This window comes from Pelobates fuscus, chromosome 9, assembly GCF_036172605.1.
Source record: "Pelobates fuscus isolate aPelFus1 chromosome 9, aPelFus1.pri, whole genome shotgun sequence".
NCBI classification, from domain to species: Eukaryota; Metazoa; Chordata; class Amphibia; order Anura; family Pelobatidae; genus Pelobates; species Pelobates fuscus.
The window spans coordinates 50,290,969-50,363,057 of record NC_086325.1 but is presented as its reverse complement, the minus strand read 5'-3'; the positions used below and the strand labels follow the sequence as shown (position 1 = coordinate 50,363,057).

Genomic DNA, 72,089 nt, shown 5'->3' with positions numbered 1-72,089 from the left:
AACATTGATGGAAACAAACATAAAAACCTCCCCCTGCCGTTCGGTTTTAAAATGCCAATTAAGTCTGTTGTTTTGGAGGTAGACAATCTCTTGGGATTTCATTACAGTTAAACAGGATGTATAATTGTATCTGTGCTGATAAAGAGTTCTCTAAATCAGTGTTTCTCAATCTTTTACAGAGAAGTACCCCTGCAGGTCTAAAACATTATTAATAAGTACCACTGCCTCAAGAAAGTAACTTCTATTGATTTAAATTCAAACTGAAACATGTAGACACTGATATTTAAGTTAATATCATATTGGAGAACAGGCCTGATTAAATGTAGCAAAGAATATTTTTAAAATAAATAACATGTGTATGTATAGAGTAGTGTATAAACTATTGATCTGAAGTATAAAAGTCACAAAATGAAAATATACACACACAACAGTTACACACAAGGGAAACTGACACAAATATATACTATAGTGTCCCTTTAAGCTGAGGTTGTTCAGTTGACTATAGTGTCCCTTTAAAGGGACACTATAGTCACCTGAACAACTTTAGCTTAAATAAGCAGTTTTGGTGTATAGAACATGCCCCTGCAGCCTCACTGCTCAATCCTCTGCCATTTAGGAGTTAAATTCCTTTGTTTATGAACCCTAGTCACACATCCCTGCATGTGACTTGCACAGCCTCCATAAACACTTCCTGTAAAGAGAGCCCTATTTAGGCTTTCTTTATTGCAAGTTCTGTTTAAGATTTTCTTATCCCCATCTATGTTAATAGCTTGCTAGACCCTACAAGAGCCTCCTGTATGTGAATAAAGTTCAATTTAGAGATTGAGATACAATTATTTAAGGTAAATTACATCTGTTTGAAAGTTAAACCAGTTTTTTTTCATGCAGGCTCTGTCAATCATAGCCAGGGGAGGTGTGGCTAGGGCTGCATAAATAGAAACAAAGTGATTTAACTCCTAAATGACAGTGAATTGAGCAGTGAAATTGCAGGGGAATGATCTATACACTAAAACTGCTTTATTTAGCTAAAGTAATTTAGGTGACTATAGTGTTCCTTTAATCCACGTTACTTCTTCTGTTTCTCTTTATTGAATGTTATAGTAAACATTTTTCAAAATATTAAATCATTTAAAAAGTTTATCCATAAATATTACACTTAGGCCTATAAGTACTTATTCACACAGGGCTTGACAAATTTGCTTTTAATCTAGGAGCCATTTTTTTTGTTTTGTTTTTTAAACAAAAATAGAATTCTTAACCCCTTAAGGACCAAACTTCTGGAATAAAATGGAATAATGACGTGTCACACACGTCATGTGTCCTTAAGGGGTTAAAGGGCCACTATAGTCACCAGGACCACTACAGCTTAATGTAGTAATTCTGGCGTCTATAGCCTGTCCCTGTAGACTTTTCAATATGGCTTCCTAGTGACACCTCTAGTGAAAGTCACTCGAGGTGCTTCCTGTGTCAGTGCGCAGAACCAACATTCAGTGCCTTCGTGCTGTGCACGGAGGTGCTGAACGTTCCCCCATAGAGATGCACTGACTCAGCGTTTTGCAGCCAATCCTAGGAGAAAATATTGGATTGGCTGAGATCATCAAGCTTGATAATCGCAGCCATAAAGGCAGGGCCAGTCAAAGGGATAACAGGATGGTGTTGGAAAAAAAGGTGAGTGAAAACACCATTCCCATGACAGACACATACACTCACACAGACACACACCCACCTCCCCCAAGTCAGACAGACAGACAGACACACACCCACCTCCCCCAAGTCAGACAGACAGACACCCACCTCCCCCAAGTCAGACAGACAGACACCCACCTCCCCCAAGTCAGACAGACAGACAGACAGACACACACCCACCTCCCCCAAGTCAGTCAGACAAACAGACACACACCCACCTCCCCCAAGTCAGACAAACAGACACACACCCACCTCCCCCAAGTCAGACAGACAGACACACACCCACCTCCCCCAAGTCAGACAGACAGACACCCACCCACCTCCCCCAAGTCAGACAGACAGACACCCACCCACCTCCCCCAAGTCAGACAGACAGACACCCATTTTTTTTTTATTCCAGTTACAATATACATATAAGTACCATGGATCCAACTACAGACTGCAATATTTAAATGAAGAGTTGCTTTTACAATATACGGCTAGGCTATTGTAATTGCTATTATTCAGCTTGTCGGACATGTATATGTTGCCTAGTAAATGGAGTCTATTTCCGTATATATCGGTATGAAATCTATTTACAATGGTTATTGTCGACTTCTTATGATTTTTCAATATACTTTGAAAACATATAATGGATTCCATTTTCTCCCCCTGTTAACCTGACCCTTAGCTACTGTTGCACAAATATCAACTTTCTGGATATTAAAAGTCAAACCTGGAATTGTGGAGAACTGACAAGAACTTGAAATTTTGGGTAAAAACTTTTCAAAATCAGCTTCTTTGGTCTAATATATAAATATAAGGAAATATAAATATTTGTAATTTATTCGTAATAATTCCTGATTCAGTGAATATCCCTCACACAATAATTAAAGTTTATCCCTCGGTGCCAGTAGACTAAGAGCACTAAAAGCCTGATGTTTTGTATAGAATTCTGTATTTGGAATGGCTTGTACAATTCTTTATCAGCCCAAACCTATGGAAGACCTTGGGTTTTCTCATGTGAAGTCCTGGTGCAATCAAACTGGAATCTCTTCACTTAAACCACATCTACCCCAAAACTAATTGTGTCAAAAGTCACTGTGCACCACCCGCCCTAATCTATTAAATTCATGATCATTCTAAGACAGGTTGTATGTAAAACTAGCCCTCAAGTCTGACATCACAAAATTCCTTTTTTCCCCTGGGTAAAGTGACCAAAAAAAAAGGAAGCTTTAATGTTTATTCCACTTACATCCTCAAGCTCATGAGAGATTAGTTACCGCTTACCTCACAGCAAACTAAAAACCACCTGACACTAAAGACTTTCTCCACCCCAAGTCAGACAGACAGACACACACCCACCTCCCCCAAGTCAGACAGACAGACACACACCCACCTCCCCCAAGTCAGACAGACAGACACACACCCACCCACCTCCCCCAAGTCAGACAGACAGACACACACCCACCCACCTCCCCCAAGTCAGACAGACAGACACACACCCACCCACCTCCCCCAAGTCAGACAGACAGACACACACCCACCCACCTCCCCCAAGTCAGACACAGACACACACCCACCTCCCCCAAGTCAGACAGACAGACACACACCCACCCACCTCCCCCAAGTCAGACAGACAGACACACACCCACCCACCTCCCCCAAGTCAGACAGACAGACACACACCCACCCACCTCCCCCAAGTCAGACAGACAGACACACACCCACCTCCCCCAAGTCAGGCAGACAGACAGACACCCACCCACCTCCCCCAAGTCAGACAGACAGACAGACACACACCCACCTCCCCCAAGTCAGACAGACAGACACCCACCTCCCCCAAGTCAGACAGACAGACACCCACCTCCCCCAAGTCAGACAGACAGACACACACCCACCTCCCCCAAGTCAGTCAGACAGACAGACACACACCCACCTCCCCCAAGTCAGTCAGACAAACAGACACACACCCACCTCCCCCAAGTCAGACAGACACACACCCATCCACCTCCCCCAAGTCAGACAGACACACACCCATCCACCTCCCCCAAGTCAGACAGACAGACACCCACCCACCTCCCCCAAGTCAGACAGACAGACACCCATTTTTTTTTTATTCCAGTTACAATATACATATAAGTACCATGGATCCAACTACAGACTGCAATATTTAAATGAAGAGTTGCTTTTACAATATACGGCTAGGCTATTGTAATTGCTATTATTCAGCTTGTCGGACATGTATTTGTTGCCTAGTAAATGGAGTCTATTTCCGTATATATCGGTATGAAATCTATTTACAATGGTTATTGTCGACTTCTTATGATTTTTCAATATACTTTGAAAACATATAATGGATTCCATTTTCTCCCCCTGTTAACCTGACCCTTAGCTACTGTTGCACAAATATCAACTTTCTGGATATTAAAAGTCAAACCTGGAATTGTGGAGAACTGACAAGAACTTGAAATTTTGGGTAAAAACTTTTCAAAATCAGCTTCTTTGGTCTAATATATAAATATAAGGAAATATAAATATTTGTAATTTATTCGTAATAATTCCTGATTCAGTGAATATCCCTCACACAATAATTAAAGTTTATCCCTCGGTGCCAGTAGACTAAGAGCACTAAAAGCCTGATGTTTTGTATAGAATTCTGTATTTGGAATGGCTTGTACAATTCTTTATCAGCCCAAACCTATGGAAGACCTTGGGTTTTCTCATGTGAAGTCCTGGTGCAATCAAACTGGAATCTCTTCACTTAAACCACATCTACCCCAAAACTAATTGTGTCAAAAGTCACTGTGCACCACCCGCCCTAATCTATTAAATTCATGATCATTCTAAGACAGGTTGTATGTAAAACTAGCCCTCAAGTCTGACATCACAAAATTCCTTTTTTCCCCTGGGTAAAGTGACCAAAAAAAAGGAAGCTTTAATGTTTATTCCACTTACATCCTCAAGCTCATGAGAGATTAGTTACCGCTTACCTCACAGCAAACTAAAAACCACCTGACACTAAAGACTTTCTCCACCCCCACCCCTCCCGCTTTACAGACGGCAATCAAGGAGCCCCTGATTGGTGGAGCCTCTTCCTGGTGTGCAATTATCCTACCCTAATAATACTGGTGACATATAGTGGCATAAAACAGGGACAAAACATAAATGGAAAACCTGAATGAACCTGACTGCAATTCATCTTATTCTAAAGTGTATCATCCATGATTTCAAATTATTCTACAAACATTTCAGAATGAAAGAGAAAAAACAAAACATTAAACTTACATGAAAATTGGGATTCCCAGTCACTTAAAGTCTCCCGTTGCGAAGCATTTAGATCAGAGAGGTCATCATAAGTATCAGTTAAAGCTTCCTTGTCAAGGCAAAATGTGGCTAGACCTCTTGAAGCATCACGGCCAGCAAACACCCCATATGGTCCCTCTGAAATAAATAAGAAATAATAAAGAGTAACAATTTAATAAAAATATATAACAAGGTTACATTTAAAAATGTGCATGTCGAAATTTACAAACCAAAAAAAAAAAACACAAAACACTCTCAAAAAGGGAAATACATACAACCTAAATTTTCATTTTATTCCAAAATGCGCAAAATATTTCAATCAGATCAGCATCAATATGTATCACCTGTTACAGTATAGCAACAAACACAATCCTAGATCTAGCAGAACTACACCTACCATGATGTTTGCCAGCCTTAAAGGACCACTCTAGGCACCCAGACCACTTCAGCTTAATGAAGTGGTCTGGGTGCCAGGTCCTTCTAGGGTTAACCCATTTTTTCATAAACATAGCAGTTTCATAGAAACTGCTATGTTTATAAATGGGTTAAGCCTTCCCCTATTTCCTCTAGTGGCTGTCTCACTGACAGCCGCTAGAGGCGCTTGCGTGATTCTCACTGTGAAAATCACAGTGAGAGCACGCAAGCGTCCATAGGAAAGCATTATGAATGCTTTCCTATGTGACCGGCTGAATGCGCGCGCAGCTCGTGCGCATTCAGCCGACGGGGAGGAGAAGAGGAGGATAGGAGGAGGAGAGCTCTCCGCCCACCGCTGGAAAAAGGTAAGTTTTAAAGACTTTACCCTTTCCAGAGCCGGGCGGGAGGGGGTCCCTGAGGGTGGGGGCACTAGAGTGGTCCTTTAAGGATAGAGATCTACCTTTGGCTGCTTCAACATATATACTAGTAAGAATTCAACCAATTGGGAGCCTGTAATATCAATAAAAGTGTAGAATATGGATGGAACAATTTCAGAATATGGTGCCCTTGAAATTGTGCTTCTTCACAAAAGACAGGTAAAAGAAATCTTGAGACTTCTTAGGAACGGATATTTTTGGTAGACAAAGGAGCTGACTAGATCTATTTTATTAACCAGAAGTAACTTACAACACTTTATAGTTTTAGATTAAACTCTGTTCAATTTAATAGCTAGATAGGATTTTCAAACGTAGAGAGGTCTGCTAAAGTGACCTTCACAAAGTGCTCCAAAAGATTTAAAAAAAAAAAAAAAAAGGACAGGCGAAGAAAATGGAGACACTTTCCTGTCAGATCCAGAAGAGTAGGGAAGTGTGACATTTTCAGAGTTTATATATTAAAAGGAACTGTGGGGCAAAGTTCTAAAGCTGGTGCAATAGACTGCAACATTCTAAGTAACAGCTCCATTTTTAGAATGTTGTATCAAAATGTATTTTTTTTTTTATAAAGTAACCCCATATATACCCCCCTAAAGCAAGATCAGGCAAAATACAGGTTAACATAATGTTAAAACATTTAGAATATATCTATGCAATACAAATGTAAAACACAATATATTTAAAGGAACACTACAGGCACTCAGATCACTTCATCTTAATGTTTTGCAGGAACAGTAAAGTTTTCATTGCAGGGTTAACACGCTTCTAGTGGCACTGACAGTCTACACTATTTCTATCAGATGGTCTCAGAGTGACCGTATCATCTGCGCAGCATGGCGCTTTGCTGCGCATGCGCAATAGCCTCCTATGGGAAGACAGAGCTTCCCCGAGGAGATATGCGAGTGAGAAAGGATAAGTAAACTCATCTTTTGTAACCCTGGCAGCTGGGGCCCGGTCACCTAAATGGTGACTAGGGCACTATAGTACTAGGAATACATATTTGTACTCTTAACACTATTGTGTTCCTTTAATGGACAATGTTTAGTTGCAGACTTGTACCACTTGTATCAGATTTAATGTTTAAAAATAAAACAGCAATACACAGCAAAGAAGATCCGCTTAATTCTTTGAAAACACATTTTATTTGGCACTGGCGCATTCTGTTCTTGTACAAAGTCTGCTGAGTAGCTGCTGATACACAACAGCTGCATGCATTTTACACGTAAAAGATAATGACACAAATTAGAATACGGTAAATATAGAATGGAAGACCTTCAAATTCTAAAGTTCTAGAAGTGCAGTCATTACTTATGGCTAAAAAGAATTTTCCGGTTTATGTGCCATTCTGACAATTCAAATAAAGTACCCTAGTGAAATAGGACCTCACTCCTTTTAACAATTTTTTTCTAGTTTAATGTTTCAATAATACATATTTTTAATCAACAGCTCAGCCTTGTGCAGATTAAAGGACTGTCTTTATCTATGCAGTCAAAATACAAAGTGCAAAGTCTATCAATCTACCTGTGATGCAATATTTCGCAAAGCAGTTTACCATTCAATAAAAGGTTAGGACATACCATCCTTATCAAAACAATGTTAACAGTGACTGGGCACTCAATACAATGCCCTCTGCTCCCATTCTATCTTTATATATTGCAATAAGTAAACTTTGCTTGAAATGCAGTTTCTATTCCACTTATTATACTGCTAAATAATTTATGTTACTATAACTGTGATGTTCTACTTTTCAAATATAGGTTATAAGTAGAAATACTTTTTCAGAAATATCTACTAATGTTAGAAAACCTGGTCTGCTAGGGTGGTGGGTGTGGTACCCAGGTAATGGGAGACACCTAAACCTGCCGGGGGGGGGCAAAAATGAACCATCTTCAACCAAGGTGATTCTTTTTAGTTATAATTGAGCTGCAGTTAAAAGGAACACTATAGGAACCCAGACCACTTAAGCTCAATGAAGTGGTCTGGGTGCCAAGTCCATCTAGGGTTAACCCTGCAGCTGAAACATAGCAGTTTCAGAGATACTGCTATGTTTACATTAGGGTTAATCCAGCCTCTAGTGGCTGTCTCATTGACAGCCGCTAGAGGCGCTGAGAAGATGCTGCCGTCCATAGAAAAGCATTGAGAAATGCTTTCCTCTGGACTGACTGAATGCGCATGCGGCTCTTGCCGCGCATGCGCGTTCGGCGGATGATGTCGGAAGAGGGAGGAGAGTCCCCAGCGCCGAGGGAGCCCGGTGCTGGAGAAAGTTAAGTGTTTAACCCTTAACCCCTCTTGAGCCCGGCGGGAGGGGGACCCAAAGACCCTATAGTGCCAGGATAACAAGTTTGTTTTCCTGGCACTAGAGTGGTCCTTTAAAAGATCACTATAGTGTCAGGAAAACAAACTCGTTTTACTGACACTATAGAACACTTAAGCCCCACCCCCAGGGCCCCCTTCCCTTGGCACTGAAGGGGTTAAAACCCCTTCAGTTAGTTACTTTTTTTTTTTTTTACATTTTTTTTTTTGCAGTGCAGAAAATGATAACAACAGACGTGTGGTACCCCAAAGGTAATCCTCACGTTGATTTTCAGCTAATAAAACATTGGGGTAACCGAGGTTACTTGCACATTTTTAAATTAAGTTAGGATAACGTCAGTATATAGCATTCGATTAGAAAGACATATAGGAGTTAAGGTACATTTAGATGCATCAAACTTGTTTCATGTTACATGTTAGCAGATCAGCTTAACGTAGTGTTATTTACCACTTGAACTGCACTTGTTTAGTAGGAGCTATAGTTGAGGCTGTAACTTGTAACCACCTGGCTTATGACAGATGAGGTGTAATGCTTACTCTTTTAAGCAGAGTAGGTGGTAGGGTTTGGCTAATGTCTAAGGAGGGGTACAAGTATTTGCACATGGGGCTGCTGTGGAGCCTGTCTTAGTGGGGAAGTCTCTAGTATGTTTGTATTTAGAAATTGCGTGGTGTGCTAGATATCTGGATATTAGTACATAAGTTGAAACTAGGAGAATGAGATGAAAGGTACAAACTAAAATACAAAGATAAACTGAAATACAAAGACAACTAGACTATATGTGGTAGAGAAATTAAAGGCAGACTGAGTGTCCATAACGTATAGCCGGGGCCTTCTTCGGTGCTAGGGCGAAGTATCGTGGCTATGGTCCACTGTGTAACCCGGGTTCAACCGACTCCAGCTCTGCGCTTGACTTGTAAGTAGGCCGCTCGGGCCTCACAGGTGATCCGGTAGCGGGCGTCTCGTGGGCTGCCCTCTCGCTCTATGTCCTGTTCTCGGTTTGCTGCTCTGGTTGCAGGGGTGGTCACGAAGGCGGCTGGTCGCCGGGTGCGAGGTATATCCCCCCTCCAGCCCCGGGCCGGGATGAAGGCCGGCATCTTGAAACCACGGACCCGGGCGCTTCTATGGGCCGGGTCCTTCCCGTGTTGGGAATAGCGGAGGGGTCTGATGGTCTGCTGCCTTCTGTGGCGGCCATCCCTCCGTCCATGTGGGTGATGCCTCCGGGTCCTGCCCTTGGTGGCCCTCGGCCCAGGTGGGCCAGTAGTAGGAGGTGCAAGCTTGTTACGGTAGGTTAGGCCCGAGGGGGTCCTCCACTCACTCCGTCGCCTGCCGCCTTGTCCAATAATTCAAGGCTGGATCGGTGCAGGGAGCATGTGGGTCTCCAATTTGATCCATAGCTGGTGAAAATGCTCATTCATCCGCTGTAGCATGCGGTCCACAGAGCAAAGGGCTGGTTCGCTTTGTTTATACGCCGTCTCTGCCCGCCATGTGTTAGTCGCCATTTTAGGTAGGGCCTCCTCAGGCACCTGGACCCCGTGCAGAGTTCGCCTCTCGGGTCGAGTGGGTAAGGCAGTCGAGTGGGGACCGGGATGACCCCCACCGGTCCAAAGGGGGGGGGGTAGGAGATCTTGTGTTCTCGCTTGTGACCGGGAAACGGGGAGATCGGCCGCCTCTCCCCAGCTCTGGTTTAGTAGGCCGCAGCGGTGCTCCTCTGGTCTCCCATGGCTTGGCAGTTTGGGAATGTCTTGGGGTGTATCGCTGTGTCCCCTCTGGGATCTGTATTGCCTGTCAGTGGGGTTAATCTTCGTTTTTCCTGGGGTAAAATCAGCTTTATTTGCGTTCATAGCAGGAGCTCAGGGCACACACGTCCGCTCCTCTTGCTAGTCAGGCTCCGCCCCTCCAGTTAGTTACTTTAATCCAGCGCCGGGCTCCCTCGGCGCTGCTGACCTCTACGATTCCGCTCATGTCAGCTCTCGAATGGAGTGGGATGCACATGCGCGGCAAGAGCCGCGCGCATTCAAACAGTCCATAGGAAAGCATTTCTCAATGCTTTCCTATGGACACTCTGCATTCTGAATGCGATTTTCGCATCCAGCGTCGCAGAAGTGCCTCTAGCGACTGTCAGGAAGACAGCCACTAGAGGCTGGATTAACCCGGCTGTGATAACATGTTTACATCTGAAGGGTTAAGACCTGGCACCCAGACCACTTTATTGAGCTGAAGTGGTCTGGGTGACTATAGTGCCCCTTTAAAGTGGACATGGAATTGGCCAGTTCTGAAAATCTGGAGTAAATACATAAAATATCTCTAGGTTTCAAAACAGTGTACGCTTATGAATAGTTTTATAAATGATCTTCTCCTTGTCACCGGAGCAATGAAATGAGCTCTCTATACAATATCCACAATCGAATAGTTCATGCGGACATTTTTACCTAGCTTCACTTTCAACAAATACAAGCAAGTAGGACTTCCACTTGAACTTTGCACTTAATCGACATAAAAGAGCATGAGTGGTGGATTATGGCAGCCACAACAGTGCTGGAAAAGGGTAAGAATTTACCCACTTGCTAGGTTATTTTTAGGGCCTCCCACTATTTCTTTAAAAAATAAGTCACTTACCTCTAATGCAGCAGCAAGGCATTATTTTGCCACAGCTCCGCACCATCTAGTGATACTCTACCAGTCCAAACTGCTTCTCATAGAGAACCATTAAGACACAAGTTGTATGAGCTGCAATTGCCGCCATCAGCCAGAAATGCATTTTTTTTTTTTTTTAAAGAAGAAACTCTGAAAACAATGCTTCTCTATGAGAAGCACTCACTTTCGTTTGAGTGAGGACTCAAAGCTAGTGAGGAAGTCTATTCCTTCTGGCTGTCAGCTTTAGGGGGTCTATAAAAGTGCTGATTTCTCTTGAAGGGGCACTTTCATTACTCCAAACCCCTAAACAGCTTTAGTTTGCTGAAAAGCTTTATGGGTAAAGGGTGTGTCCTCTTTATTCATTTTACAAATAGTGCTGATTTCAATAGAAAATTGACACTTTTGTAAATTAACATGGTTACACCCCCTTGGCTTTCAAGCAGACAACCGGTCCTGTTACTTACTCGTTTGGTTAGCTCAGTGAAGCTAGATTCAAGAGGCAGAAAATGCTCCGAGCACTTGCCTTGCAAAAACTAATTGAGCTGCACTGGGAAGTCTGTGATTGGACAGCCACAGAAAGGCAGGGCAGGGTTAGAAGGCAGCATACATGAGATCTGCAGTTTTTGCAAGCTGTTTTTAGATATACCGCCAATTAAAAAAAAATGCATAATTAAATGCATAAAGTTTTTATTTGGGTAATATATCTACTTAACAGTGATTTTTATTTATTTTGTATTTGGGTAGTACAGTGTCCCTTTAAATAAGGCAATGGGGACATTATCGTAAAACCTAAAGCACTTCACCAAGCCTTAGGAGCTTGGAGTGAACTTTAAATTATATGTTGTTATCCGTTTAATTAAGCCTGCCATGACAGGTTCCAGCATACAGAACCCAAACCCAAAATACATTTTAAAATACAAGCTCATTCAAACTATTCACAAACTGGATTAGCGAGTTCTGTAATATGACACTTCTTGTAGGTAAAATCTTCAACTGGCAAAGAAATGTAAGCAGGTATCACAAAAGAACTAAATGCAAAAGAATTAAAAGCATTATTGACACATGAGAACAAATATCATCTGATTATAATGACATAGATTAGGGTTAACAGGTGTACAGGAAATATTCAACGTACAAAAATTCTCCTGGATTACCACAAAATAAATGGCATATAAAAAAAAAAAAAACATACATAATGAGGCTTACTACTCGTATTGCATAATAAAGGACTATTGTACTCTTTCAGTAACGTGATATCAACCATTTCTGGCCCTATATTAATGATTAATGCATTACAGGGATTAGATGCAACAAATACTAAACAAAATTTAAAGAAAGGGCTTCTTTTTAAATAATTAGGCAGAAAACCAATATCCTCAAAGTACAGTGTCAGTTCAGTGGATCTACTGGTAGCAAGTTTGATTTTTGATGGTTCATACTGCGTTGCAATACTATCTCTTTAAGTTTACAATTACACCTGTATAATTTAAGACCAGTGGAAGTAGTGCTTTGCTGGTGACTACAACTTCCGGCTATCCAAATTAAATTACACGAAATGTGTATATGAAATGCAGGCTAAGCATCAAAATATGTTTCTGACCCTTATACCCAGCTCAAAGCACCATGCTATCAGAAATAGCACAGATTGGATTGATAAACACACCTCCTCTTCCTGGGCCAATGTGTAGAACCATATTCAAAATAAGCACACTAAACTGCAAAATAAAAATATCTTTGGCAGAAGGAAGAATAACTCGTCACGATCAAACGTATTGGAAATGTCACAAAACCAGGAGGTTCGCCTGAGCCTGGTTTTAAATGTGTTAAATATAGGCACAAGCCATTAATGACACAAACACAATGTAATAGTAGGCACACACATTGGTTCCTGCATGCTTACACTTGTTATTTCACCAAATGCATTCATGTTCCAGTATGACCCTGCAAAAATTCCAGAAACTTGCGGCAGTTCACACGCATACACATTTTGATTCTAGGTAAGCTTGCACATAAAAAAATTGCACCGCAGCATATTATGGGTTAATTTAAAAAAGTTATTTTAATGACAGCCACAACAGTCAATAATAATAAAAAAATAAACAAACATATTTCTGACCATGACATGAATCTCACCTGGCCCATAAAATTTCTTCCCCCTGGTAACATCGAACACCTTGCCATTTATTGCCATCAGAATCCGGGGATTTTGCGCGCCATCAAATTCTTTAAGTTCTGCCAAAGTGAAGTCTCTTTTTTTCATTTTGGGCAAGTGTTCTTCTTTATCTTCATCTGATGTTCTAGGTTTGTCCCCCCTGACTATTTTATACAGCAGGTACAAACAGAGACACAAAAGACATATATTTAAAGGAGAAGTGAAAATCTCCTGCAAAAGACCTTCTTCAGCCATTTTATAATCTTGCTTTTAGTTTTTTTTCTAAACAAAGCATTCAATCCTCTGACTGGTAATTTGTCATCAAGTGCCTATAGGGTGAAGAAACAAAAAAAAAAATCGTAAATAACCTTGAATTAAACAAAGTATGCGTATTGGCTGCAATCCAGTGCATTGTTGTATGTTGACTAACCAACATGTTTACTGCTTATATTTATGTAATTACATTTAATTATATGAGCTGTTGATGGAAAGACAGTGAAAACAAACTAAGAAAGCTCGAAGTCTAGGAAATAACAAGAGACATCTAAACGGAGCTTCCCGGAGATCTCACTTACCCTGGGTTTCTGAGTGTTTAGCTAGTCTAAAGTGTATTCCACTGGGTCACTCCCATTCCAGCTCTGCAGAAAACCTGGATGGAACTAGCAGGAGAGAGCAAATATTACAGCATTCCTGTGTGCAAAAGAAAGAGAGGCGTGTCATCCAGTGCACACTGGGGCAAACGTCACTGCAAGTGGATCCTCCGCACATATACAGATGCCTTTCTTGTACTTTAAATTTTTTTCTATATCACCCTTAGCAGGACACCAAGATGATTACACTCACACTAATGATGGATTAGTTGCACAGTGACTAACCATACAGAACAGATTAAAGAAGAAAAAAAGCATACAGAGAAATCTACCGATTTAATATTACAGTGTCTAAATTTCTGACAGGGGAGAGGAGGAGGAGGGCCATTCAGCAGGCATTTCTCCTCATGTCTGTCACAGGAACTACAGGGAATGGACAGTAGCTGCTGTAATACCAGTTTGCCAGAGAAATATAGGAACAAAATGACAGATGTCACTCCTTTCTGACAGCCATCATAGGGAAGGGGACGTGGGATGTAGGCTATAGAGGGGTATTACATTAGTGTAAAACTCGCAGACTCTGATAAAGAATTTATTTATTGCATAAAGCAACTCTGATATATGGCAGAGAAGAGAAGACGTTAAAGTAATATACACCTATCTGAAGCCGTCCCTCATAGGGGCTGCCAAAGGACTGTAGTGGTTTCTGAGCAGAGCAGACATGGTTGCCTGAGCTCCTGAATCTTGGGCTGCTTAACGGGTTATTAATCCCAGCTACCAATCAACTGAACCCACTGTCGGGCACTGGCAAGTCAGGGGACATCGGTGGAGCAAATCAAAGCTTTGATTGAACATTCGCAACATTCAATGCATCTCTATGTGGAGATTCTGTTTGGCCAGGGTGGCGTGTGGTTCCATGGCGGAGATCATCAGAATTGACAATCTCAGCCAATCCAATGCTGTTCTATGGGTATAAAGAGAAGTAAACTACTTGTTTAGGGGGGAGTAAGGGGGACCTAAATAGTGTTTTTAACACTATATGGCCAGGAATACCCTTTGTATGTAATCCCATAGTGTTCATTTAATTATATTAAAGGACCACTCCTCACCCATAAAGCACTTCAGCTTGCTAAATTATGGTTTAATAAATAATGAATATAACACCCAATTGGCTGCCAACAGCTGGGGGTGTTCTCCCTGCTTCTTCTGAGCGAATATAAGTGGCCGACGCACTGAACTTGAGCACACCTGCTTTCCCCCAGCATACCTCAGATCAGACCTCACAGCAGAAATACGTTCAAAGGCTTCTCAATTAGACTGAAAGTGTCTTCCGGGGAAAAAGTTCTTGAAGATATCTTCAAAGTTCTTTGAAGATATAACCTCAATGAATACATGCATCAAAATGAACGCATGCATTAACTGGGGGTGTATCTACTAACCACCGATTTATAATTTTCTGCCCATTTGGGCAGTGCAGTGTTTCTTTAAACATTCACCACTGCGTTCCATTTTATCCATGGACACAAAGGCTAGAACGTAGTGTTCCTCTATCAGAATGCAGAGGTGGGGGTTTGCTAGGCTAGTGTTAAATATACATAGAAAACGGTAGTCGAAGGATAGTGTAAAAACAAAACATTTTTAAAATGTGCTTATACTGCCTTTTACTTTTTTATATAAATAAGGTTTAAATAAAAAAAAATACAGCCCTTACTGTGTAAAAGTAGTTTGTAGTTCCACAGACACAGGAGAGTTAATTTGCTAAACACAGATTTTAAAGGTTTGACCAAAGCAGGAATATCCGTTAGCTAAGAGGTCTGTTCATTAAACACTTATTTGTAATTCATTTACACAACATTGCACAATTTAGGCTAAAATAGACATGGTGAGACTGTAGCTGAGATTTATAAAATTAGCTAAAGTTGCCCACATTTTGCAATACGAAACAACAACTACTCCTTTTTATTATAAAGTAATTTTATCCGCACTAGTGGTTATGACGCCAGGAGTACCCTGGCCCTGTTTCGCCAGTAATGAGTCAAAACATATTGTAACGGTTTGTTCTCTTACCTCAGTGCACAGTGATAGCTGACCCTGCCAGCCAACCATTGGCTGAGAACATCAGATAACCACTCTCACCCAATAAATTCTATAGCTAATGACGTCAGTAAGATGCGGCCTGAGGTGGCCTTACATATCTGACGGCATAGGGGTTAAACTCTGTAAGTGCAGCTTATCATACTGGAAAAACCGCACAGACTCCCGGCACTATGACCACTTCAAATCACTGACGTGACCTTTACTTTTTGAAGTAACCTTTCTTTGGTCCTTGGCATTGAAACCCTTTAAATTGGTAGCGGTGCCTAGTTATGGTATTCTCTGCCATTTGTACTTTAACCCCTTAAGGACCAAACTTCTGGAATAAAAGGGACTCATGACATGTCATGTGTTCTTAAGGGGTTAAATAGGACTCTCACTGACCGCGCTATTTACTAGAGCGAGAATTCAACGTGAATATTACTACATTTATGCCCAGATTAGTTTAACAGAAAACATACCAGACAGACAATTTTGGGAAATATATTAATGCTGAAATTAGTTAAATTCAGCCTCATAAAAATATAGAGCAAACAGTTATAGTTGGGGGGGGGGGGGGATAACCCCCTTACCTACTGCTATGGATTGCAAGCATTTAACTCCTAACACTGGGGACCATGCAATGTGTACAGATAATATACATATATATATTATTATTTTTTTTTAAATTATGAGTCCCAAGTAAAGCTGTCACAATTGACGCACAAAGCAGTCTTATAAGCGCAAAGATCTTAATAATTAACGTGCAAATCAGATACGAGGAGAAAACTTACACCAGACACAGCACAGCAACGGTTTACAATGCAGGGGCTATTTGCGCATGCGCAGGGGAGGCCTTAGCCCACGAGTTGATGACAAACATTGTTGCCTGGCACTGCGCATGCGCACAGACACTCGCGCTTAACTATCGGAAAAAGACGAAGGCGCTCGCCGGAAGTGAAATCTGCGCACGAGCAAAAGCTCTGTGTGTAAAAAATAAATAAATAATGTTTTTAAAAATAAATAAATAAAAAAACCCGTTAATTTACCAACACACAGATATTTAAACAAATATAAAACCCCTGTGCATATTAAGAGATGCTTAAATGTTTACTTTTAGGATGAAGTTACATAAGATAGGCGACAATAAAAAAAAAAAAGAGGTGCAGAAACAAAAGTAATTCGATAAAAAAAAAAAAACAGACAGTGGTCTTCAGTTACACATATAACGGCTCTGACAATGCATTTCAATGGGTGCATGGTGAAATGAATTGATCAGTAGCAGGATGTCCACTGCTAAACTCCCATCATGCCAAGGCAGCCAAATCCTGATATTCATTATCCTTACACAGGGAGATCCTGGCTGGAGCAGAACTCCGAATCCCTGGAAGCTTTGGGATTACTAATATATATATAAACAGACATTCTGGAGCAAAGTTCTAACAGTGGAGCACTCAGCAGGAACGTTCTATTAGTTACCATGGTGACTGCTCCACTAAGAAGTTGGCCGCAGAAACACTATTTCTGCATTTAACCCCCCCCCCCCTTTCTCTTGCAAAGCATTTAATGAGTTGTAGTAGTAGCTGGTGATCTACTTTTTGTCCACCCCTCGGTGGGTGGAACCTGCAACCTGTGTAGCCAATGGTAAACATGAATAGCTGAGCTGAAAGTGGCCAACCAGCAGCTGACAGTGGCCCCTGACCTGGCAAGGGGTGTACTAGAGAGACAATAGTGTGCCCATGTCCTCGCTGCCCCTTGCCAGCCTGTGCCCATGTCCTCCTGCCTATAACAAGACTCACTGCACCCACCCTGAAGTACATCTCTCTGCATGGCAAGTCTCAAGAGGGACCCCAGGCTCACCTACTGGCAGAGCACACTATGTGGGGGTGTTGCTGGGGTGCTGAGCCGCACTACTACTGCCCCCCTGGATGTAGTGAAGATACTCACACAAGTGGGCACTTTCCACTCCAAACAGGGATTCCTGAACACTTTCCACGTGCTGTGCAGAGCAGAAGGAGTGAGAGCCCTATGGAAGGGTAACCTAACTGCTTGTGTGCGCCTCTTTCCTTTCAGTGCTGTCCAGCTGTCTGTCTATAAAAGGTAAGTACTGCCCAGGGAGGCTAACTGTGCCAGGGCTGCTGGAGACATCTACCTATCTATCTATCTAGAATAGAGAATCGCTTTTATGTCTTACTCCTATAATGTATTTATTTTATTATGTATAGATTTTAAACACCAACTAATCTATGTTACTCTCTTTCTTAACAATTCTTCAAGAAGACTAATAATTGGGCATGTTCAGTTTTACAGATTTATCCTTTGAGGAATAGTTTATACTTCTTGTTACACTTTTATCTAAACACAGAAACATCTACAATGAATAATGCATCTCACCCTTGTGTACTTCCTTATTATATCAGTGCTACATTCGGATTAATACATATAGAAGGAATGGAGTGCTAGTACTCAGGATAACTCCCTGCCATCCAATAAACGTGTTGGCAAGTGTCAGCTGAGGTAAACATCACATGCACAACATGAAACCCTGTACTAGTTATAGCCTGGCATTTAGCATGCTGTACTGACCTATGTTTAGGGCATGTCAGCCAAAAAAAGACATTTGTTGGTTTGGTTATGAAGTATAGATGTAATTTTATATTATGTTTTCACAAGAGTTCAGTGCAGCCCAGATTTCTGTGTAAGCCCTTGATCGGTACTGAAATATGGGGTGGGTAATTTCTAAGCAGAGAATCACATAATGTTTTCTTTTTTCAGCAGAATACAACACAGGGTAATGGTTTTAAAGGTAGTACTTGCGCATTTTTGGCATTTTCCCTTTAGGGTTTATTAACTAAATATCGAAATGTAGTAAATTAAAAACTGAATTGAAAAATAGCAAAAAGGCTCATACTCTGAAGCATGAATTTTGCAATTTATTTTTCATTGCATTAGAATTTGGTGTTTCCAGGACCAAAATAAGACAACTATGAATTTTGACATATTGATTTGCAAGGACTATTTCTCTATCTGTGTAGCAGCTAACCAATTAAAAGCCCAGAATGTCCTGATACTATCCCTCTGTTTAATGTGAACATGTTTTAACAGTTTGATATAAAGTTAGGGTTTACAGCTTGGATGGCATTTATTAACACATGCATGCCAGGCTGTCATGCCCCTTGTTTGTCTGCCTAAGCCCCATTTCTGGGCAAGACAACTCATTTTGGGTACTGCAAGTCAGGCACGTCATGTCAGTTTCATGCCCCCATAGGCCTGCCTACCCTCGATCTCCATTTTTTATCTCCCAGTGTTGGGAGGTACACTGTACTATAGAGTATCTTGTGTTAATATACATCACCTGATTACAGCAATGTGCTCCATGTACAGTGTTTTTTTTTTTTTTTTAGTTACAGTGCCAAATTAGACAGCTGATCATATCAGTTTTCCAAATTTTTAAATTACCCTAACAAAAGCATTCTGATGAGCTTACCCCCATGCCTGCCCTCTCTTATTCTCATTGATCATTGGGAGTAAGATCAAGTATGCAAACCTAGGAATAAGCATGGTACTCCCACCGCTCCGTTACTGGTAAAATAAAAAATGAAAAATGAAATCCTTGCTTTCTAGAAAGTAAGAGTCAGATATACAGTGCTCGTAGACTACAATAGGGTAGATCTATGAAAGGGACATGTACTGAAAAGTGATACAAGGGGTGCAGTCCCCAATGGAGTGTGCCTGCTGGTTCCTCTAATTTCTATGGTTGTTGCCTCAATTTTACTACTTTGCTGCATTTTTCAGGACAGCACTGTGAAAAATCTTTTTTTTTCTAGAGTGGTTTGATGTGATTATACAGACTGCAGATTATACAGATTTATGACATAATTACATAAAGGATTCCTGTGAATGAGAGCCAGTTTAAGGGCTTGTTTATCATCGAAAAAATAAATGTTTATTTGAGAAATTCAAGACACTGCAAGACACTGGCAAGGATATGGGTGGTATCCATATCAATCACGCCAATATTATGTTTGCTTTAAAGCAGAATTGATGTATTGTGATGAAACATGTTAACATGTTTTCTACCATTCTTTTTATTTCCTTTCTTTTTGTAGATTAACATTATTTTGTATGGATGACTTTGGGCAAGTTACTGCATGGAAAGCCATTGTTGCAGGGAGTATCTCAGGAATGGTTGCTGCTGTTGTGATCTATCCCACTGATGTCATCAAAACACGACTAATCGTACAGAACCGCCTAGAACCTACCTACAGAGGGATTATTCATGCTTTTTGTTCCATCTATTACCAGGAAGGATTCCGGGCTTTGTATCGAGGGGTTTCTCTACCACTTATCGGTATGTAAGCACATGGTTATAAATGTTACTCTACGTCTTCCAATTTGTTTTAAAAGGATCACTATAGGGTCAGGAACACAAACATGTATTCCTGACCCTATAGTGTTAAAACCACCATCTAGCCCCCCTGGTCCCCTCATGCTTCCATAAATATAGCAACCTCTTACTGTATTCAAGCCTGAAGCTGTAACTCTGCATGCTGTTTGACTCAGTAAAAACAAGCAGTCTGAAGTGGTGGCCTGATCCAATCACAATGCTTCCCCATAGGATTGGCTGAGACTGACAAGGAGGCAGATCAGGGGCAGAGCCAGCATGATTTAAACACAGCCCTGGCCAATCAGCATCTCCTCATAGAGATGAATTGAATCAATAAAGGAAAGTTCAGTGTCTGCTTGCAAAGGGAAGAGATACTGAATGTTTGGATGCATTTTAGGCAGCCATGATCCAGGAAGGATCTCTAACAGCCGTCTAAGGAGTGGCCAGTGAAGTTATCACTAGGCTGTAATGTAAACACTGCACTTTCTCTGAAAAGACAGTGTTTACAACAAAAGGCCTGAAGGTAATGATTCTACTCACCAGAACATTTCAATAATTCAATTCAATAAGCTGTAGTTCTGGTGACTATAGTGTCCCTTTAAATTACATGTGCAATGAATTCCTTTTGGAAGGAACACACTGCAGCCTACTAAAGTGATTTAGGAGTTAAAAATATCCCCTCTTTCTCACTTTATTAATGTGCCAATTTTAAGAAAATAATAGATTTTTTTTTTTCTTCATAAAGCCACTGGGTATTCCTGGTGTCGTACTGCAGAGAGTTCTTTTCCTCACTGCTTTGTGCTATAGCATAAAGCGCATTCACAGAATTTTCGATGAGAAGCATTGTCTTCAGTGTTTCTCTATGAGAAGCAGTGCAGGGAAATAATTGCTCCAAATTCTTCATTGAGAGAAGCATTGGATGGGCTGGGAGATCAGCTCTAGTGACTATCTCGCAGAGGCAGGGCTGATTTGTAGCGAGAGACCATCTTAGTGCTGGATTAATGGTAAGTTAGAGGGTTATTCCAAACACTAGGGCCCCTTCAGTGTTTTAAAGTGGTCATGGTGCCTGGAGTTTGCATGTGCAATATTTCGCTATGAAACTATGCACATAACTTTTGCTGCCGAAGGTGTAACTCCTTCTTCAGTCTTGTTTTTGTTTCTTACTTAGGAGGTGGGGGGGGGGTTGTATTTACTAATTTATTTTGCACTATGAACCTTGATTTCTTGTTAAATAATTTTTGAGCTGGGTTCTCCTATATAAGCATCTATACTCCAGATCCCTTTTTCTACATTCAAAGTTAGGTAGCTTAGTACATATAATGTGAAAGTGCCAGTCCCTCATTTCCTTTTTATATATATATATAAAAATAGAAAATAATCTTGCACTCCATGAAATAGAAAATTACTTGCCTGGTGCTTGTCAAGCAAGAATGTAGAAAATTGTAAAGATGATAGCACTCTCAGGACTCCAATATAAGATTTAACTTTTAATGATTTACAGGATAAAAGATCGACGTTTCAGTCTGCTATACACAGACTTTCATCAGTCCTGATGAAAGTCTGTGTATAGCAGACTGAAACGTCGATCTTTTATCCTGTAAATCATTAAAAGTTAAATCTTATATTGGAGTCCTGAGAGTGCTATCATCTTTACAATTTTCTATATATATATATATATATGCTTTATTTTTGCACGGTTTACTGATATTGTATATATCATATATTTATCCAAAAATAACAAGCGTTATCAGCATTAATACAAAAATATGCAGATGTAGCGGTAAACAGTTGAGAGTGAAATTAAGTGAACCAAAGGTTTTGTGATATTTGAGTGCCTTGATTTAATGGGTTACACCAAGAACCATAACCACTTCAGTGATTTGAAGTGGTCATGGTGCCCTGATTCTGTATGTGCAGCATTTTAGTATAAAACGCTGCACATATGGAGTATAGCCACTTTGCTGCCAGTGGTGTAACGCCACCTTTGGCAGCATCATCGGGACTGGGCTGGCTGATGTCAATTATGTGCAAATGTTCGCAGTTTGCCATTCTTTGGCTGAGAACAATCAGCTCATCCTCTTAGCTATTGAATGGCAACTGGATCGACTTCTTGAAGAGTGGCACCAGAGGGGTGCAAACCGTTCCAAAATAGTTTGCCCCGTTGCCAGCGAACTGAGCAATGGCACTCCTGTAAACATAAACACTACAGCAGGATGGAGTGGCTAGGATATGATGCTTGGAGCAACCCTTTAATGTATTTTATTATTTTGTTGTTTGTCTACTAAATTCTAAATAGAATATTGCAAGTTTTAGGCCAACACATCTGATTAATACAAATTATTCAACCCAGTTATAGTCACAGATTGGATATTTCAGCATAAATATTGCAATTTGTTTTCTAGTTAATTTAGTGTTTAGAAAAAGGAATAAAAACCACGTGTTTCTTTTCCCAGGAGCAATCCCGTTTTCCGCCAGCTTGTTCTTTATGGACTTCAGCTTGGACAGACTGTGGCAAGAACCTGGTAGTCATCCAACCGCACTTCAGAATTTTATGAAAGGTTGTTTAGCAGCAGCCGTGGCACAGTCGATATCTTTCCCCTTCGACACAGTAAAAAGGAAAATGCAGGTAAATCTATTGATCTTTATTTTCTAATGTGCCAGATTGAATAACAGTGGGAATAAATTGCTGGCTCTGTCAACATGTGTTCAGCACAAACAATAGAATGTTATGGATGTGCATACATTCTTGATGAGACTGTAAACATACAGTCATGGAAAAATGAAAGTACACCCTCTTTGGATTCTATGTTTTTACATATCGGGACATAATAATGATCTGTTTCCTAGCAGGTCTTAATTAGGTAAATACAACCTCAGATGAAGAACAACACATGACACATTACACTGTGTGATGAATTATTTAACAAAAATAAAGCCAAAATGGAGAAGCCTTGTGTGAAAAACCAAGTAGACCTTATGAGTCAATAGCTTGCAGAACGACCTCTAGCAGCAATAATGTGAAGTAATTAATTTAGAATTTTCTGTACGACTTTATTAGTCTTTCATATTGTGGAAGAATTTTATCACACTCTTCTTTACAACGTTGCTACAGTTAATTGATGTTTGCTGGCATTTGTTTATGCACAGCTTTCTTAAGGTCCTGTCACATCATTTTAGTTGGTTTGAGGCCTGGACTTTGACTGGGCCATTGCAAAGCCTTGATTCTTTTTTTTTTATCAGCCATAATGTGTAGAGTTGTTGGTGTGCATGGGATCGTTGTCCTGTTGCATGACCCAATTTCAGCCAAGCTTGAGCAGTAAGACAGATGGCCTCAAATTTGATTTTAGAATACTTGGAGTTTGAGTTCATGGTTCCCAGGTCCTGTGGCTACAAAACAAGACCAAATAATCACCCCTTCACCACCGTGCTTGATAGTTGGTATGAGGTGTTTGTGCTGATATGCTCTGGTGCTGTGGTGCTATGCATTATGGCCAAATATCTCCACTTTAGTCTCATCTGTCCAGGACACTGTTCCAAAGTCTTCTAGATGCAACTTTGCCAAACTTATCCATGCAGCCTTGCACTTTTTAGAGAGAAGAGGCTTTCTCCTGGCAACACTTCCAAACAAACCATACTTGTTCAGTCTTTTTCTTATCGTACTTTCATGAACTTTACCATTTAAAATGCTACCTGAGACCTGTAAAGTCTGAGATGTAACTCTTGGATTGTTTTGTAATTTCTTTCAGCATTGCACAGTCTGACATTGGCTATCTTGAATGTTTTCAACTTTTGAATAGTCGTGTAGAATGGGCTTCAAATTGTTTGGAAATGGCCTAATAACCCTTCTCAGTTTGGAGGGTAGCAACAATTATTTTTCTAATATCATTGCTGATGTCTTTTCTCTTTTGCATAGTCTTAACTCACACCTGAATGCTCTAGACCAGCAAACTGCTAAAACTTTGGCTTTTATAGAGGTGGCCACACTTGATGATGATCAATTAATTAAGGGCATTTGATGAGCAGCACCTGTCTGCTACTTAGTCTCGTAATTCCTATGGAAGCAGTAAGGGCGTCGTTAGTTGTTCACACATGGCTTCTCCATATTGGCTTTATTTTTGTTAAATTAATCATGACACAGTGTAATATGGCATGCATTGTTCATCTGAGGTTGTATCAGTGGCGGATCCAGGGGGGGGGCAACGGGGCAATTGCCCCCCCCCGAGAATACCGACGGTCTCCCTCTCCTCTCCCCTCCCCTGCCAGCCCTGCAATGTGCGGGCAGACCGGAGGGGAGATCACAGATCTCCCTCCCCGGTCCGCAGGCACTGTGCTGGCGGCCGGCGGGGGAGGGAGTGAGAGGGAGGACCCGGAGGTCAGGCTGCAGCTCCTCCGAGTCCTCCTCTTGCGAGATTTGGAGCGTTGCCGCGGTTACCACGGCAACGCTCCAAATCTCGCGAGAGTGAACTCTAGCCCGGGAGCGTGGGCTAGAGTTCACTCTCCCCACTGGGACCACCAATGAATCGCCCACCGGACCACCAGGAAATGTCCCCCCTCCCCCCAGTAAAGGTAAGAAGGGAGGGGGGACATAGAATATTTATTTAAATAAAAAATATATATATATTAAAAAAAAAAAGCCCCCATACCCTTATATTACACCCATACTGCCCCCATACACTCACACTGCCCCCCATACACCCATACTGCCCCCCATACACTCACACTGCCCCCCATACACCCATACTGCCCCCCATACACCCATACTGCCCCCCATACACACACACTGCCCCCCATACACCCATACTGCCCCCCATACACACACACTGCCCCCCATACACCCATACTGCCCCCCATACACCCATACTGCCCCCCATACACCCATACTGCCCCCCATACACCCACACTGTCCCCAATAAACCCATACTGCCCCCCATACACCCACACTGCCCCCCATACACCCATACTGCCCCCCATACACCCATACTGCCCCCCATACACACACACTGCCCCCCATACACCCATACTGCCCCCCATACACCCACACTGTCCCCAATAAACCCACACTGCCCCCATACACCCACACTGCCCCCATACACCCACACTGCCCCCCATACACCCATACTGCCCCCCATACACACACACTGCCCCCCATACACACACACTGCCCCCCATACACACACACTGCCCCCCATACACCCACACTGCCCCCCATACACACACACTGCCCCCCATACACACACACTGCCCCCCATACACACACACTGCCCCCCATACACCCATACTGCCCCCCCCCAATGAATCGCCCACCGGACCACCAGGGAAATGTCCCCCCTCCCCCCAGTAAAGGTAAGAAGGGAGGGGGGACATAGAATATTTATTTAAATAAAAAATATATATATATTAAAAAAAAAAAAAGCCCCCATACACCCATACTGCCCCCCATACACCCATACTGCCCCCCATACACCCATACTGCCCCCCATACACCCATACTGCCCCCCATACACCCATACTGCCCCCATACACTCACACTGCCCCCCATACACTCACACTGCCCCCCATACACCCATACTGCCCCCCATACACACACACATACTGCCCCCCATACACCCATACTGCCCCCCATACACCCATACTGCCCCCATACACCCATACTGCCCCCATACACCCATACTGCCCCCCATACACTCACACTGCCCCCCATACACCCATACTGCCCCCCATACACCCATACTGCCCCCCATACACCCATACTGCCCCCCATACACCCATACTGCCCCCCATACACACACACACTGCCCCCCATACACACACACTGCCCCCCATACACACACACTGCCCCCCATACACCCATACTGCCCCCCATACACCCATACTGCCCCCCATACACCCATACTGCCCCCCATACACCCATACTGCCCCCATACACCCACACTGTCCCCAATAAACCCACAATGCCCCCATACACCCACACTGCCCCCATACACCCATACTGCCCCCATACACACACACTGCCCCCCATACACCCATACTGCCCCCATACACCCACACTGTCCCCAATAAACCCACAATGCCCCCATACACCCACACTGCCCCCATACACCCATACTGCCCCCATACACACACACTGCCCCCCATACACCCATACTGCCCCCCATACACCCATACTGCCCCCCATACACCCATACTGCCCCCCATACTGCCCCCCATACACCCATACTGCCCCCCATACACCCACACTGTCCCCCATACACCCATACTGCCCCCCATACACCCATACTGCCCCCCATACACCCATACTGCCCCCATACACCCATACTGCCCCCCATACACTCACACTGCCCCCCATACACCCATACTGCCCCCCATACACCCATACTGCCCCCCATACACACACACACTGCCCCCCATACACCCACACTGCCCCATACACCCATACTGCCCCCCATACACCCATACTGCCCCCCATACACACACACTGCCCCCATACACACACACTGCCCCCCATACACACACACTGCCCCCCATACACACACACTGCCCCCCATACACACACACTGCCCCCCATACACACACACTGCCCCCATACACACACACTGCCCCCCATACACACACACTGCCCCCCATACACACACACTGCCCCCCATACACACACACTGCCCCCCATACACACACACTGCCCCCCATACACTGCCGCCCCATATACACACATTGCCCACACTCACACATACACTGCAATACTCACACACACACACTGCAACTGTTACACACACACATACTGTCCCACACATACACTGCATCCCTGACATACACTGCCGCTCTCACACACGCTCACACACTGTCCCCCTCACACACACACTGCACCCCTTACACATTGCACCACTCACACACACTACTGCTCCTATGCACTACTACAGCCCCATTTCCCAGCAGACTTCAGGTAAGTTGTCAAACTGTTCTTAAACGGTTTGACTACTTACTCTGGGAGGGGGTCCCGGCACTATAGACACCATAACCACTACACTGAGCTGTAGTGGTTATTGTGTCTGGATTATTTCTTTAAATAATCTACAAGTGCCCCTCCCGAGATCAGGCTCTGGATCCGCCACTGGGTTGTATTGACCTAATTTTAAGACCTGCTCAAGAACAGATGATTTTTATTTTGAAGTCCGTGATGGGAAGTAACTCAGTGAGTTGGAATGTGTGGAATGTGCAGAAGGTGAATAGGTTGTGAAGAAAACAAGGAAAAAAGGGATGGAGACAAATGGAATGCAGGAAGGAGAAATTACTCCTACAAGAAAATATTGTTGGGAATAATGGGGGGAGAACTTGCAAACGATAGGGGTACGTATATCCCAACAGGTAGACTCCAGAAGGGAAGAGTGGCAAGTTCTAGACCGTCTGAGCATAATGTGAATTTTCCATTTCTGTGGCATCTCTGGCCCAGGGTAACCAAATACATGGCCAACATGAAGACACATTAATTTTCATGTACCAGGCAGTCTTGAAATAGTGGAATATTTATTGGGAGGGTACTGGGACATTAGTTAATAGAATGTGAAGAGGTATATTTTGTGACACCTAAAAAAAGAAAAAAAAAGATAGTGCTTTCATATGGATTTACAGGTAGACTAAGGTACATCTTCAGTGAGTGCTGAGAATGGCATCTTCAGAGTAGTGGAGCCATATGGTGAACACGGTACATTTAAAGCGGAACTGTCTCTGTCTGGGGACTTTGCATAGACCCTGAACAGTGACATAGCCGCTGGGAATCTGGTGGCTGGTTGAGAGGCAGGCAAAGGTATGTTTAACTTATCTGAACCTGTCCTTCGCAGGACCATTTATTTCTGGATGGTCCTCTTCTGCTCCTGACTTGCAGCATTGAGGTCTTTGAAGGATCCTGCAAGGCCATGGTATCCTCTATAGATAGAGCCAAATCCCTGCAGCCATCACGTAACTAATGACGGTTGGTGGATTGTCACTTCTTGACGGCGGTAGTTCCGCCCAGTGTCTAGAAGTGTCTTGCGTCTCCGTATATCTTTTGACTGGGTTGAAATTTCTGTGAAACTCCAACACAGTCAGTGTAAATATTTCATAAAGATTTTATCTTCATGAATACTCCATTTGCAGGAAGGGGGCACTACGGCACTAGCTTTCATAATCCACATTTGGGCATCATAGGCCATCTGTTTTATATTGAGTGGAAGTTTTTTTCGTGTCTAGGTCAAGGATCACAATTTCCACTTACTCCTTAATGGGCTTGCGAAAAGTGGTGCCTAGTGTGCTAACTCAGGATGTTGGTTATACCTACAGCCTTATGCACAAGTTGCCACATACAGAGGGAACCAGTAGGGGCTTTGTGGTTCCTGAGGCTTCAGAATCAGAGTCTCTACCAACTGGAGCGAGTCCAGTCACATACAACCGTGCTTTAAGTGAACTGAGCCAGTGAGCTTTTTAATTGTATTTTTTGTATTGCCGTTAAAAAAAATTGTGTGTGTGCATGTAAGCTATGTTGAGTGAGGAATTTTGAAAGTGATCTTAGGAAGTGGTCATATAAACAGGCGCAATGGACTAGTGACACGTGGGAAGTAGTACATTAATTAAATAAGGAAGCATAGCCTAGTGCCATGGAGAAATGAGTAGGCTCATGAAATGGTTGATGGGCTAGCAACGGGCAGTAGAGAACATCTGAACCATGGATGACTGGGCTACATTTGAATTAAAGGATCACTATAGTGTCAGGGCTCCCTCAGCGCTGGTGACCTCACCTTCCCCGCCGATGTCAGCTCCCGGAATGCAACAGCCGCGCGCGCATTCAAACAGTCCATAGGAAAGCATTTCTCAATGCTTGCCTATGGCCTTTCTGCGCGCTGGATGCGATTTTTCGCATCCAGCATCGCAGAAGCGCCTCTAGCGGCTGTCAGGAAGACAGCCACTAGAGGCTGGATTAACCCTGCAATATAAACATAGCAGTTTCTCTGATACTCTGTTTACAGCAGGCAGGGTTAACCCTAGAGGGACCTGGCACCCAGACCACTTCATTGAGCTGAAGTGGTCTCGGTGACTATAGTGTCCCTTTAAGGTGGCAAAGACTGCGCTAATCTCACACACACATTCCATACAGATACACTTCACACAAATAAACTAACTGCACATATACATCCATATATTCATACTGACATCCCACATTGTTACAGCCCTGCATTCATTCACTCTGACATCCCATGTCGCAAACATGCCTTCAATCAAACAAATAGCTGTTCATTTAAAATGAACTTTAAAATGTAATCTATTTTATTATTTGTTACAATTGTATTATAATTTGAATGCGTTATCTAAATAATGCATTAAAGGTACACTCCACTGCCCAAAAACAAAAATGTTTTTTTGTTTTTTTTTAAATTAATGTTTAGTAGCTATATCTGTAGTCAAAACATGCATGTATTTAAAGCGACACTGACACCATCTGGGGACTTTGCCAAATTCACAATGACCTAGACCAGGCTTCCCCAAACTCCGGCCCTCCAAATGTTGCTGTACTACAACTCCCATGATTCTATAAATGAAATAGGCTGAGAATCATGGGAGTTGTAGTTCAGCATCATCTGGAGTTTGGGGAAGCCTGACCTAGACCGTAACATCACTGCTAGTGGGGTTGAGCAGGGGGGAGATAAAGGTGAGATTTACCCTTTTCTTTTGATCTGGGGGTCCTCTTCAGAGCCGATATTACTGCTGTACTATTGTGCATGGTGGTCTATGGAAGATGCTGCGAGACCGTGGGATCCCCCATAGATACAGCCAATTCCCTGCAGCCGTCACTTAGACTCTGCCCTGAATCTAAGAAAGTCAGGTATAGGAGAAATACAAAGACAGAGTAGTCCCTACTTTGTCTCTGTATATAACTTCAATTTCACTTTAACTTCCAAAACAGTCATAATGAGTACAGTGCTCCCTCCTGCCAGGCACTCTGTGTAGAGTGGCGGAGCAGTGCGCACAGCGGTACAGGAACTTTATGTTTCCTGTACCCGGCCGGACTGAAAGGAAGGGCTCTCTGAGTACAGGAGACTAAAGGATGTCAAGGCTGGGTACAGGAGACTGAATCTCCTGTACCGCGATGTGCTCCGCTCGGCCACGCTACTAGGAGACACAAGGAGGGGAAAGAGAGAGGGGCACTAAGGGATGTGGGTGGTAGAACACTATGGGACAGAAGGTGGGGGTGGTAAGGAATACTATGGGGGAAGGGGGTTGGTAAGGAACACTATGTAAGGGGGTGGGGGGAGGTAAGGAACACTATGGGACAGGGGAAGGGGGGGACAGAACACTATGAGACCGGGAAGGGGGATGAAGAACACTATGAGACCGGGAAGGGGGATGAAGAACACTATGGGACAGGGAAGGGGGGTGAAGAACATTAAGGGTGGACACTAATGTTCACAGGGGAGGGAAGGGAAAAGGAACACTGGGATAGGGGTGACCACTAAAAGAGAAGGGAGAGGAACTGGGGAATGGGGAGGGGGGCACTAAGAGACAGGTAAGGGGTGGGGAGGAGGGGAGTTCCTACATATTTACACACACACACACACACACACTGCATCCACTACACAAACACACACACTGAATCCACTATCCACACTGCATCCACTACACACACTGCATCCACTACACAAACAAGCACATTGCATCCACCACACACACACACTGCATTTAGTAATCAAATACTCACTGCATCCACTACACAAACACACGCACACACACACACTGCATCCACTACCCACACTGCATCCACTACACAAACACACACACACTGAATCCACTACCCACACTGCATCCACTTCACAAACACACACACACACACACACACTGTATTCACTACACAAACCAGCACATTGCATCCACTACACACACACACACACACTGCATGCACTACACAAACAAGCACACTGCATCCACTACACACACACACTGCATCCACTACCCACACTGCATCCACTACACAAACCAGCACATTGCATCCACTACACACACACACACTGCATTTAGTAATCAAATACTCTCACTGAATCCACTACACAAACAAGCACACTGCATCCACTACACAAACACACACTGCATCCACTACCCACACTGCATCCACTACACAAACACACACTGAATCCACTACCCACACTGCATAAACTACACAAACGCGCGCACACACACACTGAATCCACTACCCACACTGCATCCACTACACACACACGCTGCATCCACTACGCACATTGCATCCACTACACAAACACACACACTGCATCCACTACACAAACCAGCACATTGCATCCACTACACAAACACACACACTGCATCCACTACACAAACCAGCACACTGCATCCACTACACTAACAAGCACACTGCATCCACTACACAAACACACACACTGAATCCACTACCCACACTGCATCCACTACACAAACCAGCACATTGCATCCACTACACAAACACACACACTGAATCCACTACCCACACTGCATCCACTACACAAACCAGCACATTGCATCCACTACACAAACACACACACACACACTGCATTTAGTAATCAAATACTCTCACTGCATCCACTACACACACACATCTAAATATTCTTGAAAACATAAAAACAAATCTGACTGACATCTATATTTTGTGCATTTACCACATAAAAAAAGATTTGCAAAAAATAAATAAATATGGTAAATGTACAGAATATCGGTTGGCTATCGGCCTGAAAGTTCATCGATTATCGGTATTGGTATCTACTCTATAAAATCAATTTCGGTCGATCCCTAATTCTATCTTTATGAAATACAATTTTTTTCGTGGGGATGACAGTGCAGCTTTAATTATACATTTTTCATTGGGGGTATATCTAAAACGACTTGCAAAAGCTGCATATATCGTGCCTGCAACCTTTGCAAGCCCTCCCCTTCTTCTCCAGCCCTGCATCCACTACACAAACACACACACGGAATCCACTACCCACACGGAATCCACTACACAAACACACACACACTGCATCCACTACCCACGCTGTATCCACTACACAAACCAGCACATTGCATCCACTACACAAACACACACACTGAATCCACTTCCCACACTGCATCCACTACACACACACACACTGCATCCACTACCCACGCTGCATCCACTACACAAACAAGCACACTGCATCCACTACACAAACAAGCACACTGCATCCACTACACAAACACACACTGCATCCACTACCCACACTGCATCCACTACACAAACCAGCACATTGCATCCACTACACAAACACACACACACACACACACTGCATTTAGTAATCAAATACTCTCACTGCATCCACTACACAAACACACACACTGCATCCACTACCCACACTGCATCCACTACACAAACACACACTGCATCCACTACACTGCATCCACTACCCACACTGCATCCACTACACAAACCAGCACATTGCATCCACTACACAAACACACACACTGCATCCACTACCCACACTGCATCCACTACACAAACAAGCACACTGCATCCACTACACAAACAAGCACACTGCATCCACTACACAAAACGGCTTGCAAAAGCTGCATATATCGTGCCTGCAACCTTTGCAAGCCCTCCTCTTCTTCTCCAGCCCAGACTTTCTGTGACTGTCCAATCACAAGCTTCCCAATGCAGTTCAATGAGAAGTCTTTTGAAGGCAGGTGCTCTGGGCTATTGCTCCAATGAGCTAAATAACCAGGAAGTACCATGTTAACATATTTATAAACTATCTTGAAATAGGCATTGAAAGCCATGTTTCAGTAGTATTGTCATGTATAAAAAGGGGCATTAATTTAAAGAATTAAAATATAATTTTGCCTCTTTATGAATCACTGGTGTCGCTTTATAAATACCAGTAATAAAAAATATATATGTATACTGTGCAAGTTCGGGCACCTTTTCTAAAGAAATATATTATGGCACTACAAAAAGTGAAGACAGGCTACAAAATTAATGGAAGAAATTGAGCATTTTATTTAGGAAGAAAGGTTAACACATTTAAATCTGTTTTAGTTAAGAAAAATACTGCCTCAGAGGGGCTATGATAGCATTATACAAATATATTCAGGGCCGATCCAAACCATTGTCTGCAAATCTGTTTATAAACAGGACTATACATAGCATTTAGACTGGAAGAAAGGAGATTTAGTCTAATGCAAAGGAGAGGGTTTTTACAGTAAGAGCAATACGGATGTGGAATTCTCTGCCTGAAGAGGTGGTTTTATCTATAGTCTATATATATATATACAAATGTCTATACAGATGTTTAAACAGCAATTGGATAAATACTTGCTAAATCATAATATTCAGGGATATAATTTTAATTTGTGGGGTAATAGCTTCTTGATCCCGGGAGAGTCTGGGTTCAAGAAGGATTTTCTTCCTAGTTTTTTTGCAAAGTTGGAAGCAGTTGAAATTTGTTTTTTTTTGTTTTTTGCCTTCTTTTGGAACAACTGCAAAAACAGATGTGAGAAAGGCTTAACTTGATGGACGCAAGTCCCTATTTAGTTACGTAACTATGTAAATGTTCAGAAATAAAGTCTTTGAATATGTAATAGCCTATGGGGGGGATTATGTACTAATAAACTAGTGTGCCGATTGGGGAACTTCCCATTTAGAGACATACGAGTTTCCATAAAGTACTTCCCTTTCAGTTCCAGGAAGTTCAGCTGGCTGGCTTTTCGGAGACACATATGGTCTGGACTGTCTGCAATACATTTAACCTCTGATAAAACAAACATCACATTTTCAGTGTTTGTTCTATTACTTTTCAAATAAACCTCATATCACAATTAAGTAAACCTGAACAAAATGGGTTCTCTAAGCACAATAACTACTACAACTTATTGTAGTGGTTATGGTGCAAGAAGCCTTCAGGTGCAGTCTTTGTGTTTATCAATGGGTCTTTCTTGGCACCCAAACCTGGACCCTCTGCAGCCGCCTAGATAAAGTGGTATTTCAAATTTGGATGGCAACAATATGCTCAGAAAACAGTAACCACTTAGCCCACAGCCCATGATTGCCACTAAATTCGGACAGGAAAAAGCCGAAAGGCCGTTTATCTTTATTTTTATTTATTTATTTTAGAACTGCTAAAAAATACACACACAAAAAAACCACTGCACTCAAAAATTCCTTGCACCATAACCACCGCAATAGGCTATAGCATGTTTGGTTCATCAGCTACTTGTGTTTATTACATAAATTCACTGTTCACATGACTTTACTGTATTACTATTCAAGCTATAACAATTAAAAAGGAAGATGAACAAGAAAACACAAATTATTGTGCTGCTAAATTGACTAAAAAGTAAAAAATGTTATATTTGTAGCTTTCCATTTCATCAATATTCCAGTGATCTAGTTTAGCTTTCAATAAAAGAATATAGCCCATTCATAGTATTTTGCTGTCCCAATCCTACAGCCAGATGCACATCTTCCTGGTTTTCTTGTTGTATTGTATCTCCGTTTTCTATTTATCTCCTTATACGGTATATTTATTTTGTGTAGTGTTCGCCCAAAACTTGAAAAGGGTTGGCAAGTTCAGAGATATCCCATTTTGTTGTTGCATGGAACAAATGTTACATTCTTTACATTTTATATCCTACTTACCATAAAATTTCAAAACGAAATTTGTCTGGGCTCTGTCTGTTTTTCCTCCTCCTCTTTTTACATCACCAGCTACCAAGTTTATAATCTACTGTATATTCCAGAACTTCTATCGCCTTGTCAGAACACCTTGCAGATGACTGGTAATCCGCACACCAACTTCAGTCTAGAAGCTCCTTAGTTAATGAGGCCATGTCTTACCAAGGTGTTTTTTTTTGTTTTCTATTTTCAGTCATTGAAAGGTTGATGTTTCTTGAGTTTAGTCAATACCCTCCTTTTTTATACAAATTCTTTATTTCAATAACATATAGCCGTAGTCCATGTGTTTAATTTCCATTTACGCACTTGTTGGTAATATAATTTCCAGAAATACTGCTAATATGTTGGCTTTGTTTGGTGAATTGAGAGAAGGCATGCTTTTTATCTCTGTGAATTAAAGGTAAGTGTTGGTTCCTGGCAGTAATATCTAGTAGCTAGGCTTACCCTGAATACTAAGTATTTGGCATTGGAAATATGCTTAGAATATGGCAAACAGTACTGCAGTGTTTCCACAAAGCTCATAGCTGTAAACATTTGTAGTCACTGAATAAAAAAGTCTAGGCACTCCAAGGCTTAAATCAGCATTTTATTGAATTACAGTGTCCTGCTGCTGGACAATGTTGTTCAATAAAATGCTGATTTAAGCCTGGACCTTTTTCTTCAATGACTACAAACTACTTCTTGGGCCTTGGTGCTGGCCCCCAGGTTTGGTTGCACCCAGGCTTTATTTATGGATGGGATGCAGTTCCACACTTACTTTTTTGACCGGTAAATATTGTTCCTTAATTATGATAAGTAATGCTATGTGATGGGAAGTCATTGTATTTACTATCAAAAGTTAAGACGAAGGAAGCTCTGCACTGCGTGTATTGAAGACAACGGGCAAATATAGTAGATTGTCCAAGCAATGCTCGACTTGCAGGTTTGGTGGATGCCTCTTCTGAATTGTCCAATCCGATGAGCTTACATCTTCTATTTACATAGAGGATCCAAAATAACGCCAATGGATCTCTTTCACTTATATGGCCTCCATCTCTTATGCTAGAAGTGAAATCCTTTTTGAAAGGCTCTTAAACCTTTTTAGAAGACCTTATATGGCCCTAGTTAGTGTTAATCTGTATACCATGCCTATTCTTTAAAGTGGTCTGTAGTTTAGCTTTCATGATCAGGGTTATTTACCAAAGTGAGAATTTGATTACAGTCCTACATTTTAAATCAGCCGAGAGTAGATTTTCAATAGGACTAGGTCACCAGGCACATATGGAGCTCAGTCGGTAGAGCAGTGATGGCTAACCTTGACACCAGAAATTGTTTCTGGTCTACATTTCCCATGATGCTCAGCTAGCTTTTAGCTTTTAGAGTCTAAAAGCTAGCTGAGCATCATGGGAAATGTAGTCCAGAAACAATTTATGGTGTCAAGGTTAGCCATCACTGTGGTAGAGCTTCAGACTTTTAATCTGAGGGTCCAGGGTTCAAGTCCCTGTTTGGGTGCTCTCATGATTTTTAGATCACCATTATGGAATGGCTGTCCAAGCTTTACAAGTTCTGGTACACCCAAGGTGGGCTATTAACCACAGTGAGAATTTAAAGTGAATTTTAAATTTAAGGCAAGAGTAGCTGAATGGAAAACATAGGTTACTTAGAGAACATTTGTAGAAAACATTTCCAGTTTGGCTAATTTGACCGCAAATTTTAAATTCACCTTGAATTCTTACTTTAGTGTTGAAGTCCATTTTCAACGTCGCCAACTTCCTTGTGGCAAATAGAAGGGTTTCGGGTGTACCGTTTGAGTCATGCGCGCTTAGATTTTCTCTCAGCACCCACATTCCAAACGCCTCACTTGCCACGCCTACCTTTATTTATCCCACTGTCAAACATTCCTGTCTGCTCAAGCACTGGGATCTACTTGTTCCAGACAGATTCAGTGTCTTTCTGATCTAGAAAAGTGCTTTGAGAAAATGCAAAGTCAATTGTCCCCTTGAAATGGATGTGAAGTCAGCATCATACGCAAAGAGGAAGGAGACCTCCCGGATACCTTGAAACAGCTTGTCAGCACTCAAGCAAGGGGTGAAGGTGTGTAAACTGACAAAGATTTGCGGCAATTTGTGTGTAAGCCAGGAGAAGAGATTCAGTTTACAAGCAGGTGAGCTTGTTTTCAGCCGTTTTCAGGTTGACAGGCAGTGCTACGTTTTCAATCAGCTCAAAGTAGCTTTTCAATTGGACCATGTTACCAGGCACACACGGAGCGCCAGCAGAGCAACTTTGCAAGAGCATGGATGGCTCAGTCGGTAGAGTATCAGACATTTAATCTGAGGGTCCAGGGTTCAAGTCCCAGTTTGGGCGCTCTCATAATATTTAGATCACCAATATTAAGAGGAGGGGCTACCTGCAACTCGGTCGGCACTTGAGCATTTGGTGCAGGTTAAGCAATTCTTCTCCACTGAAAAGTGACACTTCAAAGAAATGACAAAATTTGGTCCAGGCTTTAAAAGGGCTGGTACACACCAAAGTGAATTTCAAATTTAAGGCCAGAGTAGCTGAATTAAAGAATAACTGAAAGAGAAGTTTTCAAGTTCGACTATTTAGACTTTAAACTTGAAATTCTCTTTAAATTCTCACTTTAGCAAATAACCCAGTATGAGTTATGCATATTCATTTATTTATTTCTGAGACCTGTGATCTGTCTACACCAGAAGACTGAGTGATCTGTCCTATCCTCTGGGCTCTCCTATTTTGACGTTGACACCTTGCGAACAAGACACTGCGTTGCTTAACCTCTTTATTTTTTTTCCACCGAGTGATTTAGTTTTGCAGTGACGGATTGCTTTATTGTCGTTATTCCAGGCTGTGTCTGTGCATGTTTAATTAGCGTAGACTTACAGTTTTACCACCATTTCCATGGATACTATTTGTTGTATTGTGTGTTAGCTGTTACTCTGTAGTGTATACTCTGTAGACTTCCTTTTATATCTTGAATGCTGTATGTAAATATTCTCTCCTAGCTTGTACTCCCCTGAGATCCCAATACCTGTAGAACAAACACCAGCCCTCTTTTATATCTAAGCCATATCTAAATACCTGTTTTTTGTTAAGGTGCATTCATTATCTCTGAATCCCATTGTCTGCATGGCCCTGGTATCATTGAGAAATATCCTGTATCTCTGTGAAATGTTAATCATTTTACCCTTGCATATTACATTTCCTGGCTGTAGTATCAGTTTGTGCACATGCTTTATTTGTGTTCCTGTGTCGGTACCCTAGTACAATAATGTATTATAGATGGATAAATGGGCTATGGCGTCCCTGCCATCTATTCATAGTGCAGGTCTTGGCATTTTAGCGGGGGTGCCCCTATTGTGGGGAGTTTCCTTGCAAATCAGGTACAGCTGAGCTCCCAATAATGACACGTTGAGCATAAATTATTCAAACTTATTCACAAAAGTGAGGATTCTCGCAAAGTGATTTTTTTTTAGGCCGAATTTCATGTTTTTCCAGTTTAGCTATTTTTGTCTAAAATTATGCATTTTGTTGAATTCCCGAACATTCCCAGTTTAGTGTAAAACTGATAATAATTGCTTGTTCTATGACTGAGCACACAAGCAATTAAGAGGCAGTTGATTTTAGCTTACATTTTAAAATTCACTTTTCAATTTATTACAAATTAGGGTTTAAAGATATCCCACGATGATCAACTTGTGAGTTACTCTTAGATTTGTGGATACTACAGGATTAAAGCAAATAATAGAGGGTTTTTTTTTGTTTTTTGTTTTAATTTTCGAAGACAGATATAATCCTTTTATGTATATTTTAATACAGTTTCAATTGCACTAGCTATAACTGGTCCATTGTGTTCTACTTTAAATTGAATTCACTTCCCTACACCCCTAGGAGTTCATACTACATGTGACTCACAAGTTAACTTTAAAGCCAGACCCTAATGTATGTATGTAGAATTTCATTTTGGGTACACAGTACGGTAGTAATAGGCCACCAGGTGGCACTGTAGGAAAAGAAAGTTGGACCAGCAATGATTTGGTTGGTAATCATAAACACTTACTGGAGGATTTTGCTCTGGCCTTACCCCATGCGCTACAAGAATGACCTGCTTGCCCTTCTGACCGATATGACGTTTCATGAAAATTGTAAAGCATACAGGGCTTTGAAAATGTAGGGCCAATTAAAATGCAGTCAATTTTGGAAATGACTGATTTACACTAGGGCGTGAAAACGAAAAATCTTGAACAAAAATATCAGTTTAAAAAACACCGATAAGAAAACCGATAAATGTTTCAAATTAAATAACATATCAATTATGAATATAATAAGTACGTAAATCTTTTTGGCATATTGCAACCCCCTGGATATTGCAACAACACAGTCTAAAAAAAGATAAAATAAATAAATTCATAAAGATCAAACACCTTTAGCAAAAGTTATAGTGCAAAATGTAACCAGATATAATGTCGCTTGAGTATTGGTTACTGCGCTTATGTTTGCTTGATTGAGTAGCCAAATCACTTTTCAAATTCCGACTGGATCCAATACTATAAAGTCCCATCCATTTACCTGCTGTAAAATGCTCTGGGTTTTTTTTTTTTGTTTGTTTGTTTTTTTGACCTGACTAGTTCTACACTGCCCCTGCCCTATATAACCCTTGACCCAGTTTAGTATATTCGTATTGTTTACTTCTATCTACCTCAACCTTGGGGTTCACTTGACTATTCTTTTGTGCCTATTTGCCCCATTGAGGGCTGTCTGTGAATGTTAAAGGGACTCTATAGGCATTAAAACAACTTTATTTTAAAGGGACACTATAGTCACCTGAACAACTTCAGCTTAATGAGGTTGTTCAGGTGAGAACTATAGCTCCCTGCAGCCTTTCTCATGTTAACACTGTATTTTCTGAGGAAAATACAGTGTTTACATTGAAAGCTAGGAACACCTCCAGTTGCAGTCACTCAGAGTGAACCAGAGGGACGTCTGAGTTGATGGAGGCATAATATGTCTCCATCCACTCAGATCTGCTGTGCACGAGCATCCTGTGATTCAGTATCTCCTCCCACTGCATGCAGACACTGAACTTTCCTCATAGAGATTCATTGATTCAATTCATCTCTATGAGGAGATGCTGATTGGCCAGGGCTGTGTTTGAATTATGCTGGCTCTGCCCCTGATCTGCCTCCTTGTCAGTCTCAGACAATCCTATGGGGAAGCACTGTGATTGGATCAGGCTATCACATGTCAGCAGACTGCTTGTTTTTCTGAGTCTAACAGCATGCAGATTTACAGCTTCTGGCTTGAATACAGTAAGTTTTTTCTGTATTTATGGAGGCATGAGGAGCCCAGGGGGGCTAGATGGTCGTGTTAACACTATAGGGTCAGGAATACGTGTAGTTGCACTGGTGACTATAGTGCCCCTTTAAGTAAACTGTTTTGGTGTATAGATCATGCTCCTGCAGTCTCACTGCTCATTTTTTTGCCATTTAAGGGTTACATTTATTTTGTTTCTGAACCCGCAGCCCTACCTAGACACACCTCCCGTGACTGACACAGCTTACATTTAAAAAAATTTTTTAGAAATGACATTTTTTTTTTTTATTATTCTTTATTTTTATCGTGCTTTGTGTAAATAACATACAAGCTCGTGGTGCCCCAATAGCATTCCCCGAGCATAATTTTCAGGCATAACAGTTGGAGCATTGAGATTATCTGCACATTTTGAAATGTTAAAGTAATGTTGCTTAGATCAGAATGTTAGTAAATACGAGTTACATTAGCATGGGTTATGATTACAAGAAGTTAATTAACATGTCTGACTTAGGTAAAAAACATGCTGAATAGTACATCATCCTAACCAGCTAATAAGTGCTTGGGTGTACAGACGTTTTTATACAGCAAGTATCTTAGCTAGGGCTATTATTCAGATAAAGTAAAGTAAAATGCAGTAAAATAAAGAAGAGTAGAATAGAGTACCATCAGGCAGATCGCGGCACACTGGGTCATCCACTGCGAGTGTCAGGGTGTTGGAGACCGCTGTGTATTGCAGGTTTGACTGTGACATTATTAGCAAATATCTCCCTCCATGTAGCGGTGAATGCCGCCAGAGTGTCCCTTGGTGAGGCTGCCTGCGGTGAGTTCTGCGGTTTGTGCCTTTCATGTCTTCCGTTCGCTTACTTTGTGGAAGCTTATTAGTAGGCATCCTCTTCTTGGGCATGGGGATACACCCTGCAGGTCTCTCCGAAACTACTGGGTCCCGACGACCCGCTGAAGGGCACAGTGTCCGGAGGTTGATGTGGTCGTGTGACCCAGTCGTGGGGTGAGTGCAGGTCTTGTGCTGAACAGATCATCTTGTCCAGGTGCGGTTAGCGGTGCGACCTAGCTGTTACAAGGGGACAGCTTTTCAGGGCCTTCCACCAGTGATGGTATGCAGTCTTGGTAGTAGGAGGCTGGGGTAAGGCGTTCTCAGTTTGCGCGGTCTGCGCGGCTCTTCTCCAGTGGCCTGTGGGGCAGTTACAGCTCGTTCGGCCAATTTGTTGAGGCCGCGTGGCAGTCGTTGGCGGCTGGTGCCGAGCTGCCCAGGAGTGCCTTGTGGGTGTTTGCTTGCCTGGTGGGGACCGGGATAACCCCCACCGCTCCAAAGGGGGGGGGGGTGAACGGGGCCGGGAGGGCTCCAGTCGCGTTGTGGTTCTCTGCAGCCGGGGTGAAAAGCAAAGCAGCGGCCGTCTGCTCTACTCCCCCTCCCCGGGTAGGCCTCAGTCTCCAAGCCCCAGAGCATCTCACCGGGACCCAGAACCACCCGATATCAGATGTTCTAGCTGCACCGGGACACTCCAGGATCTTGCACCATGGATTTTCAGGGTGTTTCAGGCTGAGTTGAGTGGGGATTTGCCCGATATTAGCTAAATTCCTCAGGAGCCATAGTGACTTGCAGCCTGCTAGCATGGCTGCCCGGCCCCGCCCCCATGGTTCCATTTTCAATCGGATGTTAACTTTCTTTAGAAGTTTGTATCGCCTGCTCTGTAAATTGAACGTTAATCACACACAGAAGGTTCTTGCAGGTTGTAGAAGGCTATTAACAGAGCAGGAGATAAGAAATTAAATAGACTGTGGAATAAAGGAAGTTTAAAAATTATATCTCTCTTTACAGGAAGTGTTCAAAGAAACTGCTATGTTTACATTTGGGGTTAAGCCAGCCTCTAGTGGCTGTCTTCTGGACAGCCACTAGAGGCACATCTGCGACGCTGAAGGCATATTATGCCTCCATCGCGCAGAGCGTCCATAGGAAAGCATTGAGAAATGCTTTCCAATGGACACTTTGAATGTCTTGCATGCGCATTTGGCTCCACTGACGTCGGACGGGGAGCTGACGTCGACCGGGGGAGGAGACGTCACCAGCGCCGAGGGAGCCCGGCGCTGCATTAAGGTAAGCTGCTGAAGGGGTTTTAACCCCTTCAGCGCCACAGGAGGGGGACCCTGAGGCTGAAAAGCAAAGCAGCGGCCGTCTGCTCTACTCCCCCTCCCCGGGTAGGCCTCAGTCTCCAAGCCCCAGAGCATCTCACCGGGACCCAGAACCACCCGATATCAGATGTTCTAGCTGCACCGGGACACTCCAGGATCTTGCACCATGGATTTTCAGGGTGTTTCAGGCTGAGTTGAGTGGGGATTTGCCCGATATTAGCTAAATTCCTCAGGAGCCATAGTGACTTGCAGCCTGCTAGCATGGCTGCCCGGCCCCGCCCCCATGGTTCCATTTTCAATCGGATGTTAACTTTCTTTAGAAGTTTGTATCGCCTGCTCTGTAAATTGAACGTTAATCACACACAGAAGGTTCTTGCAGGTTGTAGAAGGCTATTAACAGAGCAGGAGATAAGAAATTAAATAGACTGTGGAATAAAGGAAGTTTAAAAATTATATCTCTCTTTACAGGAAGTGTTCAAAGAAACTGCTATGTTTACATTTGGGGTTAAGCCAGCCTCTAGTGGCTGTCTTCTGGACAGCCACTAGAGGCACATCTGCGACGCTGAAGGCATATTATGCCTCCATCGCGCAGAGCGTCCATAGGAAAGCATTGAGAAATGCTTTCCAATGGACACTTTGAATGTCTTGCATGCGCATTTGGCTCCACTGACGTCGGACGGGGAGCTGACGTCGACCGGGGGAGGAGACGTCACCAGCGCCGAGGGAGCCCGGCGCTGCATTAAGGTAAGCTGCTGAAGGGGTTTTAACCCCTTCAGCGCCACAGGAGGGGGACCCTGAGGCTGGAGGCACCCACAGGGCACTATAGTATCAGGAAAACCGCTTTGTGTTCCTGACACTATAGTGATCCTTTAATATAACAATAAAACGGCTGCAAATCTTTTTAGAAGGGGGAAATAAATCACCACTTCTTGTCCTTAACTTTTCTGTAGACGCCTATATGTATACGATATAGAATAGGGGACAATCTGCTAAATGCAAATAAAACAAAGAAACATAGCGTATAACTGTGTGGAGACTGGCGCTGATGTGAAATCACAATTGGTCACTCACAGATTTGTAGCATAAAAAGAGCCTTGAGTGGTGTCTTTTCTTTCAGTGTCCAGTCTATTGTCACTTCTCACATATTCATCAACCAATAGGTGTATATATCTCAAAGAGAAGAATATACAAAAGTGTAGTGCACTTCCAGAGTATAATAAAAAATATATTTAATAACTTACATTCAAGTATCAAAAAAACAGCATGTCACCATAAAGCGTCCTACGCGTTTCGTCCTCTAGGCTGGACTTCCTCAGGGACTTGGTGAAGTAAAGTGCAGTAAGAATCACAGTAACAGCAATGGATTGCTGTTACTGTGATTCTTACTGCACTTTACTTCACCAAGTCCCTGAGGAAGTCCAGCCTAGAGGACGAAACGCGTAGGACGCTTTATGGTGACATGCTGTTTTTTTGATACTTGAATGTAAGTTATTAAATATATTTTTTATTATACTCTGGAAGTGCACTACACTTTTGTATATTCTTCTCTTTGAGATATATACACCTATTGGTTGATGAATATGTGAGAAGTGACAATAGACTGGACACTGAAAGAAAAGACACCACTCAAGGCTCTTTTTATTCTACAAATCTGTGAGTGACCAATTGTGATTTCACATCAGCGCCAGTCTCCACACAGTTATACGCTATGTTTCTTTGTTTTATTTGCATTTAGCAGATTGTCCCCTATTCTATATCGTATATATCTATTGAAGACAGGAGGAAGTCTTCGGGGATTCACCTAGATTCTTCACCCAAATACAGGGGAAGTTTTGGTTTGCTTTATATAATATACTTTTCACTGGGGTTGTGTTCACATATACTGTTGTTTTAGTTTGGATGCCTATATGTAATTTGTTTTTCAAATTTATATAGATAATTTGCCCCTCTACTTATGAAATGTGTTCTCCAGATCCAAATCACAATTGGCTGATATGCAGATAGAAGACAGTCAATTTACACCCTCATGTGTAAAGTAGTATTGGTTTACACACGCAAAGCCAACAAAATAATTTAGGTAAGGCACAGCGTGGAAAGCTGTTTGCAAACACGCTTATATGAATGAGGTCTGGTGTTCCGATCATACTTTTGCCATCTGGGAATGACAACAATTTTGGTTGCGGTCCAGCAGTGCAATCTGTCTGTTCCCACGATGACACTGTCCCGTCCATCCTCTATATTTATCTGGATTTCCTGCCTTAAATACTCCTGTCACTGCCAGAACAACCAGGAAAATTAATATAGCGTATAAATATATATATATATATATATATATATATATATATATATATATATATATATATATATATATATAGTGAGAAATACAAAACTTCGTTTTTGTTTTTATAGTTTGCTATCTAATAGACTTGTTTATTCACAATTATTAAACTCCACGATTTTAAAGTGAATTTTACATTTTAGGAATTAAAAACATAGATTATTTTTTTCCACCTTACTAAATACCAGCGAAAATGTATGTCTGAGCCTTCCAGGCTTACTCCGGGAAATTTAAAACTGGCCCTTTTGGGTTCAAGTGTAAATTTAAAACTCATTTGTTTTAAAATGAAATGGGTCAGAAATAGTTTTTAATGAAAAAAAAATGCCCATTTAATTTTTTTTAATTCACTGCAAATTCTCACAATTTGGGGCATCCTGATAGTCTTAAAGAAGATTTTACACTTTTTTATTTATTGTTTTTGTCCATTTCCTCCATTTTTGTTGAAGGCATGGTTATATGAACACTACACAAACTTTCCGGTTATGCCGGAGTGGAAAGGGGAAGGCTTGCAAAGATTGCAGATAAGAAATCTGCAGCTTTTGCAAACTGTTTATAGATATCCCAATAATGTAAAAACACAGGAATAATGCATTCATGTTTTAATAGGGGTATATCTACTAAATAGTAATTTGTTAACATTAATTGATTATTTTGTAATTTAAAACAAACAGGGCATTAGAATGTTACTTTCTCTACTCACACACGGTGTAATAATAAGAAAAACATATTCCTGTCTGTATTCCTACACAAGGTCCTGTTTATCCAGTCTGAATAACCTTTAGTCTCTGCAGAGAGAAACAGGCTGACCTTTGATCAAATTACATGTTGTGTGAACTGTACAACCTCGCCACCACACTGCCTAGGTTCTGGGTTTTTTTTTTTTCTCCCTGGTTCACTGTGATTGAACTCACAGTTCAAATCAATGAAAATACATCAGCTGTTCGCCTTGCAGGTTTTCATTCGCCATAGTGCCTCTTCCGGTCTTGCGTAGTGGGCAGTGACAGAGCTGATCTATTTACTTAAAAGTTGTGTTTGGATTCTCTTCAATTCCCACATGGTTTCATCATCTAACATAATATCTTCCGCTGCCCCATGAAGGTTCCTATTTCAAAACAATACATCCTGAAAACTCTGTAAAAACATTGTAAAATGAAAAATCAGGCTCTTTAATATATTGAAAACAGAGAAAACATCAAAATGATGAAGAGGAACATTTTAATGCAAACGTTATTGGTTCCACCATATTGTGTTCTATATATAGATAAGACATATATTGCAGTCGCTAATTTTAGGCCAAATTCACGTAAAAATATCAAAATTACAGAATTTGTCCCAGTTGACTATTTTGGCTTAACATGTGTACATCCCTTGTAACGTATCAGCCATTCATTTCCTAATTTTTATAGTATCCGAAAACATTTGTTTTGGTTGTTTTAGAACCCCTTGTGCATTTTGCCCATTTTTCTTGTGATGTTAGTTTAAATGGTTACACCAAGCACCATGACCACTTCAGTGGTTTAAAGTGGTTATGATGCTAGTGCTTGGAGTCTGTTTATGCAGTGTTTCAATCTGAAACGCTGCCCATATAGAGATATTTTGGTTACCTGACAGAGGTGTAACTCCAGCTGGGCTGCCTAATCTTAACGGACCACTATAGTGCCAGGAAAACAAACTCGTTTTCCTGGCACTATAGTATTAATAGGTCCCCTCCCGCCAGGCTGAAGGGAGAGGAAGGGGTTAAACACTCACCTTTCTCCAGTGCCGGGCTCCCTCGGCTCCGGGGACTCTCCTCCTCCTTCCGACGTCATCGGCTGAATGCGCATGCGCGGCAAGAGCCGAGCGCGCATTCAGTCAGTCCATAGGAAAGCATTCTCAATGCTTTCCTATGGACGCTGGCGTCTTCTCACTGTGAAAATCACAGTGAGAAGCGCGGAAGCGCCTTTAGCAGCTGTCAATGAGACAGCCACTAGAGGCTGGATTAATCCATTTGTATACATTGCAGTTTCTCTGAAACTGCTATGTTTACAGCAGGCAGGGTTAAACCTAGAGGGACCTGGCACCCAGACCACTTTATTAAGCTGAAGTGGTCTGGGTGCCAATAGTGGTCCTTTAACTCTGTACATATTTTTTCACACAGACATTAATTTATTGTCCGAGAACGCTCAGCGGACGCTTTTAGACATTAGAAGCAGGATTAGCATCAGATTTCTGCAGCTCTGTAGAAGCTGGATGCAGTTAAGCCTATATGGACCCAGATAAGAGGGCAAACCATTGCAAAACTGTCTGCCCCATTACTGGGAAATGGTGACAGGTTACTACTAGCATCATAACGACTAGAGCGGGCTGTAGTAACTCCTTAATAACTATTCTACACATTCACTTTACAAGAGTCGAATTCTTAAAATTCTATATAATATTTTTAAATTCTTTATCGGAGGAACACAGGGAAATTATTGTAATTTACACATATTTTAGATCACACTACAAAATATGGTTGTAAAAAATATGTACTGCAAACAGATCGTTTACAAGACAAGGTCAAGCTGTTACCCAAGAAGGAATAGGATAGGGAGAAAGTCAAGAGAGGATACAAATTTGCGTTTTATAAATATTAAATCGTCCTCAAGCAGAGGTGGCAAAGGAATAAAACATTTAAAAACTAAAAAACCTGGGGGAAAAATACAAAACTTAATTTATAGGGTCTGAGGCTTTAAATATAAATGATCAGAAATTCCTGATAGTCATATAGATAAAATATAGCCCGGCCCTTATATTTTTGCATACAGGTTTATAGGATTACATTATGTTTCACGGGGCAAGTAAATTGTTATACTGTTACAGCGTTGAGACCTGTTCCATCTTGTTGCAGGTTAATTATTTGCTACTGAAATGTTAAAAGATGTATTCAGTCTCAAAATGGCAAGGGTAACGTAACTATATTTTTTGAAAAAAAACATGTAATAGTTGGTGTAAGCTTTAACTAATCTTTAGTAGAGCAGTTTCTTTGCCTTGCCTTGGTATGGGGTGGTGACATTGGATATTGTCTTCTACTTTGCTAAGCACAATCTGCAGTCAAGGTCATGGACAACTACAAAGTCATTTTAAAGAGTCCTCCTCCTGTAGTTTGTTACTGTTTTCCACTATAGCCTTAGGTGTGACACAGTTATTGAGGAGATGTTAGTTCTTGAAGGAATGTTCCAAGTACCATAACCACTATAGCCCACTCTCAGCCAATAAACTAGCCTTGCACAATAGGGCTTTCCTCAATGGAGTGAATGGAAGCTCCTTCCAGAAGCTTGCCAACTCCACAGTTCACAAACTTTTGACTACTTAACCTGGGAGTGTGCTGTACTGTTTATGGTGCGTGGAGTGTTCCTTTAAGAATGGGAAATAAGCGTTTTAAATGATCACATATTACTTTGAGTACTGATGAGAGACGGTTCGGACTAATTACACTCTAATGAAAACTGACGCAGTTTCCAAGACCAGCTATTGCCAAATACCATATTCTAGTTTTTCCATATTCCCAAATCACTATGTATCCTATTACTAATCCCCTGGAATGACAGGACGCAGTATTGGGTGGGGTTACATTGCAGGGAATATTCTGTTTAAATTGCAAACTGGCTTTCTTGCATTTCCCCCGCCAATCAGACAGACTATGTATATATTATATACACTATATACTTTGTGTGCGATATTATATATATATAAAAAAATGATAATTTAGGCACTCACCCCTGCAAGTTACTTCAGTATATCTTGCCTTTGGTGCATCCAGCGTCCGGATATATATCAAGCGATAAAGTGGAGCACTCCAAAAGGACTTTTCAATCGTGTATTTATTGATACGAAAAACGCTTACATTAAATCATCTGTTTCGACGTTTCGACGTTCTTGATAAAGACCCTGAGGGGTCGAAACGTCGAAACAGATGATTTAATGTAAGCGTTTTTCGTATCAATAAATACACGATTGAAAAGTCCTTTTGGAGTGCTCCACTTTATCGCTTGATATATATATATATATATATATATATATATATATATATATATATATATATATATATATATATACATATACAGTGTATGTCTGTATAATGCATGCGTGCATACACTCTGGTGGTACAAAATAAGAATACTATTTTTGTCCATTAAATAGACTGCTGGGGTGTATGCATGTGAATGCTGTGATCTTATTTACATAGATCTAAATCAATGAGGACTGGGTCAAAAATTGCTACTGTAGATGTAGGGTTAGAAGGAATGAAAACTGCAACAAAAAGAGCATTTGTTTATAAAAGGATATTACAGCAACCACATGTTTACATAGATAATAAATTGTACTGGGCACTGTTGTCCTACACCACATACATGAGCAAATTACTCTGATTCTGTGATCATGAAAAGTACAATAAATGTTCAAAAATAAATACATAAAAAAAAAAAAAAAAAAGAAACACTATTGACATTGAGATTATGTGATAGCTCATTGGTTAACATTCTGGCTGCAGTATTTCAGATATCATAGAAAAAAGTTACCTGCGCTCTTCCCAAATCCCTTTTCTATTTAAACAAATGGAGGTTATATAGTTGCTCCAATGACCATTGGAGGGAATGCCCACCTGCCACGTCAAGGCAGACCTCTCAGATGGATCCTACACTGACTATTCACCTTAAGCTTCTGGCAAAAAATATTTCTAATGAGGCAGAGAAGGGTATCGTTATAAACCCCTACATACTTATTAACCCTTAATAGGGGCTGATATGTACTGTGGTCATTGCTGCTGCCCAAGAGTAGTGGGAGTTTGAGCACAAGACTTCTTTCAGATATCATAGTTTGATTCATGTCCAGATCCTCTATCCAACTAGTGATTAAAAACATGAAAACTGAGTTGGAAAACAAACGTCATACCCCACCCAGTATGTTATTGCTGTCTATAGAATACCAACATATAAATATAACTCTTCAGTTTTGATAAAACCTATTTTATTGGGGGCGGGGCCGGGCCGCCGAGCCGAGTGGTCGCAGGGAAGAACAGCTCCTGCAGAATAAGCTCCATGTACGCTATAACCCGCGATTTACAAGGCACCCAGCGACCAACAACCCTGACCCGCAACGTATGCGGGCTACCGGAGCCGGGGAGAGGCTCGCTCCTGGAGTTCCAGTCCCCCGGAGGCGGGATCCCTGCAGCACCAAGCGGGACCCGACCTGGCGGTGAGTGAGGTGGACGGCCGCCACCTCGCTATCCTGCCCGACGGAGCCGAACATGCGCATGGCACATCGGCTGGCCCGGTCCTGTTCCCCCCCCCACCGGACCGGGGGGGTGATCCCAGTCCAAGCCTCACGACTACACCCGGAGGCACTACTCGACCACCAAGAAGGCCTGAGACCCGAAGTCAAGATGGCGGCGGCCACGTGTACGGGGACAGACCGCAGACCCCGAGGCAGACTGCAGGCAGGACCCGGCGTGGAATACAAGGCTGCAAACATGTGGTGACCCATACCGTACAGCAACACCTCAATCTGGTAACACACCGAAACACACCACTCTACTCCCGTAGACGGAACTACCCGTGGGACCACACACCCTTCTTCTGGGCTGGGCGCTCACCAAGAGGACCCCTCTACAGCCTGCCATATTCCCTGGGGACAGATCGCAATCCGGCGGAACCCGGGGCCCACGAACCTGTTGATGGGATCAATGGCGCAAGGGCACGAGCGCCTGCGAAGGCCTCAGGCCGAAGGCTGGTGACCCATGGTGCTGGCACTGCCACAACGCCGGGAAATCCTAAGACCAAGCAGCTGAGCCATTACGGCACACCCGGCGGGAGATGTGAACGAGCAATGAAAATATGACCAGACACACCGACCACCACCAATGGACTTCCCAAAAGCTTACCCATGTCTTGGGCCACACAACCTTGATACCGCCTACGGATACATGTCTGTGGGCTGCTTTGGACTGCCTGACTGCCTGGCCACACTCGATTCATGGTTCAGCGAGCAGAGCCTGTACACACCGGAGCACAGCAGGCATATTCCACTGGACAACATGTAGTAACAGACGGGACATTGTTAATCCAAGCAGTTACCATGCACACTGTCTTATACTTCAGCGACTTAACATATGTCTTCTCCCACACTCAAGCTAGATACCTCTGTAGTTATCCGTTAAGATATATGTTGATTTTTTATGTGCTCGGTGATGGGTGTTTGGCTCCCCTCGGAGGTTTGCCTCTGAGCCCTGCACATATCGCTACTATAAATTTACCGCACCGCACTAACCTGTGTAGGTGCCTAGCTATGTAAGCCTGTTTATCTCATGTTATTACCAGACCGACGAATAGATCTAGCCTGTTTGCAGCTTAATGATACACTTGAAGTCGATATTATACTGCATTATATGATCCAGCCTGTTTCTATTACATATTATATAATTGAAATCTAAACTAATGATCACTCATGTGTTGTTTCGCCAGCCTAAGCTTGTTTAGCCTATATAACACTATTGTTGAGACTCTTAATTAACAAGAAAAAAAAAAAAGAGGCCGTTACTCTCGGGAGTACATGCAATCTTTGTATAAACCAGTTGTGCATAACTTGTATTTTTCATGCATTAACCCCTTGTTTTACTTTCTGTAACGATCCAACTTTTGCCTCAATAAAAACAAAGATTGACAAAAAAAAACAACCTATTTTATTTATATGTTAGGTTATTTGTTCGACTATTTTTATTATTTGGCTAAATACAAGTTTGAAAGTCTTTTTGAAATCTCACAATTCACACTTTAGTTAATGACCGGGAGTATGCATAGAATGATTATCATGTGACAGTCTTGTGCAAAGTTGCAACTACAGAGAAACCAATTGAGATTGTATGTCTATTTTAAATACTGATTTAAAGTGAACCTGTCAAGCTTGTATCTCTTCTGTGACTTGCCCTGCTAGGGGATGCTCTTCTAAGCCAACCTTCTATGTGATGCATGCACGATGGCCTCATTGCCAGCATGCCTGTTCTGAATGGAGTGATGATAGTCAATCGGTCACAATACTTCCTAGTGGGTGCTAGCAGTGTCAACGTGGGAGTTTCCATAACAACTGACCATGCGCTGTGGTTCTTATGCTTGGGAAAACAGAAGGACTGCCTATGGGTGTTTTTTTTTTGTGTTTTTTTTTTGTTTTTTTCCTGCTCTCCCTTGTCAGTCAGTTCATTAGCATAGAGCATAGAGAAAGACCTATTTTTGTTTTTTCTTACCATCTATACATTTACTAGCAAAGCGGATATCACAATGTAGAGCTTAATTATTATCCTCTTTAAAACTGATCTTTCACCATCTAGGGTCTTTGCATAATTTGCAAAGATCCCAGACGGAGACATCACCTCTCTATAAATTTATAGTAGCGATATGGGGACAGACAAAGGCCCTGAGAGGTGATGTCTCCGTCCAGGGGACAGACAAAGGTGAGATTTACTTACCTGAACGTGTCCCTCGCAGGCACCACCGTCCTCTTCCTGTCACCCCCTTCACCTCATGATGCTTCCGTTACAGGAGTTGATGTTAATGTCAGGATCTCGCAAGACCTCCATAGAAAGAGCTACTTTTGTCACTGATGATGGCGGTAGCTCTGCCTAGTGTCACGTTTTGTCAAGAGGAGGAAAAATGCTGAGAGAAAGCAGTCCCTACTTTGTCTCAGTTTGTCTTATGACAATGTGAAATTCCAACACAGTCAATATGAGTATTTCATAAAGATTCTAAAGCAGGATGACCGTTCTTTAAAAAGAACATAAGTTACAGTAGTAATTTAGTAGTTTCATTTGTTTGGACAACATTTTTCTGTTTGAAACATACCAGAAAATCCCCAACCGTTTTTACCTTTTCAATAATCTATAATCTGACAGCGCGGGGTGCCATTTTTCACATTCATTTTATTAAGGATATATCGTCCTAGTTTGAATCAACATCTTTTAGTCATTAATTCATCCAGTGATCCACTGTTTGATAAACCACTGAAAAAAAATGCTAAAGGGTGATTGATTTGAAAAGCCATAATAAAAATCAAAGATATGCTCAGATTATCCGAATCAGAGAAACTTGGTCCTAAAAATGTACGCTTATTCCCTATTCCCTGTTATTAAATATTTTTTTTATACCTAACCTTCAATGTAACTTTTGGCATAGTTCTAATCAGTTCTGTTTCTTAAAGGGACACTGTAGTCACCCGAACAACTTTAGCTTAATGAAGCAGTTTTAGTGTATAGAACATGCCCCTGCAGCCTCACTTCTCAATCCTCTGCTATTTAGTAGTTAAATCACTTTGTTTTTGAACCCTAGTCACACCTCCCTGCATGTGACTTGCACAGCCTTCCATAAACACTTCCTGTAAAGAGAGTCCTATTTAGGCTTTCTTTATTGCAAGTTCTGTTTAATTAAGATTTTCTTATCCCCTGCTATGTTCATAGCTTGCTAGACCCTGCAAGAGCCTCCTGTATGTGATTAACGTTCAATTTAGAGATTGAGATACAATTATTTAAGGTAAATTACATCTGTTTGAAAGTAAAGCCAGTTTTTTTCATGCAGGCTCTGTCAATCATAGCCAGGGGAGGTGTGGCAAGGGCTGCATAAACAGAAACAAAGTGATTTAACTCCTAAATGACAGTGAATTGAGCAGTGAAATTGCAGGGGAATGATCTATACACTAAAACTGCTTTATTTAGCTAAAGTAATTTAGGTGACTATAGTGTTCCTTTAAGATCATTTAGTTCATAGATAATAACACCTAATGTTTAAAAAGTTAATGCCACCCAAATTTAAAAACCTTTACACGACTGACACATGCATTGCTTTTACATGAACCATTTAAAGGGTAAATTAACTCTTTCCACTGTAAAATTAAGCATGGTGGGTGGACGTAGCCCTTATCAGAGGCTTTTGTGTAGCTTTGCAGTGTCTATGAGTGTGTGAATACTTGTTATAACTGTACCTGAGAAAGTGGTAACCAGTGAGGCACTTGTAGCATAACATTGAATGGGCTTGCCTTGCTCAGTCATTTTGTAAAATATGAAAGGGAGACTTAATATTGGCCAGAGGGCTAAAAACATCACAGTATTATGTTATGAGACATGTAAAAGGTATGTTTGGGTTGATTCTGATTGGAGAACACGTCAAAAAACATTTTTCCATCATACACTTCTAATTTTTTAACATTTTACATTGCCGTTTAGTTTCCATGCAACTGTCACCCAGTTTTTTCAGAAAAAAAAGTAAAAAAAAATGTGTGTTTTTGTTTTTTTTGTGTTTTTATTATTTTTTTAAGATTTTTTTTAATTTTTTTTTCAAGGGGCACTCCAAGCATCAGATTGTTGATACACTGGTTAAATATTTTATATGATCAATAGGGCTGCTGTCAGGCTCAGCAGCTTATCCCAAAAATCTCTGCTAGATTGCAGTCTATGGATAAATACTATATACCTCATTGTCCAGAAAGAGAAGCAGATGATTTGAGGAGCCATTTCCTTGCCTTAGGATGGCTTTCTGCTGTGTAACAACTGTAGGAACTTTAAATATGTCTATCTTCTTTTTTACATGCAATTGTTTGCATTTTTTTTAAAATGTATTATTAAAAATAAATGTCACTTACAGCCTGGAAACTGCTTTTAGAGCTAGTAAGCAAGACATTGAGGCAGATGTTTGTTTATTACACCTGATAATGGTATTGAGCAGAAAGAGCTTACTCTTGCCAAATCCTCATTGAATTGGAATAAGAAGTTCAAGAAGACATTCTCAGTTGCTATCAGTGTTTTTGGTAATTAAACTAAAAGATACAGGGTGAGATTGGGTTGTATGTAAAACACTAATTCTTTGTTTGCTCTGTTCTAAGCATAGAAAGGGAGAGGCAGATTTTAGTTTGCACCCTTTGATGGATTACAAACAGACAATAAAAGGGTCATTTAGGGTTATCTATAATGTATGCTTTAAATACTATGCTTTAAATACTCTTTACTTGCATATATATATATGTGTAGAATCCCGATGCATAGTTGGTTTGCATTTAGAATGTTTGCTTGCTACTTTATCTAAGCTGTAGGGAAGGTTATAAAAATGAAATGATCACCGGTGCAAATGCTATTGTTTCCATGGTGACACCACAACTTTTGGAACTTTCAGATACTATAACTTTTGATGAATCACTTCCGCTGATTTTAATCTTTTATTGAAATACCCACAAAACTATTTTATATGAAAAAAAAAAAAGTTCATTCAAATGTATTTAGAGAAAAGGCAGTGTTTACATTGCCTCTAGGGACACTTCCAAGGGGCCACTCCTCAGATGGCCACTGGAGATGCTTCCTAGGGCAGTGCTGCACAGTAGGCAGCACTGCTGTTCAGCATCTCCACGCTCTGCATGAGGACGCTCAATTTTCCTCATAGAGATGCATTGATTCAACGCATCTCTATTAAGAAGTGCTAATTGGCCAAAACAGTATTTGGTCCCGCCTCCTTGCCGATTTTAGCCAATCCAATGCTTTCCCTGTGGGAAAGCATTGGATTGGCTAAAAATGGGCAATTCTGGTGATGTCATAAAGGAGGCAGATTGGGGCGAGGCTTATAATAAAGTGAGTTTTTTAATTCCTTTTAAGAGGGGGGGGGCAAACCACCTAAATGGTGGGTTTAACACTATAGGGTCAGGAATACATGTTTCTATAGTGTTCCTTTAAGGAATTATGGAACACAATTATCTACAAAATGTAACATTTTTTAAAAAATAAATTAATTTGCAATCAGTGTATTCTGCGTAGAAAAATAATCAAAATGTGATTTGTAAAAATTCGCCAGACTGGCTATAGTCACACCTACTCACTCACTAAAAGTTGGTGAACAATCCCCATAGAAATAAAAAGTTAAGATTGAGGACTCCTTACAAAGTAAATGAACGCACCAATATCATCCATTTCCTTGCTCTAGCACTGTCCCATCCAATTTACACGTAAACAAGGTGAAGCTCACATCTGTGTACAGGTATGTGCAAGCAGCATTACAAGAAGGAAGCTCTGGGAAAAGGTCAGGTTCTCTCATGTCCCCTTAAACGTTTGTGGGTCTACAGTCTACTCAGGTAATTTTCAAACCTTCAACCCAGAGCATGAAAAAAAAAAAGAAGGCTATGTCCCTTTAAGTGTCCCTTTAAGCAGTGGTGACACTGGGGTGGTTGCTTGAAGGAATCATTACTTGTGATACATTATTGTACATATTTTTTTAACGTGCTTTTTTTTCTCTTTTTGTGCATTTGCTGTCTTAGCTGCATTATTTTTTCTTTTTAAGTAACTTGTACTACAATTTGCATTGGTTACTCCATTATAAATAACTTTATAAATCATTGATATGAGCAATTTATTCAGATAATATATAAAACAAATAATGTATATAATAAACTTCGCTGCTGGTGTTTCCTCAATACACTGATAAAAGAGAGGCTAATGACGATTGAAGCATTAAGCTAATAAGGCCATTATGATTGCCTCTTACAACAGTCCTCTGTGTATTCTTCATGGGGTGAAAATTAAATAAGTAAAGATTAATCCATTTAACACATGTGGCACTTGCTACATGCTGTGTTATATATGTGTTTGTATGTATGTGTACTTTTAATATTGTTTTATACTATGTTTTAAAAACTGTTTTCAATAAACAATATCTGGGGGGGGAAAATGTTTTGCATGCAGAGCTTTTGAATTAATAGGTGGAGTTGTTGAAACTACTGTTTATGTTATTGGCATGATTGGCAGACACTGCCAAGGCATCAGGACACTTGTGTATTTGGAATAAAAAGGTTAATAATAAGCTGCCGCTCCCAGGTAAAATGGAGCCCATAGGAGTTTCCGATAACTTGGGTAAGGCCGCCACTGAATCTGCATCTGTGTATCTGGTTTGAAACAGGTAATTCCAGTTCAGGGCGTTGTAAATACATTCTGTATTAATAACCAGGGAAGAGACAGTGACAGTGCGAGTGTCTAATAGCTTGCACTTTGTACTGCCATTTAATACTCAGACATTGTAGGGTTAACCTCACAAAGCTAAGCAGAGGGTCTATTTGAGGATCAGTGATGTGGAATATGGGGAGAGGGGGTAATTGGGAATAAATGTTTCCTGCCATTCTCTAACATTCACAATAAAATATACTTGTCTTTCTCACCTTACAGGCTCAGAGTCCCATCCTCCCTCATTATGGAGGAGTAGATGTCCACTTCAATGGGATGTTTGATTGTTTTAGGCAAACTGTCAAGTTAAAAGGAGTGTTGAGTCTTTGGAACGGACTCACAGCAAACCTGATAAAGGTGAACAAATTCGTTATTTTAGTATTTTATTTTTTACCTGCAGGTTCTTGCTATTGCGTAAATAATAAAATAAAAAGTATACCATTGAATCTACCCATCTGTCTATCTATATATTCTTGTATTTGTCGCTCTGTCAATCATTAAATCTATAGTTATACCCATTATTTAATCGAATTATTTATCTCTCTATCGATCTGTCATTGAATCTGTCTATAAATCATTCTGTTTACTAGTCTGTAATATAAATAGTAGAGTACATTTTTAATCAGCTGGGAGTATAGTTGTGAGTTTATAGAAAATGTAAGCACCGAAACGCTGCTAATCTCACCTTATCCAGCCTTACTGAAATAAATTAACTAATTTATTGTATGAAGGAGGTTTTAGTAGGGAAACGACACCTAATAATTATGTCATTATTGCTATAAAATTATGTAAACTGGGCTGTAGTCTAATGACTTTAATGATCTCTCACAAGCAACGTTGCCAAAAAAAAAAGCCTCCCTTTTCTTTTGTAGAGCCAGAACCTTCATTTATGTTATTTTGTCTATTCAAATTTTAAAGTATTTGACTAAATGGTGGTAACATGAAAACCAAACTGCAAAATTTAGGCCAAAACTGGGGATGTCATATAACTGTCGAACTCTGATTTCTTTCTATTTATTTATTTTAATTTGTCTAACCATTTGCTCGTTGTAGTAGTTATGGTGTCGTGAGCCACTGGCACTATCCACTGATTTTCTAACAAATCATCGTGGCGCTGATCTTGACAGCCCTCTCTGCAGCAGCAATGAAGATTCTATTGACGGCTGTGCAGGACAAGCCACAGACTTTTTAAATTTTAAAAGAAAATCCGAATAAAAATGCATTACTTACACTTAGTTTTACATTCATGCGTAGCTTAACATTCCTTATGGTGGTAAACATCGGAACACAACATTGAGCAATAGGCTCAACAGTACCTTTAAATATTTATCCTAATTACAGTGTTTCTATTTCTAATTAGATTGCATTTCTATATTTACAGGTTGTTCCTTACTTCGGCCTGATGTTCTGTACTTTTGAAAGCTGTAAACGGTTCTATCTGTATCAAAATGGTTATATTGTTTCGCCACTGAGTTACCAGCTCACCCCAGGAGTTGATCAGAGCTTACGGCCACAGGAGCTGCAAGAACAGCGCAAGTTTATTAGAACCAAGAGCTATTCCAATCCTTCTCTGAAAAGCTAACCTGGAGGGTCTCCACTCGGAAGACCACTGTAAAAGGAGGACTTAAAGAAGGGAAAACAAACATCACCAGTGGTTCATGTGGCATAGGGACAGAGCTGAGTGTAGCAGCCCTTGTCACATGAACTTCAAACTGGCCCTCTAAGAACTTTATTTTATATAGGGTTCATGAAGATGGCCAAAAACCTGTTAGAGGGATGGAAATTCCTCTTGTGGATTAATTATATCCAGATACTACTACTTAATGTTTTGAATGCTTTTGAACTTTGAGCCCACCTACTGTGGAGGGATATTTCAGACTTCATCCTGCAACTGACCAGTTAGAAATTAGCCGGGTGTTCCATAGATATAGGCACTGCGAGCGGAGTTAAATCAAAGTTTCCAGAATTCCACCGCAACTGTAGCCTGTATATATATTTTAGAATGTTAATAAATTTGCATAAATCATTTTTCCCCTTTATAATGGAAGGAGGAATTGGAGTAGAAACATCCCCTTTATCGTAATGTGTATTCCTTCAAAAGGGGCCTGTGTTTACAAAGTTAAAATATGTACAAATTTACAGATCTAAATTATACATATAATCAGCAGTTGCTATAGCAAATAGCATGTATTCTAGACATAAAAGGCCATCCATCACAAAATCTAAAATATCCTATATTTTTATGTCTCAAGTTAAATGTGCCAAAGTAACATTGATGGAAGGCTTAGTCTATAATTGCTAAATTTAATTGTTTTAACATCTTAAGAGCTGTGACCATTTGGAAGGTGCTGTTAAAGGTATAAAACATTCAAAACATTTTCAACTATAAAAGCAATAATATTGAACTACTATGATTTGTTGTAAGTAAACTGTTTTCTTTTGTTTGTTTGTTTGTTTGTTCTTCTCAAACTGTTTTTTTTTTTGTTGTTTTTTTTTTAATTTGGCAAGTTGGTCCTTGTGTGTTAATAACCGCACATAATCAATTTGTGTATATATAAGCACACATTTATCTTCATAAGAGATATGTCGTAAAATGTTCTATTATGGGTTATAGGATTATCAGGATATTAATCTTCATAGCAAATAGTTTTTAGTTATTTCCTTTCCTTGTCCAAATCATCTAATGTATCTGGATTCCTAAATATAAGGGCTGCGTTGGTATTCACTGATCAGTAACATTTTAATTCTCAAGATGTTTTAAATAACTTGTCCTATTGATGAATACCTAGCAAAAGGGATATCTATGCTTAGTTGAGCCTGGAAAATAGTAGGTCGCACTTGATGAGTAGGAGATACAGAAGGGTACATCTAACGAACACCAGTGTGTTGTCAACCCAATTGATACAACATTTAGAAATAGCAAATCGCCATTTCAGAGTTACTAGAAGGATTATCAATTAATCTCTGAGATTTGTGGTTCTAGAACGAAATTCACTATTAATGGAGCCCTCTAAACAGCAGAACCACCGCAGCTTAATGTAGTAATTTGGGGGGGGGAACAGACTGTGCAGGCTCAGCAGTGTAAAATACGCTTTCTCTGAGAAAAGGAAGTGTTTACACTGATGCCTAAGGTCTTCTCTGGTGGTTGTTAAACGGTATGCCACTAGAGGAGCTTCCTGGTGGCTGTCCTGCGATTTTTGCATGACCGACATTCGGCATCTCAACTCTACATGGAGATGCCAAACACTGTATTCTATGAGAAGAGGCTGATTTGCATTATGTTAGTAACTCCCAGAGAGGAGTGAAGTCTGCTGTCAATAACTGTGTACGTAACATTGCAAAGAAACAACTGTTACTCCTTGGTTTTGTACAGAGAGAGAATATTCCATCAAAAACTGTCATTTGTACTGGAATTTCACTGAAGTTCCAACACCATCAAAAGATCTGCATAATTTAAGACATCTCATCGTGCAATAAATGGCTGTGGCACGAAAATACATGTGTTCAAGAAGCTCTGCAGAATTATTGTGGATCTTCCATAGATCACTGTTTTGTACACTTGATATACATGAGAATGCTAAGAACATGCTGTTCCTGGTAGGTTCATTTGACAGTAGTTAAAGAGGGGAAGATGGCAGCCCCCCCCCCTTTTTTTTCCCCAGTCATCACCATGAAAATAGACAATGCAGAGATAACATAAGAGACAGGTCCGCTTCAACTAGGCATAATTCCTTGTAATCCATATTTATTGTTTTACTATTAAGTAAGTTCTGTTTAATAATAACTGGATAATAGATCAGAATGAAAACTAGCAAATGCATGCTGCTTCTAAACCTCTGGACTCATGGGAATGCTGCACAATAATATTTTAGAATAATTATTTTTATAGTAATCGCTGCTATTTCATGGTGTCTAGGCAATATGTTTTGTGACTATACTGTAGAGGAGGCATTGCCAAATATGTGTTGGGTTTTAGTTTTTTGCAGTTATTGAACTTCAAGCCCCATAAACCACTACCAGTCAAACGTACATTAAAGGGTTTCTCCATGCGCCATGGCCATTTCAGTGTTTGAAGTGGTCATAGTGCAGAGAACCTGTATGTCCTATATTTCAGTATAAAACTCTGCACATACAAAGATAATTGGTATTGCTGGAGAAGGTGTAAGTCCATATCCAATAGCCTCATTAGCATCCAGACTGGCTAATGTTAAATATGTGCATAAAAAAGCCAGATTTCCGCATTCACATCATGCTGGCGATGAGCATCCCATGGCAGCATGGACCTCCACTTCATGAGGAGGCATTGCCCACCCTATTCCTCCATGACATGCCTCCACCTGAGTGCACACACCATCGTGGGGTTCTAAAGAGTTGGAAACTTGGTCTGTCAAACATTTCATTGAACAAAGATGGCTCTAATTTACATTTTGTGTATATTTATTTCCCATGGAGGGATAAATAACTACTAGCTCATCTTTTTACATATCTGGACCATGCAAAAAACAAAACTAAAGTCCTAAAAGCATAATAAATGCTAGCTAACCTGACTCATTTACACAATTTCCAGCCTATGGTAGAAATTGTAAAACAACCAAAGTGTATTTAGCAAAAGGCTTTTACAGCTATGACACTAACTGGAATTTAATCAGGTGCAAAAAAAAAAAAAAAAAAAAAACGGTTTTCTATTCTGTTCAATGTATCCACAATCATGGTGTTAAGTATGTTTCGAAAAATATAATACAAACTATGGTGTAATACTGTCTATCGAATAAAAATAATTAACATCTGTATGTCACATATTTTATGATGGTTGGTTTGTTTGTTATTTTATTTAAGACATTCTTTGGAAGGAATATCATGATGTTTGTTGATTTCCGGGGGGGGGGGGGGGGGGACAGAATAATTAATATATTTCTATGTCTATGAAATACCTCAAAAGTTCAGAATGATAACATCTGTATCTTTAATTCTGAAAACTACATCGTCTTACATAAATATGCTTTGGTAAAACTGCTGCCTTTTGTCATTATTTATTTAACCAACAAGAAAATGAGAGAGAAGCATATTTTATCATGAATACCTCTACATCTGTTCACTAAATTAATTTAGAAGTATAATTGTCATGGTTAAGGTTTGCATTTTCAGGAATTAAGATTTAAATAGACTTTTACATTTTGGGGTAAAATAGCTTAGTTGAAAAATGTTTTCGGCATACAATTTGAATTACACTTCAATTTCCCAACAAATCACATTTTAGTGAATAACCCTGTATGTATTTTTTTTTTTGTTATATGCGGAACTAATCTCCATTATTATTATTTTATTTTTTTATTTTTATTTTTTTCCTGTGCACAAGATAATACAGAGGTTCACGATGCCACGACAGCATTAGCAAACAGTGAAAACAACATATATATGGCATGAGAAAGTGGCACAGTTTTTAAGTATATTAATACATGGGCTAATTATGCTTGTTTAAATGAAAATCACAGAAGATAGATGCACATATTAAACAAGTAACGTTAGAGACCTCGCATCGTATATGTTTGCACGGTAACAAGATTAACACTATAATATATATTTAGCATTAAAGATCAAAGCTTTGCTACTGCAATGTATGCCTAAGTGATAATTAAACATGCAGTAAGTTGCTCTTAAAGGTATTATGCAAGCTAAGTTTGCCACCCTGAGTGACTGTAGTGGTAGGTGCTAGTGTGGGGATGTTTGGGACACGTGGTGCAGTCTTAAGGTTTAGTTCTTCTGGCTGAGTGTGAGGTGATTGTGGATCCGACAACTTTTTATGCTTTCAGCCTATGCCCGTCATGGAGTGGGATGACTTATGAGGCGCAGTGACTCAAACAAGGTCGATGCAGTGTCCGTGATGTTTATTGCCTTCTTCTGTATCCCCTGCTCTCCTCTCCCTGCTACATTCTGCTTGTCCTTCTGGCTGCTGGCTCCATAGAATCCCCTGTCTGATGCAGGCCTGCGCTTCCCACCCTCTGTGCTCCGCAGACCCGGTCTTTGTCGCCATTTTCGTGCTTCCTTTGTGCTATGCCTCTTTCGAGGCTGCCGGGGAGCGGGTTTAGGTAGGTGCTCTTGCGAGGTATGTGGGGCGGGTGCCGGTTGTCGGAGGGACAGCGTCCCCCAGAAGTCGGTTAGGAGTTTGTCCAGGAATGCCAGCGTTCTGGACATCACAATGCCATAGTCATGCATGGATTTCGCAGCCTCCGCCATATTTGGAATGCCATGTGGGGTGTCCATGCTGTTTGAGGCAGGGTCGCTGAATCCTGGTGTAGGGAGTGAGCCTCCAGGGTGGGGACCGGGATCTCCCCCGCCGGTCCAAAGGGGGGGGGTTGCAGGGTGCCATCAAGAGTTAGTCAGAGGTCCGCCGGTGCTTGGCTGGAAGAGCGGCCGCCTCTCCCCTCTGCGCTGCTTGCTGGGCCCCACTCCAGCCCCTTGATGGCTTAGTCTGGACGGCTGCTGCCGATCGTGTAAAAACGGTCGCTTGTCTCTTGGCGTGCAGTACTTCACTCTCTGGCTCCGAGAGAGCTCCGGTAGTGCGGGTAAGTAGCTTAGGTTCAACGATTTGCCCGGAGCTCTCTGAAAATGCGTCCGGCCGCCATCACAGTCAGGGCCGCCCCACCTCCATTATTATTTTAGTGTCTGAGCACAGTTAACTGATATCCCTCAGTCGTTATGCAATCTTTAATAGGATAAACTTACTAATTGTGGTTAACATCATTTCAGTCAGATTTTTTTTCCTGGGTATTGACATGCATTCTAATGACATAGACATTAATATGTAGTCCCCCCCCCCCCCCCCCCCTCTCCATCTCTCCATCCCTCCCCCTCTTTTGCAGCTCTAACAGCTTACACTCTACTGGTAAGGCTCTCCACAAGATTTTGGAGTGTTTCTGTGCGCATTTTTTGCTCATTCATATATTAGAGCATTGTGAGGTCAGGCACTTATGTTGAACAAGAAGGCCTGGCTCTCCATACCATACCAGTTCATCCCAAAGATGTTCGATGGGGTTGAGGTCAGGGCTCTGTGCTGGCCAGTCAAGTTCTTCTACATCATACTTATTCAACCATGTCTTTATGGGCCTTGCTCTGTGCACTGGGGCACAGTAATGCTGAAATAGAAAAGGACCTTCTCTAAACTGTGCCCACAAACTTGGAAGCATAGCATTGTCCAAAATGTCTTCGTATGCTGAAGCATTACTTTCTTCCTTTGCTGAAAGTAAGGGACCTAACCCAACCCCGGAAAAACAGCCCTATACCATTATCCCTCCTCCACCAAATTTTACAGTTGGCACTATGCAGTCCAATGGGTAAAGATCTCCTGGCATCTGCCAAACCCTGACTCGCTCATTCGACTGCCAAACAGAGAAGCATGATTCGTCAATCCACAGGACACATTTTCACTGCTTCAGAGTCCGGTGGCCACATTCTTTACACACTCGATCCAGTGCTTGGTATTGCACTTGGCGATATGAGGTTTACCTGCAGCTGCTCGGCAATGGAAACTCATTCCATAAAGCTCCTGCTGAAGTTTGTGTGCTGATATTAATGCCAGTGGAAGTTTTTGGAAAACTTCAGCTATTGAATCAGCAGAGGGTTGGCGACTTTAATACACCGTGCGCTTAGGCACTTAGTGACCCTGCTGTGTGACTTTATGTGGTCTTCCACTTTGAGGATGAGGTGCTGCTTTTCCTAAATGGTTCAACTTTCCAGTAATACCACTTACAGTTGACCATGGAAGATCTAGCAGTGATTAAATTTCACAAACCGACTTATTGAAAAGATGGGATCCTATCACAGTGCCACTCTTGAATTCATTAAGCTCTTCAGAATGACTCTTTTTTTCACAAATCTTTGTAAATGCAGACTGCATGCCTAGGTGCTTGATTTTATACACCTGTGGCAATGGGTCTGATTGAAACACCTGAATTCAATAATTGAAGTTTGTCCCAATGCTTTTGTCCGCATAGTGTCTAAATGGCTTGCTTTGACATGAGTCAATATGTTTTATTTTTCTTGTAGAAATAAGAATACTCACCCACATGATTGACTTTTGCCATATTATAGGTGAACATTGCAGATCAAAGATAATTTGTGTCTGTGATAGTTTATTTGAGGGGCATCCAACATCTAGCTATTGTTTCATTGCTCTTTTTTTTAAATACATATATACCCAAAATAACTGGTCCAGGTTCATCTATTAAAAACATCTTAGATTCTGATTTATAGAGCTTCCTATCAGACAAACAAAACCACCCATTGTATTTACAAATAGAATGCTGTCAAGTCTGCAAATTCTTTTGAAACCCTAGACATTGTGATAAAATGTTGTGGCCAGGAATTTCCCTGCTAAAGACAAAGATAGCCTGCTGTTAGTAGCCCTGCCCGTGATCATTAGGCACTAGAGACAAAGCCCAAAGTCTTCAGAGAGATTGCATATCCTTCAGTGTATCTTGAAGGACATTATCAAACTATCAACTAATTCCCTCAAAAGGCTGATTTTATCACCGAACAGACAGAACAATCATGACCATGGTGTAAGTCTCTATGTCCTAAAATGGTAGCACCTCTACAGATTCACCAAAATAAACACTCACGCAGGCCAAAATGTGTTAATCAATGTCTTGAAAACTTTCAATCTTTTGGTAAAAAAAAAAATGCATAATGACCTAAGTTACAGAAAAATGGGGGTGATTTATCAAGGCAAAACTGGTTCTATTCTGAGAGACATTTCATTGGTTTTCCCCTTATTTAGCCGTTTACCCCCAGGACAACACTGTTTTTGCCTAGATAAATTTCCCCATTAAAGCATGATATACCAGCCAATGTAGGAATGTGTTAAAACCCTCAAAGTTCTAGAAATAACTTCAATAGTCCATAGGCAACTTAACTCAACAAAAACAACATTGTCCAGATCCCAACCTAATAAAACGAAAGGTAACTCCAATGCCAAGTTTGTCAGATATGTCTTTTTTTTTTTTTTTCAAAGAAGCATAAAAATAAATCACTACCCTTCCATTGCAATATCATCATGAAGTCAATAAAACCACCAAGAAAAATAAATATGTGTTTACCTAAATTTACCAAGTTAGTTTTTTGGAAACCTACATGAACAATACAGTGGGATAAATGTTGGTCAATCTGATATTTAATTTCTTTTTGGGCATTTAGTAGAGAGATTGACTTTCATATATTGTCACTGAGCCGACATAAATAAGCATTTAAACACGTTGTTTCCTTACATTTGAAAGCAAGTTAGTGACGTGAAGGAAAGATGGCTGTGTGATGTACAAATTCAATAATATTCCATTAGTATAAATATGGACATGTTCAGGGTGAGTGAGAAGAAGCAGGCCAAAAATCAACAACACGTTTTTCACACATTTTTCTAGTGTTTAATAATTTCACTGAACAGAGTGTGGAACACTAGAGTCTCGTTTGTTGGGCACCTATCAGAGCCTGTCTTTTAACCAAACAAATGATTAACCAATCAAGTGATTATAATAAAAAATCATGCCATGTGAGAGACTTCCATTACAATTATTTATATAGCGCCAACATATTTTGCAGCGCTAAACAATATGAAACAAGACAAACCTTTATTCCTAACAAAATTTTCATGACATGCGGGAACAATAGTTGTTTTCCTAGCACTAGCAAGCTCGCAATCTAAAGGACTTTCTACGCCTGCATTTTTTTGTTTCCGTTGCTTTCGAATCAATGGAGCTCAGTGTTGCATACTCTACACATGGTTCATCCGAATGATACCCTGATTGAAGCTAAGCAAGTTAACTGTGCTTTTTTGTAAGACAAAATATCAAAGCTTGAACAAATAGCCAAGTGGTGGTGTTATTTCCAATTTGACTATTTTCACCTAACATTTTTAATTCTGTTGTCAATTCTCCCTAAATCCCCATTTATTGATTGAACTAAAAGCCCATGGTGTATGTTTAATAAAGGTCGGATATGTTCACCTCTGATTTCAATGTTTCCTTGGGTTGATTAATTTCTGCAACATTTTACACAAAATAAAAGGGACACTATAGGCACCCAGACCACTTCAGCTCAGTTTTTGATAAACTGCAAGACCTACCTTGGATGATTAACTTCACCTCTAGAGTGACTTCAGGGTGGTTAGGCACTCGCCACACATGCGCATTATATCATTCATGCTGGGTGACATCGGCATAGGAGGAGCGAAGGCGGAGTCTGAACCAGTACCAAGGGCCACATTGGAGCAGGTAAGTGGTAAAGAGGTTTTTAGCTCCTTCAACGCGAGGAAGGGAGGCACTAAATGGAGCAACAGTGCTAGGTAAAACAACTTTGTTTTCCTAGCTCTATAGTTTCCCTTTAATGAGCCTTGTGAAGCAGCTGCATCACTTTCCAAAGTGGCTATTCATGTCAGTGGATCTCAAAACTAATTTGTCTACACTGACTGCTCCTGCTTAGTGGAAACTCCAAACATCAAAGCAATCGATGGTGATAGAAAGTTCACTCCTCCTGCACATAGCTGCATTAAACAGTAACCATTTGCAAAAATGGCTGTAGTTACAAGACTACCTTTCTCCTTCTGATGTCAAAGAAGGAATTTCTATTTCTTGCTCTGTGTTCTAAATAGGTGGGCGTTACTTGGTTGTCATTCTTTCCTCATCTACTCTATCTGGCTCTCTGAAAGAACCCTATCCCTCTCGTGGCGCCTTCATCATTGTGTTACTAAGATGGTGGTGCCTGGAATTCCACCTTCTGCGCTTCCTTGGGTTTGCACGGCTAAGTCCTCTAATGGATCTGTGTTGACTCTCACAATTTCGCAAGAGTCAACACAGAGTGCCAGTGACGTGCCACTCCTGGAAGTGACGCAACACTGGAAGGAGCTTAGTACAGCCAATAACAAAGGCCATAGAGCTTGACTAAAGCGCCACCCTTGGTCAACTTTTCCTTATGTATCACTTTGAAAAGGAGCATAATTCTAAATAAAAAAAGGTAACTAACGGGAGGGAGTACACATGTCAATGTTAGGTAGAGAAAATGACTGCTTAAACACACCTCAAAATGTGATTGTTGAAATTGTTACTTTTATATTAAAATGTTACTTTCATATAAAACATGTTCTCATCATCTTTTCAAATAACCAAAACCATATCTTGCAAAGAAACCCAAAGGCGATATGCCCGCTCTGTGTGTAGTGGCCAAAGAGTGAAACTGAGATAAGATATATTCACTTTAAAATCTTCCTTGTGGGTGCCGCCATATTCTTTCTTCAGCTCTTGGTGCCTTACCCACCAGAGCCCATCACACAACGTGGATTTCTATGGAGGATCCTGCGAGACAGCAGCATCCTCTATAGATCCACTCTCAAAGGAAACCCAGCAAATGGTGCTAATCCCATAGTTTGGGGGTTTATTCATAAATCAAAAATCTAAAACTGACTAGAGAATTGCATATTTTAGGGAAAAAAAGCCAAGGTGAAAACAAATCGAGTTATTCAATAAATTGGGAAATTATGAGAACTGAATTACAAATTGTTGACAAAAAATAAAAAATGGGTCTCTTTTGGGAGAATTAAAATATACAGTTCCCTGGCAAATTCCTGAATAACCTTGACGATGTTATTTACTAAACCAGGAAATTATGAGAATTAGTTAGGAAACTTCTGTTTTATTTATTTATACGATTTAGAAAAATTCTTGAATTATGGTATTGTCAAGCTCAACTATATTGTCCTAAAATTTACACCTCAGCCTGGCAGAGTTATTCAGTAAACACTGAATTCGGTGAAGTGAAATCCAAATTGAAAAATTAAGGGTAAAAAAAAAAATAGCTGATTTTAAAAAACTTTTCCGACTCAGCTTTAGTTATTATTATTATTTATATAGCGCCATCAGATTCCGTAGCGCTGTACAATGGTTTACAACGTAACTTTTTTATTTATTTTTTGCTAAATTTTGTAAATCAGATTTAAAGTCACTACAAATCTTAGTTTGGGGAATGAACCAGTTTAGTGAATTTCCTCCTGTGATTCAGAATACATAGACCACCAGTATAGTGGATGAAGCCCCTCTCCACATATCGCCTTTTAGTGAATAGACCCCACACATGGTATGTCATTGCCTGATCTCTATCCCCATTGGTTCTCACTCCAAACCCATCACCCTATTAAAAACCCACATAGAGCTGTGTTCAGGCATTGCTGTATTACAAATAAATGGGATTTTTACATTTTTTATTTCCGTGTTATAGAGATTCCTAGGAGCACCGTCTCCTAGCAACGCTCTCCTTTATCCCACGTCACCCAGGCATCTCGCCCTCCCCCTCCCTCCCAGCCTGCAGAGCGCGCGCGCTACAACCGCCAGCCCTTTCCCTCCACCTCAGGTTTCAACGTTCCATTCCCCCTGCTCTCCGCCAATCGGCTCCCGCGGAGGCCCGGCCCCGCCCCCATTCGCCAAAGCCCCAGCGCTCTATATAAGGCGGCCATTTCGTCAGCGCACTCCCCAGCCCTCGGAAGCTTTTAGTGCTGCAGCAGAAGCCACTTACCGACCGAACCAGCAAATCACCATGAGCGACGCGGCCATCTCATTCGCCAAGGACTTCCTGGCCGGCGGTGTGGCCGCTGCCATCTCCAAGACTGCTGTAGCCCCCATTGAAAGGGTCAAGCTTCTCCTGCAAGTAAGACTAATCCTTAACATTCCATGTTCGAGACCTCTAGCCAGTGTTCTGGAATCCTGAGAATTCCATGTCCCTGCCATTAAAGTACCTCAGGTAACCTTGGGATGGCTGCAGTAATGGCTGCCTGGCTGAAGGTGATTAGCTGATGGGGTGCTAGGCCTGGCTAATCCTCCATTACCCTTGGCGGCTGCTGCTTCCTCCCTGTGGTAAATGAATGTGCTTCTTCCTCCAATAACCAGTCATGATCTCCATAGTGACTGAGGGGAGAGCAGACTTTAAAGCTGGGCTGTATCTGCATCATAACCCCCAGGATGGCCTCTTACTAATACCTGACTCAGGCCAAGGTCGCTGCAAGGAGAGAGTAGGCCATCCTGGGGGTTATGATGCAGATACAGCCCAGCTTTAAAGTCTGCTTTGTGTGAACGTGCCTTTCAAGGATTCTGTTATACTTTAAGCATTTCTGTGTTTTCATAAATATTAAATATGTATATTTTTTGTTTAAAGGTCTACTTGCTAATCTGGTCCCCTTGCATTTTTGTAAGACAATTACTGGCCTTTTGTTTCCTAGTGGCGCCATTGTGGCCCCTTTAAATCTCCCTGAGCCCCCCCTGTACTTGCAGTGACTTGTCTTTACAGCTGGACCCTGCGGTTGTGTAATTTCCCGGGATTCTCCTCCCTCCCCCCCTTTTCTTTACCACGTGTTTGCAGCCGGCACAATGAATGAATAACTCACCATTTTGAGTAGCTCAGCATAGGGCTGGGCTCAAGGACGGAAACTACCTCCTCCTTTAATAGGAAACTCGTGTATCTCCACATCCTCATTCTGATATTTCTAAGAATGAAGAGTTTTTAGAAGAATTTAATATTTTTGCAAGTTTTTTTTATATTCTAGATTTTAAGCTTGTTTGAGCAGGGCCTTCATCAACCTATTGTTCATGTAACATTTTATAGTAGTCTAATTTATTCATAAGCTTCCTTCTTTATGATATTGTAAAGTGCTGCAAAGTTAGCGTTCTATAATCGCCAATACAAATTCTGTTTAATTTAAATTGGAAACATCAACCAGCATGCATATATATGCACTTTTTATAGAAATGATTGATTTCTGCCTGTAAGTAATAAGTTTAAACTTCACAGATCTTGGGTTTATTCATGTTATAAAATGAAAAGTAGTATTCCAGATTGTGAAACTGCTAAACTTGGGCCTTTTCAAGGTGACAGTCATTATCACTTGACATTGAATAAACCTAATGCAGATGAGGCTGCATTTACAATTATTTATATAGTGACAACATATTCTGTATTGCTATACAATGGGAAACAAGGCCAACATTTTATTCTATCAAAAACTGTATGACCTTAACAATTTCAATTTGACTTGGCTTAATCTTAAAACGCGTGTTGTATTTACAAAATAGAGGTTTTGAAATGCTATGCAGAATACTGTATTCAGTGACACTAAGCACTATTGTTCTTTCTTCAGGTCCAGCATGCAAGCAAACAGATTACCGTTGACAAGCAGTACAAGGGCATTATGGACTGTGTTGTCCGTATTCCCAAAGAACAAGGTTTCGTGTCTTTCTGGCGTGGTAACCTTGCCAACGTGATCCGATATTTCCCAACTCAGGCCCTCAACTTCGCCTTCAAGGACAAGTACAAGCAGATTTTCTTGGACAATGTTGATAAGAGGACCCAGTTCTGGCGCTACTTTGCCGGTAACCTGGCATCTGGTGGTGCTGCTGGTGCCACTTCCCTCTGCTTTGTCTACCCTCTTGACTTTGCCAGAACACGGCTGGCTGCTGATGTGGGCAAGGCTGGTGCTGATCGTGAGTTCAAGGGCCTTGGTGACTGCTTAGTCAAGATCTCCAAATCCGATGGTATTAAAGGCCTTTACCAAGGTTTCAATGTATCTGTTCAGGGCATTATCATCTACAGAGCAGCTTATTTTGGAATATATGATACAGCCAAAGGTGAGTTTAAATCTCTAGCAAGTTGTGTTGTGATAATGGTAATTGTTTAATGTTTGGTGTATCCATAACACTTCTTTTTTCTGTTTAGGAATGCTTCCAGACCCCAAGAACACACACATCATTATTAGCTGGATGATTGCTCAGACAGTAACAGCAGTGGCAGGTTTTGCATCCTATCCATTTGACACAGTCCGTAGAAGAATGATGATGCAGTCTGGCAGAAAAGGAGGTAAGTTCTCAGTCTCCTTTACTTGCTTCTCAGGGCTCTTAAAACTTTTTCCTGGCACTATAGCTTCCCCCTTTGTCAAGGGCCCCCTGCAGTGCAGAAGGCGTTAATAACCTATACGGTCACTTACCTGGGTTCAGCGTTGAGGTCCCTCTGCGCTGGCTCAGCTCCTCCCCCATATTCTGGGAATTGTAGTACATCCCTATCTTAAAGGCCAGGGTTGACATTCTCTAAATTAAAGCAGATGTGTCCCTTTTCATAATTTCATAACTGTATAATCTGAGAAACTGATTAAGACTATTGGGATTTCACTGAAGTCCCAACAATTTAAACATCGTAAGACCAAGTAGGATCTACTTTGTCTTATGGTAAAGTCTTAGGTTGACAAGGCAGAGTTCCCCTCCATTCTTATCTAATATTAGCTGTAGGATTATTCAGGCTTTGTCTATGGTAGGTCTCAAGGGATCCTCCATAGATGTCAGTTTTGTACAAGACTACAGCACTGATGTGGCAGCTGAAGCCAAAGCAGCCAAAATGACCTGTGGCATTTAGATGGCAGCCTGCTGCAGGGGACTGCTAGAGGAATGTGACTCTACCTTGGACACCGGATACAGAATGGATCTATTGTTTTCCAGTGTCTTTGCAAAATATGATATTGACAGACTTAAACAGATGCACACTAGTTGGGAATATAAATGTGTCCATAGCTTCCTAGTGGCAGTTGAGGGGTCGGGGGAGTACTTTTCTTCCTTTAAGCGCTAGTCTCAGTGGC

At 41.2% G+C, this 72,089-nt stretch overlaps 3 protein-coding genes across 3 annotated transcripts in view; 2 read left to right on the top strand and 1 right to left on the bottom strand.

The window, feature by feature from the left end:
* The window catches only part of PGRMC1 (progesterone receptor membrane component 1), a 19,221-nt gene extending 5,612 nt beyond the window's left edge, over positions 1–13,609 (bottom strand). Inside the window, exons 1-3 of the mRNA XM_063431959.1 lie at positions 13,383–13,609; positions 12,901–13,248; positions 4,954–5,109 (exon numbers count right to left, since the gene is read on the bottom strand). Of these exons, the coding sequence (XP_063288029.1) occupies positions 4,954–5,109; positions 12,901–13,174 (430 nt within the window). The 5' untranslated portion in view covers positions 13,175–13,248; positions 13,383–13,609. The remainder of the gene's footprint in view (positions 1–4,953; positions 5,110–12,900; positions 13,249–13,382) is intronic.
* A 3,656-nt stretch (positions 13,610–17,265) lies between these two features.
* SLC25A43 (solute carrier family 25 member 43) lies at positions 17,266–58,106 on the top strand. The gene is made up of 5 exons (XM_063431957.1): positions 17,266–17,682; positions 19,692–19,933; positions 22,423–22,595; positions 56,660–56,794; positions 57,819–58,106. Exons 1-5 carry the CDS (start codon positions 17,411–17,413, stop codon positions 58,017–58,019), a joined length of 1,023 nt encoding a protein of 340 aa, XP_063288027.1. The 5' UTR covers positions 17,266–17,410; the 3' UTR covers positions 58,020–58,106.
* Positions 58,107–68,936: 10,830 nt separating this feature from the next.
* Positions 68,937–72,089, top strand: part of SLC25A5 (solute carrier family 25 member 5) — a 4,134-nt gene continuing 981 nt past the window's right edge. The window contains exons 1-3 of the mRNA XM_063431958.1: positions 68,937–69,121; positions 70,605–71,091; positions 71,180–71,320. Of these exons, the coding sequence (XP_063288028.1) occupies positions 69,011–69,121; positions 70,605–71,091; positions 71,180–71,320 (739 nt within the window). The 5' untranslated portion in view covers positions 68,937–69,010. The remainder of the gene's footprint in view (positions 69,122–70,604; positions 71,092–71,179; positions 71,321–72,089) is intronic.

What these genes read in the sequence shown, in the direction of transcription:
- SLC25A43 (XM_063431957.1), top strand. Translation starts at nt 17,411, where the DNA reads ATGGCAAGTCTCAAGAGGGACCCCAGGCTCACCTACTGGCAGAGCACA. An exon ending in CAGCTGTCTGTCTATAAAAG is followed by an intron (nt 17,683 to 19,691) that starts GTAAGTACTGCC and finishes TTCTTTTTGTAG; the next exon opens with ATTAACATTATTTTGTATGG. An exon ending in TCACAGCAAACCTGATAAAG is followed by an intron (nt 56,795 to 57,818) that starts GTGAACAAATTC and finishes CTATATTTACAG; the next exon opens with GTTGTTCCTTACTTCGGCCT.